Source organism: Salvelinus sp. IW2-2015, linkage group LG4p (assembly GCF_002910315.2).
Source record: "Salvelinus sp. IW2-2015 linkage group LG4p, ASM291031v2, whole genome shotgun sequence".
Lineage (NCBI taxonomy): Eukaryota > Metazoa > Chordata > Actinopteri > Salmoniformes > Salmonidae > Salvelinus > Salvelinus sp. IW2-2015.
The window spans coordinates 17,347,036-17,414,647 of record NC_036841.1 but is presented as its reverse complement, the minus strand read 5'-3'; the positions used below and the strand labels follow the sequence as shown (position 1 = coordinate 17,414,647).

The 67,612-nt window shown below is 43.1% G+C and overlaps 2 protein-coding genes across 5 annotated transcripts; both read left to right on the top strand.

The window, feature by feature from the left end:
- The first annotated feature begins 10,161 nt into the window (after positions 1 to 10,161).
- Positions 10,162 to 31,895, top strand: LOC111960619 (cullin-3). 2 transcript variants are annotated; one of them, XM_024136608.2, is made up of 17 exons: positions 10,162 to 10,339; positions 14,899 to 15,096; positions 19,728 to 19,841; positions 20,297 to 20,368; positions 20,501 to 20,661; positions 21,546 to 21,660; positions 21,841 to 22,069; positions 22,521 to 22,666; positions 22,978 to 23,154; positions 24,047 to 24,217; positions 26,673 to 26,780; positions 27,167 to 27,291; positions 27,478 to 27,574; positions 29,440 to 29,574; positions 29,866 to 30,052; positions 30,634 to 30,779; positions 30,913 to 31,895. In XM_024136608.2, the coding sequence occupies exons 1-17, from the start codon at positions 10,277 to 10,279 to the stop codon at positions 31,042 to 31,044; spliced, it is 2,376 nt and encodes a 791-aa protein (XP_023992376.1). In that variant the 5' UTR covers positions 10,162 to 10,276; the 3' UTR covers positions 31,045 to 31,895. The 2 variants fall into 2 exon arrangements, with proteins under 2 accessions (XP_023992376.1, XP_023838463.1); XM_023982695.3 differs by lacking the exon at positions 20,297 to 20,368.
- Positions 31,896 to 32,543: 648 nt separating this feature from the next.
- On the top strand, positions 32,544 to 48,804 carry LOC111960618 (protein FAM124B). 3 transcript variants are annotated; one of them, XM_023982693.2, is made up of 5 exons: positions 32,544 to 32,737; positions 32,977 to 33,080; positions 43,959 to 43,990; positions 44,182 to 44,975; positions 47,269 to 48,804. In XM_023982693.2, exons 2-5 carry the CDS (start codon positions 33,010 to 33,012, stop codon positions 48,109 to 48,111), a joined length of 1,740 nt encoding a protein of 579 aa, XP_023838461.1. In that variant the 5' UTR covers positions 32,544 to 32,737; positions 32,977 to 33,009; the 3' UTR covers positions 48,112 to 48,804. The 3 variants fall into 3 exon arrangements, with proteins under 3 accessions (XP_023838461.1, XP_023838462.1, XP_070294575.1); XM_023982694.2 differs by lacking the exon at positions 32,544 to 32,737 and adding an exon at positions 38,502 to 38,590 and having other exon boundaries at positions 32,993 to 33,080; XM_070438474.1 differs by lacking the exons at positions 32,544 to 32,737; positions 32,977 to 33,080 and adding an exon at positions 42,386 to 42,590.
- The last annotated feature ends 18,808 nt before the right edge of the window (positions 48,805 to 67,612 follow it).

Here is a 67,612-nt window from a genome sequence, read left to right as displayed (position 1 = left end):
GAAATTTCCAATCTAGCTCCTGTGGTCATGTGACCTAGTGGACTTCAAACAAGGTTCAGAATGTCCACATCAGTGGGTCACACATTGCAAACCCTTTAGTTTGTTCCATTTTCATCGCACATGGTTTTCCATGATTTTTTAATTAGAATTTCAATAGCTCCTTGGTCATGTGACCTAATGACTTCAAACAAGGTTCAGTATGGCCACTGACTACCTTCTATTTGCACACCCTTTAGTTTGTCCATTTTCATCTCAAGATTCTAAAATAAGTAATTTTTCAAAATGTAGAATTTCAATAGCTCCTTGGTCATGTGACCTAATGTCCGCTGACTACCCTTCTATATTGCACACTCTTGTTTGTGTACTGTAAAATCACACGGTGTAACGTACATTTTTCATAGTTTCAAATTTGCAATAGCTCCTAGGTCATGTCAATTAAACACCTAAGAAGCGTGCAGTGGATACACACCCATATTGCGTAACCTCTAGTCATGTATCTTCTATATTGTTGTACATTATTAGTTTGACAATTAGGGGGTTCAGTCCAGTGTTGTGTTTACCCTTTTCTTTAATATTTATCTACAGTAATTGGTAGTTCTAAGTACTTATTTTCCCTGTTTTTACCCCCCACAGTATTTAACAGTGGTACACAATAGGAGAGAGACAGATAATACCTCCTTTCGTCATTAATATCAACCATAAAGGAAAAGGGCAAGGTACGAGAGTCATGCTATTAATTGTCCAAAGCAGGGATGGAGAGTGAGCTAGTGAGGTAGGCTGCAGTGGGTTTGCTGGTCAATACATATACTGAACATGTAACCACAGTAATGGTGGCCAGTAAATCAATGAATAAAAATATAATATTGACAAATTAAACAAATTGTAGACCTTTAATCTTTTCCAACATGTCAACAGACACTTAACTTCAATTAAGTATGAAACATTTCACCGTGTTAACTTTCTCTTTATCCCTGGTTGATGTACATGTCAGAGCCTCTTCAGTGTGGATGGGGTATAGCATACATTTTCAACAACAAAGACTGCACTTCCAGTTTGTGTTCTTTACTCTGTTGAACTCTTTTGTCTTCATTCCGAGGCACAGCACATGGAACCTCAGTTGGCATGCAAAACATTCAGTCAAAACTAAACAAAGTGTAACACGTTATAAATAATATCAAATATCAATGCAGTATGACGAATGACGAATTAGCCATCCATTGTGTTATATCATAAATTGTCTTACTGTTGTCAAAAGGCTATAAACATGTTAAATAAAGTTACTAACCCAGTCAGTCTTTGGGCCACATCCAGGTTCTTTATCAGTGGCACACAAGAAGCAGTTGTTGGCTTTGTTGAACTCTGAAATCATAGGCATGAACTGAACATATGGCTGTCCCACAAAACTACATAAAAATAAAGAATTTACATTTACTTTGAATTAAATGTCATTACCAGACATTTTTAGGAGCCATTTTTCACAGTTGCTCCATGTGTTTTTGAAGGTTCCATATCAATTTGGGAGGGGATGTTGGGGAAGTTCTGTGCAACTTCCTTGGCAATCTACACCAAAAAATAAAATAGAGTTTTTTACCTAATTGTCACATAACAGCTAACCATTCATTATTGAAAATATAACTATCAAACCTGCATTACAAAGACCCCACAGCTGAAGGTGTCCTGCTGCATGGTGTGAGTTATTTCCCCTCCTTTGTCCACCCAGTCATCTTTTCCATGGCAGGATCTTCTCATTTTGAAGTACTCTCTTTTTTATGTAAAAATAATGGAATCATGATTAGTTATAGGCAACTGAATACACAAGCCAAACTTGTATGCTGTTTTCCTTATCACTATAACCTAGTAGTAATTTAGTAGTAGAGGTAATTTCCTTAATGCCCCATTCTACACACAGCCTAAATTATAGGCACTGAACCATTTACAGGACAATAATAAAAGTAGCATATAGGATCCAACCCTATCACAGAGTGAATAAATGTAGAGCTGTGGCCAAAAGTTGAGAATGACACAAATATTAATTTTCACCAAGTCTGCTGCCTCAGTTTGTATGATGGCAATTTGCATATACTCCAGAATGTTATGAAGAGTGATCAGATGAATTGCAATTAATTGCAAAGTCCCTCTTTGCCATGCAAATGAACTGAACATCCCCAAAACATGTCCACTGCATTTCAGCCCTCCACAAAAGGACCAGCTGACTCATGTCAGTGATTCTCTCGTTAACACAGGTGTGAGTGTTGACGAGGACAAGGCTGGAGATCACTCTGTCATGCTGATTGAGTTGAATAACAGACTGGAAGCTTCAAAAGGAGGGTGGGTTTGGAATCATTGTTCGTCCTCTGTCAATCATGGTTACCTGTAAGGAAACACGTGCCATCATCATTGCTTTGCACAAAAAGGGCTTCACAGGCAAGGATATTGCTGCCAGTAAGATTGCACCTAAATCAACCATTTATCGGATCATCAAGAACTTCAAGAAGAGCGGTTCAATTGTTGTGAAGAAGGCTTCAGGGCGCCCAAGAAAGTCCAGCAAGCGCCAGGACCGTCTCCTAAAGTTGATTCAGCTGTGGGATCGGGGCACCACCAGTACAGAGCATGCTCAGAAATGGCAGCAGGCAGGTGGGAGTGCATCTGCACGCACAGTGAGGCAAAGACTTTTGGAGGATGGCTTGGTGTCAAGGGCAGCAAAGAAGTCACTTCTCTCCAGGAAAAACATCAGGGACAGACTGATATTCTGCAAAAGGTACAGGTATTGGATTGCTGAGGACCTGGGTACTGTCATTTTCTCTGATGAAACCCCTTTCCGATTGTTTGGGTCATCCGGAAAAAAGCTTGTCCAGAGAAGACAAGGTGAGTGCTACCATCAGTCCTGTGTCATGCCAACAGTAAAGAATCCTGAGACCATTCATGTGTGGGGTTGCTTCTCAGCCAAGGGAGTGGGCTCACTCACAATTTTGCCTAAGAACACAGCCATGAATAAAGAATGGTACAAACACATCCTCCGAGAGCAACTTCTCCCAACCATCCACGAACAGTTTGGTGACGAACAATGCCTTTTCCAGCATGATGGAGCACCTTGCCATAAGGCAAAAGTGATAACTAAGTGGCTCGGGGAACAAAACATAGATATTTTGGGTCCATGGCCAGGAAACTCCCCAGACCTTAATCCCATTGAGAATTTATTGTCAATCCTCAAGAGGCGGGTGGACAAACAAAAACCCACAAATTCTGACACACTCAAAGCATTGATTATGCAAGAATGGGCTGCCATCAGTCAGGATGTGGCCCAGAAGGTAATTGACAGCATGCCAGGGCAGATTGAAGAGGTCTTGAAAAAGAAGGTTCAACACTGCAAATATTGAGAGATTTTGCAGTTAATGAAATGCTTGACGTAATGGTTTAAATGAAGATATTAATTAATATTAATTATATGAAGAGTGCCTTGGTCCTCCTTTCTTTTTGATGACCAATTTACCCCTTTTACCAAAGAGCACCTTCTGTCTACCAAAATGTACTATTTTGTACCTTATTAGTGCTTCCCTTCCTCCTCTTTCTACTGCAAATATTGACTCTTTGCATCAACTTCATGCAATTGTCAATAACAGCCTTTGATACTTATGAAATGCTTGTAATTATACTTCAGTATTCCATAGTAACATCTGACAAATATATCTAAAGACACTGAAGCAGCAAACTTTGTGGAAATTAATATTTGTGTCATTCTCAAAACTTTTGGCCACAGCTGTAGAGCGTTTGTAGACTTTAAGAGAAAAATATTAAGTGACAGTTTCATCAGTACGTGCTTAAAGAAAGTCATATCACAAAGATCACAGATGACAGTGCCCACCAAATCTATGACAATAGAGAACAAATTGTAAGCACCAAAGTGTGTTTATCAAAATAATATCTGAAAATGTCAGTTGTTGAACATAATACTTCTATTTGCAATAGCAATTTATGATACATGCAGTTGAGGAATATTCCATGTACCAACACTACATGTAGGACGGACATTCCCACATACAGTATTTTTTATTTCAATTTTATTCCACCAGGTAAGCCAGTTGAGAACAAGTTCTCATTTACAACTGCGACCTGGCCAAGATAAAGCAAAGCAGTGTGGCACAAACAACAACACAGAGTTACACATGGAATAAACAAATCTACAGTCAATAACACAATACAAAAGTATATATACAGTGTGGGCAAATTAAGTAAGATTAGGGAGGTAAGGCAATAAATAGGCTGTAGTGGCGAAATAATTACAATTTCGCAAATAAACACTGGAGTGAGATGTGCAGAAGATGAATGTGCAAGTAGAGATACTGTGGTGCAAAGGGAAAAATATATATACATGTATAAATAAAATAAATAACAATATGGGGATGAGGTAGTTGGATGTGCTATTTACAGATGGGCTATGTACAGGTGCAATGATCTGTAAGCTGCTCTGACAGCTGATGCTTAAAGATAGTGAGGGAGACATGAGTCTCCAGCTTCAGTAATTTTTGCAATTCGTTCCAGTAGCAGGCAGCAGAGAACTGGAAGGAAAGGTGGCAAAAGGAGGAATTGGCTTTGGGGGTGACCAGTGAAATATACCCCTGCTGGAGCGCGTGCTATGGGTGGGTGCTGCTATGGTGACCAATGAGCTGAGATAAGGCGGGGCTTTACCTAGCAAGGACTTATAGATGACCTGGAGCCAGTGGGTTTGGCGATGAATATGAAGCGAAGGCCAGCCAACGAGAGCATACAGGTCGCAGTGGTGGGTAGTATATGGGGCTTTGTTGATGAAAGACTGCATCCAATTTTCTGAGTAGAGTGTTGGAGGCTATTTTGTAAATGACATCGCCAAAGTCAAGGATCGTCAGTTTTACGAGGGTATGTTTGGCAGCATGAGTGAAGGATGCCTTTTTGCGAAATAGGAATCCGATTCTAGATTTAATTTTGGATTGGAGATGCTTATTAATATGAGTCTGGAAGGAGAGTTTACAGTCTAATCAGACACCTAGGTATTTGTAGTTGTCCACATCTGCAGGTGGGCAGATGCGGGCAGCGATCAGTTGAAGAGCATGCCTTTAGTTTTACTTGCATTAAGGAGCGGTTGGAGGCCACGGAAGGAGAGTTGTATGGCATTGAAGCTCGTTTGGAGGTTAGTTAACACAGTGTCCAAAGAAGGGCCAGAAGTATACAGAATGGTGTCGTTTGCGTAGAGGTGGATCAGAGAATCACCAGCCGCAAGAGTTACATCATTGATGTATACAGAGAAGAGAGTCGCCCCGAGAATTGAACCCTGTGGCATCCCCATAGAGACTGGCAGAGGTCCAGACAACAGGCCCTTCCATTTGACACACTGAACTCTATCTGAGAAGTAGTTAGTGAACCAGGCGAGACAGTCATTTGAGAAACCAAGGCTGTTCAGTCTGCCGATAAGAATGCTGTGATTGACAGAGTCAAAAGCCTTGGCCAGGTCGATGGATACGGCTGCACAGTATTGTCTTTTGTCGATGGCGATTATGATATCTTTTAAGACCTTGAGCGTGGCTGAGGTGCACGCATGACCAGCTTGGAAACCAGATTGCATAGCGGAGAAGGTATGGTGGGATTCGAAATGGTCGGTGATCTGTTTGTTAACTTGGCTTTCGAAGACCTTAGAATGGCAGGGTAGGATAGATATAGGTCTGTAACAGTTTGGGTCTAGAGTGTCTCCCCCTCTGAAGAGGGGGATGACCGCGGCAGCTTTCCAATCTTTGGGGATCTCAGACGATACGAAAGAGAGGTTGAACAGGCTAGTAATAGGGGTTGCAACAATTGCGGCGGATAATTTTAGGAAGAGATGATCCAGATTGTCTAGCCCAGCTGATTTGTATGGGGTCCAGATTTTGCAGCTCTTTCAGAACATCAGCTATCTGGATTTGGGTGAAGGAGAAATGGGGGAGGTTTGGGCAAGTTGCTGTGGGGGGTGCAGAGCTGTTGCTGCAGCTGGTAGGGGTAGCCAGGTGGAAACCAAGCCCAGCCTTAGAAAAATGCTTATTGAAATTCTCGATAATCGTAGATTTATCGATGGTGACAGTGTTTCCTAGCCTCAGTGCAGTCGGCAGCTGGGAGGAGGTGACTTTACAGTGTCACAGAACTTTTTGGAGTTTGTGCTACAGGATGTACATTTCTGTTTGAAAAAGCTAGCCTTAGCTTTCCTAACAGCCTGTGTATATTGGTTCCTAACTTCCCTGAAAAGTTGCATATCGCGGGGGCTATTCGATGCTAATGCAGTACGCCACAGGATGTTTTTGTGCTGGTCAAGGGCAGTCAGGTCTGGAGTGAACCAAGGGCTATATCTGTTCCTGGTTCTACATTTTTTGAATGGGGCATGCTTATATAAGATGGTGAGGAAAGCACTTTTAAAGAATAACCAGGCATCCTCTACTAACGGAATGAGGTCAATATCTTTCCAGGATACCCGGGCCAGGTTGATTAGAAAGGCCTGCTCGCTGAAGTGTTTTAGGGAGTGTTTGACTGTGATGAGGGGTGGTCGTTTGACCGCGGACCCATTACTGACACAGGCAATGAGGCAGTGATCGCTGAGATCCTGGTTGAAGACAGCAGAGGTATATTTAGAGAACAGGTTGGTCAGGATGATATCTATGAGGGTGCCCGAGTTTACAGATTTGGGGTTGTACCTGGTAGGTTCCATGATAATTTGGGTGAGATTGAGGGCATCTAGCTTAGATTGTAGGACGGCCGAGGTGTTAAGCATGTCCCAGTTTAGGTCACCTAACATTACAAACTCTGAAGATAGATGGGGGGCAATTCATTCACATATGGTGTCCAGGGCGCAGCTGGGGGCTGAGGGGGGTCTGTAACAAGTGGCAACAGTGAGAGACTTATTTCTGGAAAGGTGGATTTTTAAAAGTAGAAGCTCGAACTGTTTGGGCACAGACCTGGATAGCATGACAGAACTCTGCAGGCTGTATCTGCAGTAGATTGCAACTCCACCCCCTTTGGCAGTTCTGTCTTGGCGGAAAATGTATACACATACATCAAGGCTATTTTCAGCTATGATTTTACCACTCAGAATCCAGAATGGATATGACAATGGGGCCAGCACAGGATACACCCTTACAACAATCTACTTTTTGTTCTTCTTGACTTGTTATCTGGTAAACTGCTACTATGTGTCAAGAAAAGAGCCCCAATTAGAGGTTAGTGTACTCCATAAAAAAATGGCTGGTTTAGATTAAAAACTATTGCCCTGTGTCCCCGTTCATAGGGGCATGAGAGACTAGTCAGTGGTAGAATTGAGTTGGCACTTTATTGGCCCAAACACCCATAGACCCACAAGGTTGAGGTTACTCATGGACAGTAATTAGTAATATTTTTTTTTTGCATTGATGCATTGTGTCTTCTAACTGTCCAAAAATAGAATCCAAAGTGTTCGGAAATATTTGTTCCCATAAATACAAAGGAGGATGTCTCTCCTCATACCTCTGGCACTTTAGTCAGACTGCCAGACTGTGCACCACAGAGCCAATCAGGAGAGAATACATACAGGTCAACAGTGCCAATTGAAAGTCAAGGGGTGTGTCTGTGCCTTTTGGATTACTCTCTCTTTACAGAAAACCCCTGTGGTTCAAGTCTGCTCTGTTATAATCTCCAACCAGCACAGCCAGAAGAGGACTGGCCACCCCTCATAGCCTGGTTCCTCTCTAGGTTTCTTCCTAGGTTTTGGCCTTTCAAGGGAGTTTTTCCTAGCCACCGTGCTTCTACACCTGCATTGCTTGCTGTTTGGGGTTTTAGGCTGGGTTTCTGTACAGCACTTTGAGATATCAGCTGATGTACGAAGGGCTATATAAATAAATTTGATTTGATTTGCTCTGCGCATGTCTGAAAGTGACAGAGCCAGCAGCCAAGAGAGTTTTTCACAGTATATCATAAAAAAGTATTAGGCTTATGAATGTATGTAAAATGCTAATATGTATTAGATCCAGTACAATGGAATAACTAAGACCTGAATTTGATTGCAGCGTGTTCCCATTCCTCCTTCTCTTTCTGTCCAGCAGGGTCAACCAAAAACACTTGGCCTGATGGTTCATGCAGATACTGGGGAAGCAATATAGAAATGTATTGATCCCTTAAATGATTTTACTATTAAATGATCCATATCACAACCCTCATACCTCTTCACAAAAATGTACCTAAATCAATTTTGGAAAAAGGATTTTACTCACAAAAGACGTAGGAATTTATTTTCCCAGTTAGAAATAGTAGGCCATGCATCAAATAACTATTTTCATCAGAAAAACGAACCCTCAAATGCACTATTGCATTTTGTAAGTTGTCTGTCGGTGGCTTGTTGTGAATGCACTCAAATATCAAGTCATCAGGTTATGTAAACTGCGTTCTAATACTCAACGTAGAAGGATTTGTCTTAATGTACAGTATATGAAAGTGATGCTATAAAAATGATTATTTCACATTATCAAGCTCACTGTGACTGACAAATCACTGCCTATTACTGTGATTAAAAAGAGCATATGAAACAGTGTTGTTCATGAGGCCTACCTGTGCGCCTTCCTTTAAGCACCTCTCCTGTCCTTCATCCATTCCACATACAACCATTTGCGGATCTTTTCAGTGTCCATGTGAAAGACAGTTATTGCGAGGATGGAACATTTTTTGACTTAAAAGTTGTTTTTTTAAACACCCATGTAAAATTAAGGCCTGCAAAGCTTACAGATTTAAGTCTAATAGCATGAGATGAAAGTAGACAAACATCAGAGTGTGCAATATGAAGGTATAGTCAGTGGACATTCTGAACCTTGTTTGAGGTCAGTAGGTCACATGACCAAGGAGCTATTGAAATTCTACATTTTGAAAAATTCATGTAAAACCATGTGAGATGAAAATGGACAAACTAAAGGGTGTGCAATATGTAGACCCACTCAGTGGACATTCTGAACCTTGTTTGAAGTCACACGACCTAGGAGCTATCGAAACTTTACATTTGGAAAAATTCATGTAAAATGTTGTGAGATGAAAATTGACAAACTAAAGGGTGTGCAATATATAAGAGTAGTCAGTGGACATTCTGAACCTTGTTTGAAGTAAGTATGTCACATGATCAAGGAGCTATTGAAATTTGAATGTAAAAAAAGTTTGTACTTTGTTCACACTCCCTAACTAATTCAACTAGGAATACAAGATGCTGCTCACATTTCCACATGTTTATTCGCTTTGGAAAGGAAATTAATGTCTAAATCGTGAAAATAAGACCTGTGCAATGTTGTGCGCAATTTTTCCAACATCATGACACTTATTTGGAGTCTGTGGCTCAAGTGGTTTGAAAGCTATTGAGGTTTGAAAGTGCAAATATCCGTTGAATATCGAACTTGAAACTCTTTACCTCTGTTTTAATTCGCACCTTTTCCGTGTACCCCAGAGAATGAAAGGGGTTCAAATTGTTTTTACGTTTTGTTGAGGTAGCGTTGGCGGCGAAAGGTGCACACTCGAACTGGTAGCTAGCTTGTTATCAGGGAAAATTGAAATAAACTGGACACAAATAAAGTAATAAAACCAAGAAAACAATGTATAATTAACCTCCATCTCCTGTAATTTTAAGAAACTAATTTGAATAATAAAAAAATGCTCAACTATTTTCAATCTCTATCCAATAATGTCACCAACTCACCAAGCTTCTCAACACATATTTGGTGACATTAATATATTTAGTATAGTTTTATCTAAAAAGCAACACCTTTTTTTGTTTCACTATTTTTATGAAATTTCACTGAGGATGGTCCTCTCCTTCCTCCTCTGAGGAGCCTCCACTGGCAGAGCCCAAATAATTCCTAGTAAACTAGGATGGAGTGGGTGGTATGTTATAAAAACATTTAAGCATTTGGATTTGTCATGTGTCATTTGGATAAAAGCGTCTGCTAAATGTCATATATTATTATTTAAGTGTTTGGCAAAGCCCAATGGAATTTATTGATCAAAACATTTTATTCATGAGAAAATTACCCCTTCCCAGCCCAGTACCCTTAGTCTCGCGTGAGTTGCATCGTGTGCGCTCTGCACAGTGAGAACTGCAGCTAGGTAGTCCGCCATTGCTGAGTGTGGAGATCTACGTTAGAGAAACATTGCCGTTTGGTTGTCAACAACCAACTACGGACTAGCGAGGGTCGAGTGGAAGCTCCACAAGTATACTTCCCTGTACCTAACCAGATAATATTTTCATGTAAATACAGAACACACAGACGAGGTAACCATGTCCAATCTCAGCAAAGGCGGCACAAAAAAGGATACCAAGATGAGGATACGAGCTTTTCCTGTAAGTACAAACCGCATATAGGACCTGTCCCTGCCAGCAGCAGGCGGTGACTGGACCACCGAGGTTCGAGTAACTAGCTAGCTGGGGAGTGCAGTTTGCAAGGCCGGTCTTTCAGTAAAAACAAGTAGATAGCTAGCTACCCCCTACTAGCTGCTTGCTTGCTACCTACTGTTAGATACAGTAGCTAGTAACGTTACTGTTGTCAGACAATTATTAACATTAGCTAGCGAACGACCAACTGTCATTTTACCCGGAGAAAAACATGGTTTCTAGCTAGTTAACGTTAACTAAATATTTGGCGTCGTAGCTTTGTTTGTGGCTGAATGACTTGTTGTATTTAACGTTAGGGAAATTCAGAAACTGGTGGGTTGGACTGGAGATAATTGTTGTTGGGTGACGTTATTCTGCATGACATGGTTTGCTGAATCACGTTATTTTAGTTAATAAAAAAAAAAACACGTTCTTTAGTTACATGCCAATAAAACCTTGCGATACCCCGACTAACTTTAACTGTTGGATAGATAGCTAACTTTAGCTAACATTTTGCATCGACTGTTACACCTAGTTAATGTAACGTTAGATACTTTGTCTTTCAAGATTGAAGTAGCTAACGTTAGCCTAAGTTTAATTTGTAAACAGTTTGCTAAAACTAATGGACGAAAGCTAAATGGAAGTAAGCTATTGGCTGATATCAGTATTCAGAAGATCAGTATTCAGTTATGACGGATGTACCTCCACTGCATCCTCAATGATCCCCTAAAGTAGCTCTCGATAACTCTTCTCTCCATAGTGTTTCCAGCAGTGAGTTTCGCCCACTGTTTGCTCTGTGAACTACAATTCCGACTCCGTGTATTAAAGTTTAGAAAAGTAAATAATCATTGCTTGCGAAAAGGTTTTTGAAACAAATGGCCCTTTCATATCAGTCAAATAATCTATTTAAAAAAAAATATATATATATATATATATATATATATATATATATTTGTAGTTTTCCCCCTTCACAATTTCGTGGTATCCAATTGGTAGTTGGTCTTGTCCCATCGCTGCAAATCCCGTACGGACTCAGGAAAGGCGAAGGTCGAGAGCGGTGCGTCCTCCGAAACACATCCCAGCCAAGCCGTACTGCTTCTTGACACAGTGCCCGCTTAACCCTGAAGCCAGCCGCACCAATGTGTTGGAGGAAACACCATACACCTGGCAACAGTGTCAGCTTGCATTGCGCCTGGCCCAGGAGTCGCTAGTGCGCGATGGGACAAGAACATCCCTGTCGGCCAATTGTGTGCTTCCCCATGGGTCTCCAGGTCACGGCCGGCTGCAACAGAGCTTGGACTTGAACCAGGATCTCTAGTGGCACAACTAGCACTCTGGTGCAGTTTCTTAGACCTCTGCAACACTCAGGAGGCCTGAGAAAATATATTTTAAATAAAAACAATACACTTACTGTAGCAGATTTGCACAGATCCATATACTGTGTGTGCCTCCAGTTGATGAACTACACTTCCTCCCAGTTATGCTTACACAGGTGTTCGGAACAGGCTAGATAGCTAGTAGAAAGAGGAGGAAGGGAAGCGCTACTAAGGTACACAATAGTACATTTTGGTAGATAGAAGGTGCTCTTTGGTAAAAGGGGTAAATTGGCCATCAAAAAGAAAGGAGGACCAAGGCACTCTTCATATAATTAATTAAAAGGCATTTATTAGTATGGCATGTTCAATAGAAACGTTTTTTTATTTATTATTATTTATTGTTTTATACCGACGTGTTTCTGCTGCATGGCCTTCGTCAGGGAGTACAAAAAAAATAATACTATGTCCTCTTTTTAACAGCTTTTCCAATTAGCCCTAATTGGAAGAGGGAGTGGTTACAAAATTGATTGGACACACCTAGTAAGCAATACTATACACATTAAAAGGTGAAATACTGTAGCTATGTTATCATAAAAATACAACTCCAAGCTAGATGTATCAGAACACTAGAAGGTAGTTCTAACCTTATATGACTGGGAGAAGTGTCTAGAATAAGAAAGCAATATATTCCATAGTACACAGCAAAACATGAACAACAGTCTAAACATAGCTGAGGGCAATTGAGCAAAATGTCCACTAGATGACAGCAAATGGACCTATCACGACCCTACAGGAAGGGTGAGAAATCCATATCTTCATTTAAACCAGGGTATTTAGTGGCCTGTAGTTTGTAAATCCAAAAACTTTCCCTTTGGTTTAACTGTTTAAGACGGTCCCCTTTTCTAATAGAGGCCGGAATATGATCAATACCCATAGCTTGTAGGGAGGCAGGGTTGCCATGGTCTAGGGACTTGTAGTGCCTTGCCATGGGGTAGTCTTCATTGACTACCCGTATGGCGTACTTGTGTTCCGCTAAGCGGTCTTGACGTCTCTTTGTCCGTCCAATGTAGACCACCTTGCACTGTGGACATTCCAATCTATAGATTACATGAGTGGTTTTACAGTTAATGAAATGCTTGACGTGTCCAATCAATTTTGTAACCACTCCCTCTTCCAATTAGGGCTAATTGGAAAAGCTGTTAAAAAGAGAACATTGTATTCTTCTTTTTTTTTGTACTCCCTGACGAAGGCCATGCAGCCGAAACGCGTCGTTTTAAAAATAACTTTGTTTCTATTGAACATGCCATACTAATAAAGGCATTTAAATTAATTATATGAAGAGTGCCTTGGTCCTCCTTTCTTTTTGAAGGCTAGATAGCTAATTGGCACAGTTGGTCTCCTCTTGTCTGTCTTCTGCAAACAAATGTGTGTAGTAATTTAACATTTTGTTTTTAGAAAAGAATATGAGAATATGAGCTATACATTACTTGTGTTTCCAAAACCGTACCACTTTCGCGTTAACGTTTTGAGCAAGCATCGGGCTAAAGGTAGTTAGCGTCTATGAATGGGCTAAATGAATTATTGTGACATCAGGTAGCTAGTTTTGCCAGTTTTGTTAGTTTAATCTTCACCAAGGCAGTGACTCATAAACGTCAAATTACCTTAGGCCTTAAATGAAAGGATCATGTGCTAAGCCCAGTGTTTAGTTGAAAGTTCACTGTCATCAGATAATGTTACCTCCCTGGCTGTTCAGAAACTTTAAATCATTATCATGAAAGGGATGGGAAGGATATGAGTGCTCCTCAGATTCTATCCAGTTTGCCATCTACTGACTGTCACACTAACCCATGTGAAGTGGCTGAAGCCACTTTGGAACACACTTTTGATATGCAGAGAATAGATGGTGTAGAATAGATCTTTGAAAGTCTTGTTTTATGTCTTGGCTGGGACTTCCTAGAGTCCATTTCAGACATTCAGAGATGTCCTCAGAATCAGCAATTAGTCTGGCCACAGACTAAAATGATGTTGAGTACCACAGAAAATAGGACTGTTTTGTGTAGTTCTGGTCCAGGGTGTTAGTGCACTTCCTCTACTAATGTTGACCAGAGCGAAACAAAACGGTGCAATCATGGGCCGAATAAGGTTCAAGCCCTGTACCTGGATTATTAGTGGGATATATGACAGTTCATTTATTGTGGTAAGTTACTAGGTTTTATAAAAATGACTTGTGAGTAAAAGGCCTATTAGATGCAGAGGGTTTCACTACATCGGGATCCCTGTCCCTCACTCCAATAAGAAATCCAAATACCAACCTTGCATAATTGTTCTCGGGTTGAGTAGGGTCATGGATTGTCCTGCTATGTTACCTCCCGGATCCCTGTGAACCCTGTCCAATCACACGATACTTCCTGTGAAATATGCTTGTGTTTGGATGGTGCCATATCCAGACACCTTGTATGCAGCTTTCGGCCAGCTTCACTTTGGAGAGCCTCCAGGTTTAACAGACCATGGTTGAGTGTGACAGCCAAAGGGGACAAGGGATTTTTGTCAAGCTGTGAATATGGCCATGTTTATCTGAGTGTGATGGTTGGCTACAGTGAAATTACTGTCTGTCCAGTTAAAATGAGAATTTGGGGTAAAGGCAAATGTTACTAGGTACAGATAGAGGTGGCCTTGAGCAATATGATATGGAAAATATAAAACGCTTTCATTCATGCTGTGGACTGGATGGAACCTTATTGGGAATATTGTCATGATATTGCAGTCCTGCAGTCTTAGTTCATCACAAGGAACAAAAATCGGGACACCCTCCGTTTCCCTTTAGTGATTTGTTTTAATATACTTTTACATATAGGATCAAAAGTAGGAATATAAATCATTAATTTTCAGGAGGAGCATTCTTTTATCAATGTTACACTCAAACTGTAAGATATTGCAATATAATATTGGCTACTCTTTAAATAAGTAGGGGTTTTTGGGTTGCAGAAGTGTAGCAAGTGACTTGTCTCATCTCTCTCGCAGGTTGCTGACCTAAAGAAGTAGGCTAGCCTAGCAGGAGACTGTGATAAAAATGGAGGCTATGCACACGGGGTCTATCAAGCTTGCTTTGCTCCAGTTCTCCCTCAAACGAGGGAGCCAAAGATCCCCGAAACTTTGGCCTGTCAGTCTATTTGTCTGCTCTCCTCTCACTCTTACTTCCTTTGTCCACTGCAGATGACGATGGACGAGAAGTATGTCAACAACATCTGGGACCTTCTGAAGAATGCCATCCAGGAGATCCAGAGGAAGAACAACAGCGGGCTGAGCTTCGAGGAGCTCTACAGGAACGCCTACACCATGGTGCTGCACAAACACGGCGAGAAGCTCTACACGGGCCTCCGGGAGGTGGTCACCGAGCACCTCATCAACAAAGTAAGGCCAATGAACGCAGGGTGGTAGACTCATGCTCATCCCAGCGCAAGTCGGGGAGTTGATTCAGTACTGATTGCTGTTCATGAGGGCATGTGATTGAATAATGTTAAAACATTTTACAACAGACAATGAAAACGAGTGTTTCTTATTGGACCAGTCCAGGTAGTCCCTCCCTGTTTCAGCCAGTTTTCTTTCGTTTGGTTTTACCCGGGTCTGGATTAACGTCCCTTTGCTGGATTTGTGCGGGTATGGCAGTAATCACCCTTGTAAAATCACTGGCAGCGTATTTTCCGTCAGTACACTTACAGGATCTCTAAAGTGGTAGAATAGTCACTGAGCTTGACCACAAGATGTTACTCACCTTGACCATAATAACATTTTAATTGTTGAAAAGCAACCTTGTGAACGTCTGTCAATCGAATCCAGGCGATATTAAATTACAGTGTTGGGCCTGTTTGGTATGCTGACAGCGTGATGAAGTGGAGTGCTCATATTAAACTAATTACTGTGGAAAGCTCAGAGAATCTGTCTGACTATGGCTGGATGCGGCGGACTTGCAAAAGAAAGCAAACTATCTGGAAAACATGAGTTGCTTCCATTCATTCAGAAGCCTTATATTTAGTGGTTGGAATTTAAATGAGTTAAGTTTGAGGAATGGGGCTATCAGAAGGCCCAGCTCCACTTGGGCCCAAAGGCATCTGACTGGAGATTTGAATGCTCTCTTTCAGTAATCACACACAGTCCTGATCTATGACAAGCTCAGCTGATTGAAAAAGTATCCTGTTTCGGAGAGTGAAGCAGGATTTGTGTTTTTGGTTTTGCTCTGTTGTTTTATCGAATTATGTAGGTACTAGGAAGCAGATCAATTTGCCTTTTGGTGCTTTAATCAGTGATTGTGATAGCCTTTGACCTTGGGATTGTGTGATTTAGTTCCACAAACTATCCTCAGACAGATTTCTATCACATGATCCCTATAACGCTCATGTTTAAACCACACACCATGTAGGCCAACATATTCCACTGAATGAGTAGCAGCAGGAAGCAGCATCAGATTATCTTGAAGCCGTGACAGGTTTCTGTGGCGTCTGCAAACTATTTGGAAACAATGACATTACTGGGACAATTAATTATCTATGCAGGGCTAGGGCTTTGGCGGTCATTACATTTTTTTTCAACTGGTTGATCGTCATTTAAGTAACTGCCGGTCTCACGGTAATTGACCATTTAATTAACATAAACATGCTTTGCATCTCCGGTTTCCACTTATAGCCTACAAGCTACTGATCCGGACCTTTGGAACATCTACATTTTAAAACATCTAATAAATCAATTTAATATAGCCAGCACATCACAATAAATCTTTTTTTTTTAGGCAGGTCTATGAAGAAAATGTAGCCTATTCCAGAAGAACAGAATAGCATATTCCTTATGGTAGGCCCTGATCTGGCTGTGCCATATGGCAGTTGGGTACACTTGTTCATTTATCAGGCAATATTTGCTTATAATTCCGGTGGCATTATTTTATAGTAAGAACAATACAATTGAACATAACTGAATAAAATAAGGTATTTTTTTTCTCCCAAACGATTTGAGGGAGTGTGCACATGCGGCTATTCGGTGTTGAGCGGTTAACAAAGAAACAGGTCTTCCTATATGCTTAATTTACAGTTATTTATTCAACTTTAGTAGCTACATGAAGCAAAGAATGATGATTTGAAAAAAGTTGCATGAAAGGGAAGTGCTCTGCTCTTTTTCTTGCGCAGGCTACACACACGTCATCAGTCTCACGTTCAGAATTTGACATGCACTTGATAATATCTTCACGCAGTATTCTCCATTTAATCTGGTCTTTACATATGTGTGGAATTATTTTTTTATTTAGAATGGCCCACAAAAAAATGAAAATCATCCATAGCCTGCACTCGAATAGCGAATGGAGGTTATGTGCAGTTACTTTTTTAATATGCCAGGTAGGCTACACTGTTTGGAAAGCAGATGAATGTGCTTTAAATATAGCAGCACGAGAAAGGTGGGATACACTTTTATTAAATAGTGGCCAGTCAAAACTCAGTCGGAACACGTTTCACCAGGCTGTGTAGGCTATGGGCTCTTCAACCATGTTCCAGGGGTCTTGAGCATATAGGCTACGTTTTGGATATATTTGGCCACTTCAGTTGTGATACAAACCTTAGCAAAGCATATAGGCCTATGGACTAGGTTACATAATGCATGCAACTATTTTTTGAAAAAGTTGCAAAAAAATGCTTGCTGGGTGAATCATTAACAAGTGATAATATTTTCATCATTCAGACTATTCTCAATTTTAATATTGTCTTTACATATACTAAATAATGTGTGAAATTAGTTTTGATTCAGAATGGGCGACTATTATGCACCTGTCGGAACAGAGGCAGGGGGAAAAAAAAAAAAAAAGATGTTTTCCATATGCACTTGAATAGCAAATGGAGTACGCTTTTCCCGTGGTTCATTTTCATGCAAGCCAGTTAGGCAACTTTGGTTGTAAAGCGAAGCAATTTGCTTAATATTTGGAAAGCTGAGACGTACATATAGTAGTCCAAGCCTATAGAAAGCTGATGGGATTCTCCTCTTTTTAACAGATTGCATAGCCTATAGAAACGCAACAGGAACACTTTCATTCCATGCATCAACCAGTTATGAGAAGCTGTCTCTCCCTGCGCAAAAGGTGATCCTGTTCTGCTCAAACTCTGAATGCCAGGGCTCTCATGAAGCATTTACTTTTAGATTTAATTTGTATTGATGTCAGAGTGATTAGAGGGACAATAGAGTGCTGAGTACCGGCCATTAGCAAGTTTGGTAGGCTACTAATGACAATCAGAGGCATCAGATGACTGTGGTCATGACTCCTGACTGCCAGTGTGGCTGTACTACGGTCACCATAGCCCTATGTAGGGTGGCATGTATACCTTTTCAGATGACCAATTATCGCTCTGGATGTCAATATTTCAGCACTGGCCTTAAAAAAAACACCACCCAATTGGCATCTCAGAATTAAAACAAATTCTCTCCCATTGACATTCTGTTCTTGTCCCCCACATTTGCAATCAGAGTAATAGGGTAAATCCATCAATCCCTTTTTGACAGCATCCATTTTGATTTAAACAAAACTTTCCAAACATGTTTTGCTATGGAAGAAGTGGTCATAAAGTGGCAAAAATCACTGAAGCTGGAGACTCGTATGTTTTGGCATTCAGGAGATAAACTGAAACGTGGTTAAGAAAGAGCATTTTGATTACTGGTGTTAACCTTTCTGAATATAACCTTTTTCGGCAAGACAGATTTTCCAAAGGTGGGGGAGTGGCAATCTTTACCAAAGATCACCTTCAGTGCTCGGTTATCTCCACCAAGTCTGTCCCCAAACAATTTGATTTGCTGGTTTTAAGCGTTAAACTTTCAAATAGCTCTTCGTTGACTGTTGCAGGGCGTTTATATCGTCCTCCTTCAGCACCGGCCTGAACCCTAGCTGCCCTAAGCTCTCTCCTGGCCCCTTACACTAAGTCTGAATTTGTCCTGCTAGGTGACCTAAACTGGGACATGCTTAAACCATCTAACCAAGTTCTAAAGCAATGGGACTCCCTACATTTTTCTCAGATTATTACCAATCCCACAAGGTATGACTCCAAACACCCAGAAAAGGCTACTCTCCTCAATGTTATCCTCACAAATAATCCTGATAGGTACCAGTCTGGTGTTTTCTGTAATGACCTTAGTGTTCACTGTTTTACAGCCTGTGTTCACAATGGCTGCTCAGTGAAACGTCCTGTCCTGATTTGTCATAGACGCTTGCTAAAAAACTTTAATGAGCAAGCCTTCCTTCATGACCTGGCCTCTGTAAATTGGTATAGAATCAAATTGATCCCCTCTGTCGAAGAAGCTTGGACCTTGTTTTGTGATATCTTCAGTGATATTGTTAACAAACACGCCCCCATAAAGAACATTTTAATTAAAACCGGTTCAGACCGTGATCTTGCAGAGTTACTCCACCTCAAGAATTGCATTTGGCGAAAGGTTCGGCAGACGCATAATCAGGCTCAGGATTCACCTGAGCTCAATTTCGAGACTCTAAGCAAAGTGTCTGAATACTTACGTGAATAAATAGTTTTTTATTTGTAATACAATTGCAAAAAATGTTTAAACCTGTTATCGCTTTGTCACTATTGGTTATTGTGTGTAGATTGCTGAGGAATGTTTTGTATTTAATCCATTTTAGAATAAGGCTGTAACGTAACAAAATGTCAAGTGGTCTGAATACTTTCCGAATGCACTGTAAGTACAACAGATTCATCAGTAGGTGATTATAGTGAGCTGAGAGGGGTTCACTTTCCATTGAGATAGTGCCCAGCACACTGACACACTGTTTCACTAAATGGATGATGTTTCTCTGCCTGATGTTGATGAGCACAGTGTTCTTTAGCGTCGCATACAGAGAGAGGACACTCAGAGAGAGGAGCTTGTGGAGGGAGAGACTCACGGACAGAAAGAGTGTGTCATGCAGAGAAAGCGAGATGGGCTCAGTGTGCCAAGTCATCAGTGTGGTGTTGTAGTATCAAACGAATGCCTCTCTGCCTGACTGTGCTGCTGCTTCCCCACAGGTACGGGAAGATGTCCTCAACTCACTAAACAACAACTTCCTCCAAACACTAAACCAAGCCTGGAACGACCACCAGACAGCCATGGTCATGATCAGAGACATCCTCATGTACATGGTGAGTGGCACCACCAGTTACCAGAGCCATGTATTTAGAGAGTTATGTTTTAATTCTAGACATACATAGCATTATTTTAATATTCCCCATGTAAAGTTTATGGGGTGCTAACATGGCTGCCATAGTATTGTAGGGTCATGTAAATGCATCATTATGCAGAAACCTCAATGTCTAAACTCTCTAAATACATGGCTCTGACAGCTACAAGGTGCAGTCATAAACCAGGGATGTTTTACAAAAAAACAACATGTTTTTAGTATTTTGTTCATTCATGTTCCAGTTAGCAGATACGTTTTCAAGATACAGCACAAATCTAAAAGTGATGCTACGTTTTGCATCATTGTGTTTTGCATCATCACACTTTTAGAAAACGTAACTGCTGACATGCACAATTTGTGCTTATCAGACGTGCACACTTCTTAGTTATTAGGATTTGACTGTATTTCTCAATACAGTGTCATCTCGTAACCCTCCCTTGGACTGGTAATGCATTGCTTCCTGGCTGCAGGTCTCAAACGCGCTCCGGGGTGAGGTACAGATCTGAGATCAGCTTCCCATCCACCAATCCTAAACATAACCATTAGTGGGGGAAATGCAAAACTTGCCCAAGATCAGCCTTGAATGACAAAGCTTCACCCTCTCTTCCTCTTGTTTCCCAGGACCGGGTGTACGTGCAGCAGAACAATGTGGAGAACGTCTACAACCTGGGCCTGATCATCTTCAGAGACCAGGTGGTGCGCTACGGCTGCATCCGAGACCACCTCCGACAGACCCTCCTGGACATGATCGCACGAGAGAGGAAGGGCGAAGTGGTGGACAGGTATAATAATATGACCCGTCTATACACAGGGCCTGTTCGACGTCTTTAAACGTGTACAAACGCCTAGCTTCGTTGAAGGAATCACTGAAATGACTTGACAAGTGTAATCACTGGAAATGACTGAAAGCCATGCGGCGGAACGCTTGTGTTCGTCTGTCCAGTCATGTCTAAGCATCGACTGTTTGAAGGGAGGAGGTAAGGAAGTAATTCAAACAGAGCCAGAGTTTCTGAGCTGAAGGAAGCAGTGTTTTTCCCGATGAAAAAAAACCACAACCGTAATCCATGATTATTTCATTGTGCTCTTTGTTGAATTTAAAAAGTATCTGATACAGTCTTTGAGCTGACCCAGACCTAAATGGTATCCTATACACTGAGCGTACAAAACATTAGGAGTTGCACCCCCCTTTTCTCTCAGAACAGCCTCAATTCGTCGGGGTATGGACTCTTCAAGGTGTTGAAAGTGTTCCACAGGGATGCTGGCCCATGTTGACCCCAATGCTTCCCACAGTTGTCAAGTTGCCTGGATGTCCTTTGGGTGGTGGACCATTCTTGATACACACAGGAAAGTTGAGTGTGAAAAATCCAGCAGCGTTGCAGTTCTTGACACACTCAAATGTCTCGACTTAAAAATTATTCTTTAACCTGTCTCCTCCCCTTCATCTTCATTGATTTTGAAGTGGATTTAACAAGTGACATCAATAAGGGATCATGGCTTTCACCTGGATTCACCTGGTCAGTCTGTCATGGACAGGCACATAATAGAATGCAATTTGGGACTCAACTGTACTTGACACATGGACTGAATTAGAATGAATCTGTAGAGGTGTCTTTTAACCTGACCCTGTTTGTCTCACTCTCACTTTCTCTCTCTCCCTCTCTCTCAGGGGGGCGATCAGAAATGCCTGCCAGATGTTAATGATCTTAGGCCTCGAAGGGAGGTCGGTTTACGAAGAGGACTTTGAGGCCCCGTTTTTAGAAATGTCTGCAGAGTTCTTCCAGGTTTGTAATAATCCCCCCCCCACATCTATTCATACATTTCATTCACATCAATGCTATGTGTCATGCATTGACTTGCATTGATATTTGTTGTTTGCCTACTATTATCATAATATGTACATCATGTGTATACCCTCTCAGTCACCCAAGGCGCTCCTAACCCCGTGTTTGTTTGACCTCCAGATGGAAAGTCAAAAGTTTTTGGCGGAGAACAGTGCAAGCGTGTACATAAAGAAAGTGGAGGCGCGGATAAACGAGGAGATCGAGCGCGTGCTGCACTGCCTGGACAAGACGACGGAAGAGCCCATTGTGAAGGTGGTGGAGCGGGAGCTCATCTCCAAGCACATGAAGACCATCGTGGAAATGGAGAACTCGGGCCTCGTCCACATGCTCAAGAACGGAAAGACAGAGGGTCAGTTTGCCACACTACTACTACTCCAGTCCCAGCTATACTTTGCGTCCCAAATGGCACCTTAATCCCTATGCAGTGAAATACCTTTGACAGGGCCGATAGGGCTCTGGTCAAAAGTAGTGCACTATATAGGGCATAGGGTGCCATTTGGGACACCAACCTTTGTTTCTTTTTCGTGAAAGGGATATTTTCCCCCGATGTTAAAGTTTGTCAGACATTTGCATACCTCTTAAGAGGTCTTTTGCAGAGCAGAATAATTTAGTAATGTACATTGTGTGAATGTGTATTGTTGTCGTGTGCATACTTGGCACCACCCGTGCCATTGTTTTGATATCAATGTCAGCAATTCAATATTTATTGTGAAAGATATTAGTGGGTGGTCTTTGGATACTAATGTGTTTGTACTGATGTGTGGGCCCGTGTGCGTGCGTGCGTGCATGTGTGAACACAGACCTGGCGTGTATGTATAAGCTCTTTAGCAGAGTGCCAAACGGACTGAAGACCATGTGTGAGTGCATGAGCTCCTACCTCCGCGAGCAGGGCAAGGCGCTGGTGTCAGAGGAAGGCGAGGGCAAAAACCCTGTGGATTACATCCAGGTAATTTACACCGGAAGTGACATCATTGGCACGGGGCCCACAAAAAATTGATCTCTGGCTACATTCCCATTCCTTCCCATTCTCCCAAAGCGTGCATTTCCACACTCCCTGGTCATGGATTTAACAATAGGGGAAACTCCAGTGAATGCTTGTACCGATTCAATGCTTTTAAATCCACTGCAGGGATGCAATTTCTGTTGTTATACTCCATATTGCCACTAGATGGCAGATACACAAGAGCATGTAGTAAGTGCAATTGCTTTCCAATAATGTCATGTGTTCTTCCTTCCTCTGGTTTTTGTTCTCTGCAGGGTCTGTTGGATCTGAAGTCGCGTTTCGACCGCTTCCTTCTAGAGTCGTTCAACAACGACCGGCTCTTCAAGCAGACCATCGCAGGGGACTTTGAATACTTCCTCAACCTCAACTCGCGCTCCCCCGAGTACCTCTCCTTGTTCATCGACGACAAGCTGAAGAAAGGCGTAAAAGGAGTGAGTCGTTTTCTGATGTAATGGGGAGGAATGTTCCTCTCCTCAGGGCACACAGGCTGCGTCCCTAATGACACCATATTCTCTATATAGTGCTCTACTTTTAACCAGAGCCCAATGGCATCATATTCACTACATAGTGCCCTACTTTTGATCAGGGCCCAATATAAGGAATAGGTGCCATTTGATTGTGACACATATTTGGTTGTGTTTCCGATTATTTTGTGCCAGTAGAAATTAATGGTAAATAATGTATTGTATCATTTTGGAGTCACTTTTATTGTAAATAAGAATATAATATATTTCTAAACACTTCTACATTCATTTGGATGCTACCATGATTACAGATAATCCTGAATGAATTGTGAATAATGATGAGTGAGAAAGTTATACGCACAAATATGACAATACATTATTTCCCATTCATTTCTATTGGGCACAAAATAATCTGAAACAACCAAAAATAACAGAAAATGCATCCAACACATTTGTAGAGTCACACGCTTGATGTAGTCATTGCATGCAATGAATATGGGACCGAATACTACACTTTTTACTACTTTAATACACATAAGTAAATTTGTCCCAATACTTTTGGTCCCCTAAAATGTACAAAAAGTGATGTAATTTCTGAACGGTTCACCTGATATGGATGAAAATGACCTAAAATTAAAGCTGACGGACTCCACTTTAACCTCAGTCATTGTATCATTTCAAAGTACTGGAGTACAGAGCCAAAACAACAATAAACTGGTCACTGTCCCAAATACTTTTGGAGCTCACTGTATAAGGAGTTCAATATATTTGATTAAATCAGTGTTTCAAATGTAATCATTTAAAGTGTGTATGTGTGCTCGTGTAAAGCTCGCTGTCCTCTCGTTCTGTGTGTGTGTAGTTGACGGAGCAGGAGGTGGAGTCGATCCTGGACAAGGCCATGGTGCTCTTCAGGTTCATGCAGGAGAAGGATGTGTTTGAGAGGTACTACAAACAGCACCTGGCCAGGAGGCTGCTCACCAACAAGAGCGTCTCGGACGACTCGGAGAAGAACATGATCTCTAAGCTCAAGGTGAGGAAACAGGAGGAGGAAGAGCAGTAGCTTCGTATCTTAAGATCTTCCATCCATTAACAGATTCATCAATTGTTTGTTTCAGATATACAGTGCATTCAGAAAGTATTCAGACCCCTTGACTTTTCCACATGTTGTGACCTTAGTCTTATTCTAAAATTAATGTAAGTAATTTTTTCAAATTTATTACGAATAAAAAACGGAAATATCACATATACATAAGCATCCAGACCCTTTACTCAGTACTTTGTTGAAGCACCTTTGGCAGCGATTACATCCTCGAGTCTTCTTGGGTATGATGCTACAAGCTTGGCACAACTGTATTTGGGGAGTTTCTCCCATTCTTCTCTGCAGATCCTCTCAAGCTCTGTCAGGTTGGATGGGGAGCGTCGCTGCATAGCTATTTTCAGGTCTCTCCAGAGATGTTGTCTCTGGCTGGGCCACTCAAGGACATTTAGAGACTTGTTCCGAAGCCACTCCTGCGTTGTCTTGGCTGTGTGCTTAGGGTCGTTGTCCTGTTAGAGGTGAACCTTCGCCCCAGTCTGAGGTTGGTGAAGGTTTTCATCAAGGATATCTCTGTATTTTGCTCTGTTTATCTTTCCCTCAATCCTGACTAGTCTCCCAGTCCTTGCCGCTGAAAGAAATCCCCACAGCATGATCTTGACTCCACCATGCTTCACCGTAGGAATGGTGCCAGGTTTCATCCAGACATGACGCTTGGCATTCAGACCAAAGAGTTCGATCTTGGTTTCATCAGACAAGAGAATCTTGTTTCTCACGGTCTGAGTACTTTAGATGCCTTTTGGCAACTCCAAGCGGGCTGTCATATGCCTTTTACTAAGGAGTGGATTCTGTCTGGCCACTCTACCATAAAGGCCTGATTGCTGGAGTACTACAGAGATGGTTGTCAGTGACCATTGGGTTCTTGGTCACCTCCCTGACCAAGGCCCTTCTCCCCAGATTGCCTGGCGGCCAGCTCTAGGTAGAGTCTTGGTGGTTCCAAACTTCTTCCATTTTAAGAATGATGGAGGCCACTGTGTTCTTGGGAACCTTCAATGCTACATAATTTTTTTTGGTAAACTTCCCCAGATCTGTGCCTCGACACAATCCTGTCTCGTAGCTCTACGGACAATTCCTTCGACCTCGTGGCTTGTTTTTTGCTCTGACATGCACTGTCAACTGTGAGACCTTATATAGACAGGTGGGTGTCGTTCAAAATCATGTCCAATCAATTGAATTTACCACAGGTGGTCTCCAATCAAGTTGTAGAAACATCTCAAGGATGATCAATGGAAACAGGATGCACCTGAGCTCAATTTCGAGTCTCATTGCAAAGGGTCTGAATACTTATGGAAATAAGGTATATGTTGTTTTTTATAGATTTAATACATTTGCAACAATTTCTGGAAACCTGTTTTCACTTTGTCATTATGAGGTGTTGTGTGTAGATTGATGAGAAAATAAATGTTAGAATAAGGCTTTAACATAACAAAATGTGGAAAAAGTCAAGGGGTCTGAATACTTTCTGAATGCATTGTGTTGTAGCACCTTCAATACCTAATAAGTACAACCTTAAGATTTGCAATATAAGTATATACCAGACCTGTGTGCAAATACTATTTCAAATACTTTGAGCATTTGCGTTAGCCTGCTTGTGGTGTCATGTGGGCGGGGTTTGCACTTTTGGTTATTTTCGATTTGGTTCAATTGCAAAGCTAAAATATTTTTAATTATTTTAAATTGTATTTTGATCCCAGTTCTGGTACATTACACAATGTAATACATTTTTTACTTGAACTGCACCAGTGGTGGAAAAGTACCCAATTGTTATACTTGAGTAAAAGTAAAGATACTATTTTCTATTAAAAAGGTATGTCACTCAGTAAAATACTACTTGAGTAAAAGTCTAAAAGTATTTGGCTTTAAATATACTTAAGTATCAAAAGTAAAAGTACAAATAATTTCGAATTCCTTAGATTAAGCAAACCAGACGTTACCATTTTCTTGTTTTTTAAATTTATGGCTAGCCAGGGGCACACTCGGACATCATTCATAAACAAAGCATTTGTGTTTTGTGAGTCCGCCAGGTCAGAGGCAGTAGGGATGACACTTGATAAGTGTGTGAATTGTACCATTTTTCGATGCTGCTAAGCAAGTACTTTTGGGGTTCAGGGAAAATGTATGGAGTAAAAAGTACATACTTTTTTCTAGGAATGTAAGTGAAGTAAAATTAAAATAGTAAAAATAAAAATAGTAAAGTACAGATACCCCAAAAAACGACTTAAGTACTTTACACCTTTTGAACTGTACAAACTGTATGTTGAACTACAGCTCAGCTGAGTGAAGAGTCAGTGTGACAGAAATGATAGCGCGAGTGAAGTGTTTAATAGATCTGTATCATCCCGTATATCTCTCTTTCTCTTCCTCTCGCTCTTTCTCTGGTTCACCTGGCCAGACGGAGTGTGGTTGCCAGTTCACCTCCAAACTGGAAGGCATGTTCCGAGACATGAGCATCTCAAACACAACCATGGACGAGTTCCGCCAACATCTACAGTCAACGGCGGTGAGACACAGAGACACCCACTCACAGAACCAGTCCAGTGTTGGTTCTGGGGAACATAGAGCTCGCCAGCTTGTAGTCCTAAAAAAATTGAAATGAGTTACTTCTGGTTCGTTCAGCCATTCCTATGGGGAAAGAATATGGTTTTGGTACAAAACATATAAGATCACCTAATCCTGTGTTTACTACAGACCTTATTTTCAGCATTTATCAAAAACGCCATTCATTTTCCCATTGGCTTTGTCCAAAGACGACACCATTACTATTGCTCTCTATTTAACCTTGCATTAGCTCTCTCAAAGCGAAGAGCACATCTTATGGAGCTTTTGATGGTCATTCTGACCATTGGGAACCTCAGTGAAAGACGTAGATCTAACTTCCATCCCCAGGTGTCGTTGGGTGGAGTCGATCTCACAGTGAGGGTTTTGACGACAGGTTACTGGCCAACGCAGTCCGCCACACCCAAATGTAATATCCCCCCTTCTCCTCGACATGCATTTGAAGTCTTTAGAAGGTTTGTCTATCTCCTCTTTGTCCTTCACTGTATCTCATTTACTTTGCATAGCGAGGCCATGTAATTCTCTGCATAGCGAGGCCATGTAATTCTCTGCTGCAGCTTGTGGAAGCGGGGCGCTGTCCATTGTCTGTGTTTATCTTTAACGGTGTAGTGTGTGACTGTCCTCTGATTTTGTGGCCATAGATTTTATCTGGCAAAACACAGCGGCAGGCAGCTCACGTTGCAGCATCACATGGGCTCTGCAGACCTCAATGCCACCTTCTACGGCCCAATCAAAAAGGTATGCAGGGGACAGCCTTTGACTGGCTGGCAGGTAGACAGACTGATGCACGCACGCACCACTAATGTCAACATCATGCCTTGATAACAGCAGGTCTATTAAGGCTGTACTTGCCTTTGAATATGGGATGAACATTGATGTGTGGGGGGGCTACAGTTAAAGTCATAAGTTTACATACACTTAGGTTGGAGTCATTAAAAAAAAAWTTTCAACCACTCCACAAATTTCTTGTTAACAAACTATAGTTTTGGCAAGTTGGTTAGGACATCTACTTTGTGCATGACACAAGTCATTTTTCCAACAATTGTTTACAGACAGATTATTTTACTTATAACTCAATGTATCACAATTCCAGTGGGTCAGAAGTTTACATACACTAAGTTGACTGTGCCTTTTAAACAGCTTGGTGAAATTGTCATGGTTTAGAAGCTTCTGATAGGCTAATTGACATCATTTGAGTCAATTGAGGTGTACCTGTGGATGTATTTCAAGGCCCACCTTCAAACTCAGTGCCTCTTTGCTTGACATCATGGGAAAATCAAAAGACCTCAGAAAAAATGTAGACCTCCACAAGTCTGGTTCATCCTTGAGAGCAATTTCCAAACGCCTGAAGGTACCACGTTCATCTGTACAAACAATAGTATGCAAGTATAAACACCATGGGCCACGCAGCCGTCATACCGCTCAGGAGGAGACGCGTTCTGTCTCCTAGAGATGAACGTACTTTGGTGCGAGAAGTGCAAATCAATCCCAGAACAACAACAAAGGACCTTGTGAAATGCTGGAGGAAACAGGTACAAAAGTATCTATATCCACAGTAAAAGAGTCCTTATTCAACATAACCTGAAAGGCCGCTCAGCACTGCTCCAAAACCGACATAAAAAAGCCAGACTACGGTTTGCAACTGCACATGGGGAAAGATCGTACTTTTTGGAGAAATGTCTCTGGTCTGATGAAACAAAAATAGAACTGTTTAGCCATAATGACCATCGTTATGTCTGGAGGAAAAAGAGGAATGCTTGCAAGCCGAAGAACAGCATCCCAACCGTGACGCATGGGGATGGCAGCATCATGTGTGGGGGTGCTTTGCTGCAAAAGGGACTGGTGCACTTCAAAAATAGATGGCATCATGAGGACGGAAAATGATGTGGATATATTGAAGCAACATCTCAAAACATCAGTCAGGAAGTTAAAGCTTGGTCGCAAATGGGTCTTCCAAATGGACAATGACCCCAAGCATACTTCCAAAGTTGTGGCAAAATGGCTTAAGGACAACAAAGTCAGGGTATTGGAGTGGCCATCACAAAGCCCTGACATCAATCCTACAGACAATTTGTGGGCAGACCTGAAAAAGCATGCGCGAGCAAGGAGGCCTACAAACCTGACTCAGTTACACCAGCTCTGTCGGGTGAATTTTGGCCCATTCCTCCTAACTTATTGCTGGAAGCTTGTGGAAGGCTACCGGAACCGTTTGACCCAAGTTAAACAATTTAAAGGCAATGCTACCAAATACTAATTGAGTGTATGTTAACTTCTGACCCACTGGGAATGTGATGAAAGAAATAAAAGCTGAAATAATTCTGTACTATTATTCTGACGTTTCACATTCTTAAAATAAAGTGGTGATCCTAACTGACCTAAAACAGGGATTTTTTTTTTACCAGAGTTAAATGTCAGGAATTGTGAAAAACTGAATTTAAATGTATTTGGCTAAGGTGTATGTAAACTTCCGACTTCAACTGTATGTGTTTATATAAGCATGACATAGTCAGTGATTGAACAGAGGCTACATTGATTACTCCTGTGTGACTGAGTTACCTGAAGGCTGCCGGCCGGTGGTGACCTCTCTTCTCCTCTCCTCCCAGGAGGACGGCTTGGAGGTGGGGGTGGGCGGCGCCCAAGTAACAGGCTCCAACACCAGGAAGCACATACTGCAAGTGTCCACCTTCCAGATGACAATACTCATGCTCTTCAACAACCGGGAGAAGTCCATGTTTGAGGTACAGCCGCGTAGCACATCACAGAATAAAGTCAAGTTTGTAAGGAGGGATGTATTTGGGCCAAGTGATGTCTTTATTATATGTGCAGGATGTTCATAGTCGTGGTCTGGCAATGTCTTTCCCTGAGGGAATAAATAAAGTTATATTGAACTGAAAAAGTTAGTTTTTTAGAGAAACACGAGGGTCTATGTATTCTTTGGTTTCAGTATAGTGCAGTCATGGATCAAAGGATCCCTCTGCCTCATCTCCATCTCTCCTCTTTGTCCCCATCTCTCGCTCTCTGCTGTGTAGGAGATCCAGCAGGAGACAGACATCCCGGAGAGGGAGCTAGTGCGAGCGCTGCAGTCGCTGGCCTGCGGGAAGCCCACCCAGCGGGTCCTCACCAAGGATCCCAAGTCCAAGGAGATCGAGAACGGTCATGTGTTCACCGTCAACGACCAGTTCACCTCCAAGCTGCACCGCGTGAAGATCCAGACAGGTAGACAAACCCAGTTAGCCATACAGACCGGTCTTGTAGAACACAGATTTAAAGAGCTAGGGCATGCATAACCAAAATGGCACAAAAACAACCAGGATTTATTTTGTTTCAACATTGGTTTCTGAAGCATGGCGTTGAACTGTATGCATACCAACCTTCTAGGGTCATTCTAACCACAGAATTATAATGAGATTCTATTTATCTGATTCTACCTCTCAGATAGTTGTAGTGAAAACCCCACTGATCTCCACTCGTCTGGATAGCCCAACCAAAGATTTACCTGTGTAGCGTGAATTTATTTTTATTTCACTAGGCAAGTCGGTTAAGAACTAAGTCTTATTTACAATGTCGGCCTAACCCGGATGATGCTGGGCCAATTGTGCGCCGTCCTATGGGACTCCCAATCACGGCCGGATGTGATACAGCCAAGATACGAACCAGGGACGGTAGTGATGCCTCTTGTACTGAGATGCAGTGCCTTAGACCGCTGCGCCACTCGGGAGCCCAGTGATATAGTCCTGTGCATGTAGCTGTCATATGAGGTGCCCGGCTGAAACTGGTTTCCGTGTGTTGGTCGCTAGTCGCCGCTAAGCAAGGAGAGACGGACCCGGAGAGGAAGGAGACGCGGCAGAAAGTGGACGATGATAGGAAGCACGAGATCGAGGCGGCCATCGTCCGCATCATGAAGTCTAGAAAGAAGATGCAGCATAACGTGTTGGTAGCAGAGGTCAGTGGAATACAGTGTATGAACATTGAGGTGTTTCGGGGTACTTCTGTCTGTACCTCTCAGTATTTCATTTACGTCAGTAATTAGATGTAAGATCCGGTTCTGATTGTGTCTGTTTGTACCATCTCTCCAGGTCACCCAGCAATTGCGATCGCGATTCCTCCCCAGTCCTGTAGTCATCAAGAAGCGCATTGAAGGACTCATTGAGCGGGAATATTTGGCACGGACACCTGAGGATCGCAAAGTGTACACTTATGTAGCATAAAGGCGTGAATTCAATCAAACAATACTTTTTTTTGGGGGGGGGGGGGGGTCTTGTGTTGTGTATGACCTTGGAAGTTTGTCTGATACTGGGAAGCTTACCTTTCGTTCATTGGCAAAAAAAGACAAGGTTTTTTTAAAATATATTTTAGCTAAATGGAGGGATTGGATATAGCTTTGTTACAGTTTCATGTTACTTATGTGGCCTTGGGGAGAATTTGGGCGGAGAGTGGGAATGCATCAAGTGTACTGCATTCAAGCCCAATAAACAAAGGAAAAGAAAACTAGCATAAACAAAATAATACAAAAAATATACCAAGCGAATGTGGGTTGGCTACACAAAGACCAAGAAAATATTTGAAATTTCTCCCGTTTTAAATGTTGATGTAAATGTGTTTGTGTTTTTTCGTGGCACCATGCTGGTTGTACAGGTTGTCAGACACTATTGGCCTTTCCCACCCCCCCCCTCTAGGACTTTAATCAAAGAGAAGAGGACATGGATGTTGTTGCTGGTTTGCAGAGAACAGGAGCAGTTGCTTGATAGCATGCTTTATCTTATGGAGTGCTCTATACAAGGTGTATGTTTTTTTTGTCTTTTTCTTTTTCAATGGGGCCTATTGTAAAATTGGATCGTCAGCCCAGAAAATATTTCTCTCCTTGGAATTGTAGGTTCTTCCCAATGCAGATCACAAAGGGAAGTTCTTTTTTTTTCTTATTGCATTTCAATTGGAACCAATTTATCACCATGTTTTAATGTGTATAAATTGTAAATAATTGTACTCACTAAAGTGGACTGTACAGGGCCTAGTTTTCATCATATTAAGTGTAGAAAAATAAATTGTACAACGAAGGGAATTTTGCCTCCTACCTGTTTCACAATTCTGCCTTGTGTATTCCTCTCTGAGAGCAGAGAAAGCCACACTAAAATTGTCTTTACTGTGAAATATCTGTTCCTCTGACCATAATTGAAGCCTAATGCATAGAGGGAACCACAGTCGAACTGTTACGCAGCCAAGAGGAATTCAAAATAACCATTTGTATTGCTTTCAAACAGTGGTAGCCAACTTTGAGTCTGCACTTGCTTTAGAACTGCAATGTTTCTTACTGAATCCCCTCAAGTAAATGTTATTTCTCAGTGTGCAATTAATTTGGTTGAGGCCACATGACATGGGATAAATGTGCATCTCACAAATACTACAGACAGCTGCTATGACAAGTTAATGTTGATTATTAGAAAATAAAAATGTATTAATGAGACATTTGTGGCCAATAGAAGATGCCAATTATAGTCTCCAATGTTCCAGAATGGCTACCACAGAACTAGAATCATTATATTTGCTATGTCTACAAACAAATCACATGCTAGAACACATTAAGAATGTGGCAATGTAACAAGGGCTAAAATGGGGCATAGGTGCCAGGGTTGTTAATGCTCTTTAACAGAAATGTGACAGATGATGGCCTCATTTTCTCAGGATTCCATTCTCATTTACATTACGGAAGTGGTATTACCTCCTTTGCCCCTCAAAGTCTAGTTAACCCGTCTGGACTATCCTTTGTCTGCTCATACGTGACGGTGAGACGACTGCCATCTGGCGCTATTCTGCATATTATTTTCCTCATTTAGAGTAGACTAAGCCCTTTCTCCCATTTTTCATTTCTCCTGGTCAACTCTGCACGTCTTTATTCATGTGCTGGTGAGTAGACACGACTTTTCTATTTATCCTTTTTTTGCAGCCTTCCTAAATGACATTCTACTCCCTGTATAAAATAGCTATGTCTAAAGGTACCAGTACAGCAGATGACGTCAGTGTCCCAGCTAGAACGATGCTCGTGAAAAAACAACAGACTTCGCTAACGGGCTGACTGAACGGTGCCAATTCTTGTCATCAGTCTAGAAGTTAGGGCCACTACAAAAATGTGCTTTTCTCCATAGGACTCGATTGAAGTCCGGTGGCATTATCGGACAATGCTACGAAGATCGATTCTATTCAACGGAACCGTTGATGAAAACGTGGATTCGGGAGCTGAGACTGCCGAGTAGGTTCCTTAAGCTAGTTAGCTAGCTAGCATTTGTTTGCGGTATCCAAGTACTGGCAAGATGTGAATCATTACCATTTCCCTTTGTGCAGTATAAGTTCCCCAGCTAAATCTACTTCAGTGTTTTATATCAACGTTACAGGCGGTGTGATTGGCTAACGTTAGTAATTTAAAACGAGTCACATACAACTTAGTGGGTGGGAATCACTAGCTAGCTACAATAGCTAAAGATAGCTTGCCGAACGTTTTTGCATGCAACAACAGCCCAAACAGGCAATTGTAAATGGTCAACCTCTTTCTGGTCTAAATTAGTTAGGTAGCTACAGTTACACTTATGATTAATCTTATTATGTCAACTTACAAGTAAGATAACTTTAATGTGGTTTACTAACCTTAAATAGCTAGCAAAAAATGTACTGTTGGCTTGATTGTTAGTTACCAGCTAGGCTTCTCTAACTCACCACATAGCCGTTGTCATAGTAACGAAAGATGCATGTTTCCACGGCGAGTTGACACTGCTGGGCTAGGAACGCACAGAGAAGGAGCTGCCAGATGCGTCATAATAGTCAGGAAGTAAAGTCGCACTGGGAGCCACATTTGAAATTGAATACATTGAGCAGGGTGGAGAAAGTCGCGTTAATACACTATGTAAATGTATTTTCGGGAGGGTTGTGGTCACCAGTCATGTAATACATTAAATATATACATCTGTCTGTGCCCAATAATGTTTGTACCATGTTTTATGCTGCTGCGGTGTTGTTTGCTACCATGTTGTCAAGTGTTGCTGCCATGCTATGTTGTCCTAGGTCTCTCTATTTCGTGTCGTCTCTCTTGTCTGTTTTGTCCTATATTTTTATTTAATCTCCCCGCAGGAGGTCTTTTGGTAGGCCATCATTGTAAATTATAATTTGTTCTTAACTGACTTGCCTAGTTAAACACAGGTTAAATCATGGTTAAGGGCGGTGTACAAGCACTCCGCGTTGCATCGTGGTATGGTATATTGGCCATTTACAAGGTGCCTTATTGCTATTATAAACTGGTTACCAATGTAATTAGAGTAGTAAAAATACATTTTGTCATACCCCTGCTATATCAGACAATCAGCATTCAGGGGTCGTACCACCCAGTTTATAATGTGAATTCACACCTCCTCGATTTTGCTTAAATATACAACAGGGTTCGGCAACTTGGTTTGACCTCCAGCCAATTTGTTCCTGGGCTTGTCGGCGGCCAGACTATAATTAGCCTATTAGCAAATAGGTTACTAGCTGCCCAATTCATAGCCCTACACTACACATTTAACTTGGGTATTGGGCAAATCAATTCAATGACTAATAATTTCTTTCTGATTAGTGGTAAAATCACCAATGTCTATTAAGAGTACATATGTTAACCGTTAATCGGTTAGCTGCTGAAAATACATTTGACCGGTCATGCTTATCGGTCTATAGGACATTTGCATAATTTGTGGAATTAAATTGGTGCATGTGTATTTTCGTTAGTCGTCATTAGGGATGCACCGATATGACATTTTTGGCCGATATCCGATATTTTCCTTGCCAAAAAAACTATACAGCTATTACAATTTTCTGCGGCCTTTGAAGCATTCTAGTACAGTTAAATAGTTGTAATACACACACTGACCAAAATGTTATTTTGTTGGCATTTACGTTTGTCCCCATTACCAGTAAAACATAATCAAAACATTTCTTTCACTTACTTGCTGTGCTGTTTCGTTGTTCATTTGTTCAGTCTCAACCAGGATTTCATCATACATATCAAGCAGTGAAGTTTCAGCTCTGTCTGTCCGTGACCTCTCTTCCTCGGTGCGCACTGTCACTGTGTCCAACGTTTCACGTAAACCCTATTTCTTGTCTGCATCGATGTAGCGGTACTTGTACCTAGCATCGAGCATGGTGGCGACATAGTAAAGAGGCTCAGAGATAATGCCACCAAATCGCTTGTTCACACCCTCTTGTAGAGTACTTTTGCAAGTTAACCCCACGGTATGTGTCGGAAATTTTGCTGAGCAGGCGTTTCAATGCCATGACAGAGGGTATCACTTTTGCTGCAGACTTATTTCTCGAGTCAGTTGTTCAAATGGAGCTAGGAGTGTGTTCATGTTCTCGAATGCCATTGAAATGGCAGCAGCGGTATGAGAACCAGCCACCATCTTCAACATGCAATACGGCATTCTTCAGTACGAAATCCTCGTCGACCCACTGTGCTGCCAGACTCCGCATGATCACGGGGCTGACGTCACTGGTCCAAATGTCAGTCGTGAAGCTAATAGCAGTGACACCCATAGCAAGTAGCTCATAGATGTGCGTTTCAACAATATTGTGTAACTCCGGTAGGGCAACATCTGAAAAATTGCACTTACTTAGTAGTGTGTACCGGTGCTCGACCAGTCGGCGAAAGCCAACATCATCCACAACAGAGATCGGTTGATACCCAATGAATTCCATTTCACCTTTTGAGTTGTCTCGCTGAAATTTTCTTATTCTTTCAAATGACTGCTCGACTTAACTTGTTTAGTTCTTGGAAGTGTGCGCTTGGTATTTTTCTGCTTTTGTTCTGTGTAGCGCTGTATTTTTCGTAGCGTCATTACATCATCTACCTATGTTATATAGGTATGCACGTTAGCTTTGACATCGGTTTTGCACATCAGCGCTAAACTAGACATCGGGCCGACGTTGGCATTTTGAGCTAATATCGTCCGATTCCGATATGCTTACCGATATATCGTGCATCACTAGTCATCATGCATATTATTTATCACAGCATACAGAGCCTAGTTTGGGGAGCGGAATAGCCTACCACCTGTCAGACAGCCCGAGAGTAGCTCCTCAAAAAGTCTGTAGGCTACTGGAGTGAAACCTACTTTTGTAAGACCAGTCATTGCGCAACAAATAACAATTCTAAATGCAATCACGTGTTAACTTGTGGCCACGATTTAAAAGGAGCTATTTTTATTTCTCAATCTCAACTCGTAATTAAAGTACTATCAGCACGTCACCCACCACATTGCAGTGTGAGCTTGAGGCAGTATAATTGTTTGAAACCTGAATATTTTACTTTACTTCAAATAATAAGACATGCCGTACCTTGCCTCAAAGTAGCCTTGCAAAAATCCATCCGTAGCAACATAGAGGCAATTATTTTATAAAGCCTTCCTCATTAACCTTTACTTCATACCCATCCCGGATCCGGGAGCATCCTCATCAAAAAAGCTGACTAGCATAGCCTAGCCTAACGGGACAGGGATATCATATAATATAATTTCATGAATTCACAAGTCCAATACAGCAAATGAAAGATAAACATCTTGTGAATCCAGCCATCATTTCCGATTTTTTAAAATGTTTTACAGCGAAAACACTATGTATTTATATTAGCTAACCACAATAGCCAAACACACAATGGCATATTTTCACCATGTTTCCACTGCATAGGTAGCCTTCACAAAACCCACAAATAGAGATAAAATTAATCACTAACCTAGAACAACTTCATCAGATGACAGTCTTATAACATCATGTTATACAATACATTTATGTTTTGTTCGAAAATTTGCATATTTATAGCTACAAATCCTGGTTTTACATTGTAGCCACCATCACACATAGCACCAAAGCAGCCAGAATAATTACAGAGAGCAACGTGAAATACATAAATACTCATCATAAAACATTTATGAAAAATACATGGTGTACAGCAAATGAAAGATAAACATCTTGTGAATCCAGCCAATATTTCCGATTTTTTAAAAAGTGTTTTACAGCGAAAACACAATATATATTTCTATTAGCCAAACACACAAAGCTATTTATCCACCGCCAGCATAGATTTCACAAAAACAGCAATATAGATAACATTAATCACTAACCTTTGGACAACTTCATCAGATGACAGTCTTATAACATCATGTTATACAATACATTTATGTTTTGTTCGAAAATGTGCATATTTAGAGCTGCAAATCGTGGTTATACATTGTGAATATGTAGCAACAATTCACCAAAATCTCCGGAGATATTTTGGACAGTCATCTAATCAAAGAACTCATCATAAACTTTACTAAAAAATACATGTTGTACAGCAAATGAAAGATACACTGGTTCTTAATGCAACCGCTGTGTTAGATTTTTTTAAATAACTTTACTACAACATACAAAAAGCATTATTGTGAGACAGCGCTCACATATTCTACCCCCTGTTGGAGTGAACATATTCCACAGAAATACGAAATAACATCATAAATTGTGTCTTACTTTTGCTGAGCTTCCATCAGAATGTTGTRCAAGGAGTCCTTGGTCCAGAATAAATCGTTGTTTGGTTTTAGAATGTCCATTTCTTCTGTCGAATTAGCAACCTTGGCTAGCCATGTGGCGCGAACATGCCCATCAACTCTTGGCGCAAAGAATGGAAAATTCCAAAAGTCCCAATAAACATTGAATAAACTGATAAAACTTGGTTGAAAAATCCTACTTTATGATGTTTTTCTCATATGTATCAAATAAAATCAGAGCCGGAGATATTCGCCGTGTATACCGAACGCTTTTCAGAAGACATTGTGGAGCTCCTTCGCGCGCCGTGGAAAACTGACAAAATGGCTGACCTGTCACTCCAAAAGCTCTTATTCGGCCTCAGATCAAGCTAGACACCCGATTCAACCTTCCACTGCCTGTTGACATCTAGTGGAAGGCGTATGAAGTGCATACATATCGATAAATAAAAGCCAGTTGAATAGGCAGGCCCTGAAACAGAGCCTCGTTTTCAGATTTTTCACTTCCTGTATGGGAGTTTGCTGCCAAATGAGTTCTGTTTTACTCACATATATAATTCAAACAGTTTTAGAAACTTCTGAGTTTTCTATCCAATAGTAATAATAATATGCATATTGTATGATCTAGAACAGAGTACGAGGCCGTTTAATTTGGGCACGATGTTTTCCAAAGTGAAAACAGCACCCCCCTATTGACAAGAAGTTTTAACCAGCATTTCTCTCCTGTTCTATTTGTAGTGTTTTTGGTTTTATCACCTATAGAATAACTAATAACTGGACAGGAGAGAAGGGCTTCGTTGGGAAACTTTACTAATCCAAACCATGGTAGTACAACACAGGGGCATGTTCGAGGCAGCACGTTTTATCAACGTATCAAAATTAAGAGGTCACAGTATTAACCAATCAAGTAAGTGATAATCCTATCTAGGCAGATTACCATGTTAATAGACCAATCTATTACACTCGTTTACACCGTAACATCTCACATATTCATTTTAAGCATTACCGCAATTGTTAACTAAGCCCCATTCATTTTAACAGAGATCAATAAATGTCAACAGGTTACATTTGTTTTTTCAGTCTTTGAACTCAATAGTCTTTGAACTGAACAGTCTTGTTTTTGTTACTTACAGGTCACGTGTTTTCGGAACATTACAGATCCTTTCAGGATACCTACGTTCCTCAGGCTGCTTTGTGGGACTCCTTGAGCTTGCTGGAGTTGGTAAGTTTCTAGTGTTGGCTAGGCAACTTGACTTGGGCTGAGGTTGCTGTCCAGGAACGTTGGTGAGCGGTCAGAACTGTAGCTGTCAATGAGATATCAGTCAGAACTGGAGCTGTCTGTGGGATATCGGGGGATGTCCTCTGGGGTTGACAGTGCTTCGCAGTGCTAGCTGTGCCACTAGAGATCCTGGTTCGAGTCCAGGCTCTGTCGCAGCCGGCCGCTACCGGGAGACCCATGGGGCGGTGCACAATTGGACCAGCGTCGTCCGGGTTAGGGGAGGGTTTGGTGACTCTAGTGACTCGCAATGCACGCTGACCCTGTCGCCAGGTGTACGGTGTTTCCTCCGACACATTGGTACGGCTGGCTTCCGGGTTAAGCGGGCGTTGTGTCAAGAAGCAGTGCGGCTTGGCTGGGTTATGTTTCGGGGGACACACAGCTCTCGACCTTCGCCTCTCCCGAGTCCGTACAGGAGTTTGGGGTCATTGTCCATTTGGAAGACCCATTTGCGACCAAGCTTTAACTTACTGACTGATGTCTTGAGATGTTGTTTCAATATATCCACATCATTTTCCTCCCTCATGATGCCATCTATTTTGAGAAGTGCACCAGTCCCTCCTGCAGCAAAGCACCCCCACAACATGATGCTGCCACCCCCGTGCTTCACGGTTGGGATGGTGTTCTTCGGCTTGCAAGCGTCTCCCTTTTTCCTCCAAACATAACGATGGTCATTATGACCAAACAGTTCTATTTTTGTTTCATCAGACCAGAGGATATTTCTCCAAAAAGTATGCTCTTTCTCCCCATGTGCAGTTGCAAACCGTAGTCTGGCTTTTTTATGGCGGTTTTGTAGCAGTGGTTTCTTCATTGCTGAGCGGCCTTTCAGGTTATGACGATATAGGACTCGTTTTACTGTGGAGATAGATGCTTTTGTACCTGTTTCCTCCAGCATCTTCACAAGGTCCTTTGTTGTTCTGGGATTGATTTGCACTTTTCGCAACAAAGTACGTTCATCTCTAGGAGACAGAACGCATCTCCTTCCTGTGCGGTATGACGGCTGCGTGGTCCCATGGTGTTTATACTTGCGTACTATTGTTTGTACAGATGAACGTGGTACCTTCAGGCATTTGGAAATTGCTCTCAAGGATGAACCAGACTTGTGGAGGTCTATTAGCTTGTCCTGCGTTGCATATAAATTCGATGCGGTGCCTGTTCATTTATCATCGAATCACAGCCTATTTCGCCAAACGGGTGATGATTTAACAAGCGCATTCGTGAAAAAAGCACTGTCGTTGCACCAATGTGTACATAACCATAAACATCAATGCCTTTCTTAAAATCAATACACAAGTATATATTTTTAAACTTGCATATTTAGTTAATATTGCCTGCTAACATTAATTTATTTTAACTAGGGAAATTGTGTCACTTCTCTTGCGTTCTGTGCAAGCAGAGTCAGGGTATATGCAGCAGTTTGGGCTGCCTGACTCGTTGCGAACTGTGTGAAGACCATTTCTTCCTAACAAAGACCGTAATTAATTTGCCAGAATTGTACATAATTATGACATAACATTGAAGGTCGTGCAATGTAACAGCAATATTTAGACTTAGAGATGCCACCCGTTAGATAAAATACGGAACGGTTCCGTATTTCACTGAAAGAATAAACATTTTGTTTCCGAAATGATAGTTTCCGGATTTGACCATATTAATGACCCAAGGCTCGTATTTCTGTGTGTTATTATAATTTAGTCTATGATTTGAAAGAGCAGTCTGACTGAGCGGTGGTAGGCAGCAGCAGGCTCGTAAGCATTCATTCAAACAGCACTTTCCTGCATTTGCCAGCAGCTCTTCGCTGTGCTTCAAGCATTGCGCTGTTTATGACTTCAAGCCTATCAACTCCCGAGATTAGGCTGGCAATACTAGAGTGCCTATAAGAACATCCAATAGTCAAAGGTATATAAAATACAAATGGTATAGAGAGAAATAGTCCTGTAATAACTACAACCTAAAACTTCTTACCTGGGAATATTGAAGACTCATGTTAAAAGGAACCACCAGCTTTCATATGTTCTCATGTTCTGAGCAAGGAACTTAAACGTTAGCTTTTTTACATAGCAAATATTGCACTTTTACTTTCTTCTCCAACACTTTGTTTTTGCATTATTTAAACCAAATTGAACATGTTTCATTATTTATTTGATACTAATTTGATTTTATTGATGTATTATATTAAGTTAAAATAAGTGTTCATTCAGTATTTTTGTAATTGTCATTTTTGTGTGTGTGTATATGTGTAAATTTATCAACCCATGGAGGTCTGGATTTGGAGTCACACTCAAAATTAAAGTGGAAAACCACACTACAGGCTGATCCAACTTTGATGTAATGTCCTTAAAACAAGTCAAAATGAGGCTCAGTAGTGTGTGTGGCCTCCACGTGCCTGTATGACCTCCCTACAATGCCTGGGCATGCTCCTGATGAGGTTGCGGATGGTCTCCTGAGGGATCTCCTCCCAGACCTGGACTAAAGCATCCGCCAACTCCTGGACAGTCTGTGGTGCAACGTGGCGTTGGTGGATGGAGCGAGACATGATGTCCCAGATGTGCTCAATTGGATTCAGGTCTGGGGAACGGGCGGGCCAGTCCATAGCCTAATGCCTTCCTCTTGCAGGAACTGCTGACACACTCCAGCCACATGAGGTCTAGCATTGTCTTGCATTAGGAGGAACCCAGGGCCAACCGCGTCAGCATATGGTCTCAACAAGGGGTCTGAGGATCTCATCTCGGTACCTAATGGCAGTCAGGCTACCTCTGGCGAGCACATGGAGTGCTGTGCGGCCCCCAAGAAATGCCACCCCAACCATGACTGACCCACCGCCAAACCGGTCATGCTGGAGGATGTTGCAGGCAGCAGAACGTTCTCCACGGTGTCTCCAGACTCTGTCACGTCTGTCATATGTGCTCAGTGTGAACCTGCTTTCATCTGTGAAGAGCACAGGGCGCAGTGGCGAATTTGCCAATCTTGGTGTTCTCTGGCAAATGCCAAACGTCCTGTACGGTGTTGGGCTGTAAGCACAACCCCCACCTGTGGACGTCGGGCCCTCATACCACCCTCATGGAGTCTGTTTCTGACCGTTTGAGCAGACACATGCACATTTGTGGCCTGCTGGAGGTCATTTTGCAGGGCTCTGGCAGTGCTCCTCCTTGCACAAAGGCGGAGGTAGCGGTCCTGCTGCTGGGTTGTTGCCCTCCTACGGCCTCCTCCACGTCTCCTGATGTACTGGCCTGTTTCCTGGTAGCGCCTCCATGCTCTGGACACTACGCTGACAGACAGCAGCAAACCTTCTTGCCACAGCTCGCATTGATGTGCCATCCTGGATGAGCTGCACTACCTGAGCCACTTGTGTGGGTTGTAGACTCCGTCTCATGTACCACTAAGAGTGAAAGCACCGCCAGCATTCAAAAGTGACCAAAACATCAGCCAGGAGCATAGGAACTGTGAAGTGGTCTGTGGTCACCACCTGCAGAACCACTCCTTTATTGGGGGTGTCTTGCTAATTGCCTATAATTTCCACCTGTTGTCTATTCCATTTGCACAACAGCATGTGAAATTTATTGTAATCAGTGTTGCTTCTTAAGTGGACAGTTTGATTCCACAGAAGTGTGATTGACTTGGAGTTACATTGTGTTGTTTAAGTGTTCCCTTTTTATTTTTTGAGCAGTGTGTATATATATATTCAGCCGATTAACAATCAGCCGATTAATCGGTATCGGCTTTTTTTGGTCCTCCATGTATCGGTTTTGAAAAATCTAACCGGCCGACCTCTAGTTTATACTTGCATACTATTGTTTGTACAGATGAACGTGGTACCTTCAGGCGTTGGGCAATTGCTCCCAAGGATGAACCAGACTTGTGGAGGGCTACAATGGTTTTTCTGAGGTCTTGGCTGATTTCTTTTGATTTCCCCATGATGTCAAGCAAAGAGGCACTAAGTTTGAAGGTAGGCCTTGAAATACATCCACAGGTACACCTCCAATAGGCTAATTGACGTCAATCAGAAGCTTCTAAAGCCATGACATCATTTTCTGGAATTTTCCAAGCTGTTTAAAGGCACAGTCAACTTAGTGTATGTAAACTTCTGACCCACTGGAATTGTGATACAGTGTGAAATAATCTGTATGTAAAACAATTGTTGGAAAAATTACTTGTCATGCTCAAAGTAGATGTCCTAACCGACTTGCCAAAAAAATTCATTTGATTTTGATGATGATCGTATAATGGAAAAGGGGAAACTATTCAGATTTATGTTTGTCCTACAAGAGGAAATCTTAGCATTTCTCACACATCACATAGGCCTAAACAAAACAGGAAACAAACAATAGGAACAGTCAGAACGATAACTTTCCTACCATCCCATGCCTGCCCATATGGGGAGTTGTTCATAATAGTGATAGACCTGGGATGAAAATCCTCCCAAAGCGTGGAGTGCACACCATTTAATTGTCTAATTTCGATGACCTGATGGGAGATCAAAGCAGTGGTGGAGTGGGTGGTCTGGGCTTGTAATTGTGGCTATCTTTGCGCTGTATAGCGCCTTTGTTCAGTAGTTGAGGGGGATCCAATCAGTTTAGATTCCGTGACAAAATGTAATAGTAGGCCTATAGGCTACTCCAGTGACATGTAATAGCCTATACACGTTATTTTAATGCAAACGTTCTGAACATACACTGCGAAACTTGAAAGGACGTATTGTTCTCACTTCTCACAGTCAAGCGAAACGATACAATGTACCACTTGTGCACCAGTGGGCTTTGAAAAGGAAACAACGGTATGTACAACATTGCTCCCAAACCGCATGATGTGAGATTTTTTTCCCGCTATATTAATTGTAATTACAAGTTGCAAATCAAAATATTTCGGGTTATATGATTGTCTGCTCTGCCATTCCTCCCCATCACACCAGGGCTGCCAAAAATACAGGTTTACTATAAAATGTAAATGGAGAAGATAATGGAAAAATTAGAAAAAAATATATAAAATGGCTCCTGACTACCAAGAGATTTATATAGTGAGAAGAGCCCTTCCAAAAATACATTTTAAATCGTGTTTGAATGCAAAAAAAAAAAAATCCAGTGCGGCTTTACTTCCTGGTTATTATGACTCTTCTCCGTATGTTCCTAGCTGCCATGGTGCCTACATTTGATTTCAAGCATGAGGGGTAGCTGGCTGCTAGATCATTTACTACTGAACAGATTATGGTACAAAGGTATAGTTTTAGTGTGTGCTAAAACAATGGCTTATTGATTTGTTTTTCCATTGTGTTTTTGGAATTGTCTTTATAATTGTCTGCCACTCACTTATTTTCTAGATCTGATTGCAGTAAGATGACATCATCAAGCAGTAAGTATTATACCATTTATATTTCTTTCGCACATGCACGTTGTTGGTGTCTCTTCTGATACAGACAATATTCTGTTCAAACTGACTGTCTTATTCTGTAATGTCAGTGGAAGAGTTTTTCTTCAGTTTCATTGTGATCCTCATGTCTTGGTTACCTCCCTAACCCGGTTCCTCTGTGGCTGTGTTGTCAGGTGAGCTACTGGCCAGTCGGGTCCAGGAGCCCCTGATGATGAGCATGCACCTGCTGGCCAACCCTGGGGACTCGCTCCTGCTGCAGCACACCCTGGACCGCCTCCTCCGCTGGGTGTGCCCCAGCCTGCGCCTCTTCCACGTCTCCGAACGGGCCTGCCCCCTCCGCGACTACGCCCGCTCCCGCTTGTGCCCCGTGGCCGGGTACCCCTCCCTGGCTGTGACCGTCTTCCTCCATGAGGCCTACGGTGAGGAGCGCATCCTCCGGGTGCTGGACTTCCTGCAGCGCCCCCCCTGGCAGTACCACCACACGGAGAGCTGCGGTGGGAGGACCGGGGGTGTCCACATTACCTCCTCCACCTCCCCGGCCAATGCCCTGCTCCGGCCCTACCTCCTGCCCAGCCGAGACTTCTACAGCCTGGGCACGGGGATGCCCGTGTGGGGGGTGCGCCCAGTGCACTGCGGCGGGGAGATGCTGCGGGTGACGCTCTACAGCAGCTACGATAACTTTGACGACGCGGTGCGGCTTTATGAGACGGTGCTGCAGAGGCAGGTGGAGGAGCAGAAGACTGGGTTCTGTTGGTTTACGCTCTACACGGAACCGGGGCTGTGTCTGCAGCTGGCTCTCAAACAGCTCTCCCCAGGGGTCAGGGTGGAGGCCTGCAACTCAGCTGTGCTGCAGTTCAGGGTGGAGGAGATGGGTCAGCTCGTGCCCCTGCTGCCCAATCCGTGCACGCCCATCAGCGCCACACGCTGGCAGACCGAAGACCTGGACGGGAACAAGATACTCTTCCAGGTATTTTAATTGACATGACACTATTTCCTACATTGCACGACAGTACTTTTATTCAGACTCCTGTGTGGATCTGTGGTCAGAGATAGTGCCAGTAATATATAGATGGAAATAAGCTACCGTGTATTTTATGATTTGCCTTTTGTCTTACCTTCGCCACACGGCGTCTTCTTGCTGCATTTCTTTCCCTACATTTAAATGATGAGAAGTGCGAAGCCCAGTTCCTTCTTGAGATGGAAATATATGTTTGGGTTTAGAGTTGTGGTAAATGTTTAGCTGCTATGTGAAACCTCTGTGGTTTCTGCCCCCTGAGGATCTATCGGAAGCAATCCTCTATGGCTGTGAAAACACCAGAGGCGGCTGGTGGGAGGAGCTATGAGGACGGGCTGGAATGGTATCAAACAAATGGAAACAATGTGTTTGACTCCGTTTCATTGATAAAATTCCAGCCATTACAATAGAGCCCCTCCTATATTTCCCCCCACCAGCCTCCTATGGAAAACATGTAACACTGGATGAAGTCCCTCTATGATGATCTTTTAGCTACAGTGAGACTACTGTTCTGCATTCAGGCTGATTGTCTTGTAAAACCATCAGGATAAAGACTGGGCCAGTAGCAAAATAATGTAAATGCAGTCTGTGTGTGCAGCACAGAGATACAGCGAGATCCAAAAGTATTTGGGACAGTGACCAGTTTATTGTTGTTTTGCCTCTACTCCAGCACTTTGAAATGATACAATGACCAGGATATTTTCATCCATCTCGGATGAACCGTTTAGAAATTACAGAACTTTTTGAACATGGTTCCCCCATTTTTTTTAGGATACTTTTATGTGTATTAAATTAGTCAAAAGTGTAGTATTTGGTCCCATATTTAGAGTACGCAATGATTACATCAAGCTTGTGACTACAAATTTGTTGGATGCATTTGCTCTTGGTTTTGCTTGGGTTTCAGATTATTTTGTGGCCAATAGAAAACTTTTACAAAAGGAAGTAACAAACAAAGTTGCAAGAGGAACATAAACTGGGGATAAACTAAATAAAAGGTTGTGCTCAAACAACCCAGGCCTCTCTCACCTGTCCCCTCCCTGGCCTAGACATAAATGGCAAGGCTTAAATACCCTACCCTCAATATGGACCATACCATTATTAACCAATCGTCAATTAGCAGGTTCAAATACAGGCATGAAATCACAATAAACTGATTCAGGCAATAATCAAAACAAACAGCAAATGCATCCAACAAGTTTGTGGAGTCACAAGCTTGATGTAGTCATTGTGTGCTATGAATATGGGACCAAATACTAAACGTTTGACTACTTTAATACATATAAGTGTATTTGTCCCAATACATTTGGTGCTATACTTTCAAAAAGGTTCACCCGATATGGATGAAAATACCCTCAAATTAAAGCTGACAATCTGTACTTTAACCTCATGGCTATTGTATAATTTCAAATCCAAAGTTCTGCGGTACAGAGCCTAAACAACAAAACGTGTCACAGTCCCAATACTTTTGGAGCTCACTGTATATCACTGCACTGGTTTCCCCTACTCTATAAATGCACCCACTCCCACACAGAATGATGGCCTCCAGGCGTCCTCTGGTTTTATACAGTATCAAACACTCTCATTTGCCTTTCCTTCACGACATGTTGGCCAATAAATGGAAACACTCCAAGCCAAGGCTGGGTTCAGGAAGGCAAAGCATAAAATGGTTAACATTGAAACATACTTTCCCCATTGCAACCACTGCATAAATGCATATTAACTTTGAGAGGCATGAATCGTCCGAATGGGCTGGATACAAGCTAAGATTTTGGTTGTCAATCTTAAAGCTGCAATATGTACTTTTTTGGCCGACCCGACCAAAATGGGAGTTTAAAAATCTGTCATTCCCATTGAAAGCAAATCTAAGAAGCGGTAGATCTGTTCTATATGCACTATTTCTATTCTTCCCATGCTTAATTTTTGCCTTTTACTTTCGGTTTTGTACACCAGCTAAAAATACAATATTTTTGGTTATGGAAAATATATTTCACAGCGGTATAGATAGTACAATGATTCTCTACACCCTACTTGCTTGTTTTGTCACAGAAACTGAAATTAGGCAAACTATTAGAATTTTATCAACCAGGAAATGGCGGGGCGATTTCTGCATCGTGCATCGTGCATCTTTAATTGGAACTTAGGTTTGCTTTTCCTGTCTCTGTGGGCTCCATAATTGTTGAACCGTCCATTCCTTTCACCTCAAGTCTTCCAGAGAAAGTTAAGACTGTCAATCTCTGTCCCCCAGGTGAAAGCCCCAGAGCAGCCTCAGCGACCCCTGACCTGTGCCTTCCCTCTGACCTGCCCCAGCGTCTCGCCCAGAGGGCTATTGAGGAGCGTCGTGTCCCCCCCGCAAGCAGCCCACGCCCTGCAGCCCTGCGGCCAGATGACCCCAGTGACCCGTCCAGGGAACAGGCCGCGCACCGACCCAGGCCTGGATAGGCCTGTTTTACCCGGGGGTCTGCGGTGTGGGGGAGGGGGGGAAAGCATGGGCTCAGACAGCTGCTACAGCACCCCTCCAGGCAGCTCCTGCTACTCATCTCAGCGCAGCAGTCCCGCCACGCTATCCGTTAACCACCCCCACGAATCCTCCCCTCTCTCATGCTCCGCCTCCCCGGCGCGGCCCTCCCTGTCCATCTCCCATCTACTGCTGGAGGAGGAGGAGGAAGAGCCGGAGACCAACGTGGACACGGGCGTTCCCGTGACAACGACCCCGAACTCGGACACAGACTTCACCATGGCGACCAGCTCGAGGGACACAGGCGCCTCGGTGACGCCGCGTTCCGAGAGACCAGCCGCTGTGGGGGCCTCTGCCCTGGAGAACCTGGCAAGGGAGCTGAGTGCCTGTCTACCGGAAGCTCACACACCTCCACCCCACCACAGGACTTGGGTTGTGAGCAGCTCTGCCAAAGCTGCCAGTCCCGGGTGCAGGGCAGGGTCACCAGCCTGGGATAGCAGTGTTATCAACTGGGCATCGCCGGGTCAGAGCCACTCCAGGGGGCCTGTGGGGCCCCAGACTCCTGCTAAGCCAGCAGCAAAGGCTCTGTCACCCACACACAGCACAGACCCAATAGATGAGTTCTTCATCTGACTCCTTTCTGCAGTGTAGCAGGCAGGCAGTTGTAGGACATTTGTCACTATCTAACATAATGTAACTTGATGTTCCCTCCAGAGGGAGACTGGGAAGCTCATTGAAACCATGGAGACACAAAGGACCTAACTTCCTGGTGCTCAGACCGTCATGCCAGTCTAGGTTTGTGTCCAAAATGTCACCCTATCCCCTATGTAGTGCTGGTGGGCTCTAGTCAGAAGTAGTGCGCAATAGAGTGCCCTTTTGGATGCAAACTAGCTAGGCTAGGACGGGTAAAGCCTATAGTAAATGAAACGATGTTACGCCCAGGGATTTCAGATACACAATTATTGTTTAACTAACTCGGCTACTATGCATTTTATTACCAATGGAAATGGATACAAAAATGTGCCGCGAGTGGGTAGATACATTTGTGTGGTTGGTTAGTTCATGTGGTTGTCTGTGAAAGCTGATCTGTGTGGTAGACCTTACCCCAAGAATGCACTGTCTATTAGGTCTGACTCCTGGGTCAGAGGTTAGTATTGTACAGTATCATTATCCTATTTTTCTAGAATTAACACATTGTATTTCAACAATGACTGTTGTATCTTCTAAAACTATACTAAACCATTGGTTGTATTGAGTAGACCTTGCCAAACCACCGTGTTGAAAGGACACATTTTGATAAGACATTAAATGCTGATAATTCATTTATTTTCTGGGGAAACTTTTTCGAAAAGCTGTTTGTTTCAAGGACCGTGGATTGGGCTACATATTTTTGTCATCTGTGTTTTCAAAGATGGATCGAAGACGAGGATACAACGAAAGACTAGAGAGCTAAGAGATACGGCTTGTCTGAGATGATACTCTGTTAATAATGTGTAAAGTGTTGGCTGACATTACCACGGGGTCTTGCAAGGCTGTCTATAAGCTAGGGCTAGATAATGTTTACCAAACTGATCGTCTCGAGGCCGATTTCTTCGACCGATTAGCCTAAACTTGGACTCAAAAGCACTTTCAATCAATCAATCAATTTTATTTTATATAGCCCTTCGTACATCAGCTAATATCTCGAAGTGCTGTACAGACACCCAGCCTAAAACCCCAAACAGCTAGTAATGCAGGTGTAGAAGCACGGTGGCTAGGAAAAACTCCCTAGAAAGGCCAAAACCTAGGAAGAAACCTAGAGAGGAACCAGGCTATGAGGGGTGGCCAGTCCTCTTCTGGCTGTGCCGGGTGGAGATTATAACAGAACTAAAGATGTTCAAAAATGTTCATAAGTGACAAGCATGTCAAATAATAATCATGAATAATTTTCAGTTGCTTTTCATAGCCGATCATCAAGAGGTGAAAAACAACAGGTCTGGGACAGGTGGCGGTTCCATAACCGCAGGCAGAACAGCTGAAACTGGAATAGCAGCAAGGCCAGGCGGACTGGGGACAGCAAGGAGTCACACGGCGGCAGTCCGACGCATGGTCCTAGGGCCAGGTCCTCCGAGAGAAGAAAGAGAGAAGGAGAAAATTAGAGAGAGCCAAGATTTTCAAAATTTCCATAAATGACAAGCATGTCAAAAATAATCAGGAATAAATCTGTTGGCTTTTCATAGCCGATCATTAAGAGTTGAAACAAGCAGGTCTGGACAGGTAGGGTTCCATAACGCAGGCAAACAGTTGAAACTGGAATAGCAGCAAGGCCAGGCGGACTGGGACAGCAAGGAGTCACCACGGCCGGTAGCCGACGTATGGTCCTAGGGCTCAGGTCCTCCGACGAGAAAGAAAGAGAGAAGGAGAAAATTAGAGAGAGCCAAGATTTCAAAATGTTCATAAATGACAAGCATGGTCAAATAATAATCAGGAAAATCTCAGTTGGCTTTTCATAGCCGATCATTAAGAGTTGAAAACAGCAGGTCTGGGACAGGTAGGGGTTCCGAACGCAGGCAGAACAGTTGAAACTGGAATAGCAGCAAGGCCAGGCGGGACTGGGGACAGCAAGGTGTCATCATGCCCGGTAGTTCCTGACGTATGGTCCTAGGCTCAGGTTCTCAGAGAGAAAGAGAGAACGAAGGAGAGAATTAGAGAGAGCATACTTAAATTCACACAGGACACTGGATAAGACAGGAGAAGTACTCCAGGTAACCAACTGACCCTAGCCCCCCGACACAAACTACTGCAGCATAAATACTGGAGGCTGAGACAGGAGCGGTCAGGAGACACTGTGGCCCCATCCGAAGAAACCCCCGGACAGGGCCAAATAGGAAGGATATAACCCCACCCACTTTGCCAAAGCACAGCCCCCGCACCACTAGAGGGAAATCCTCAACCACCAACTTACAATCCTGAGACAAGGCCGAGTATAGCCCACCACTTTCAATGGAGAATCTCCAATAAGAGTGCTTTTTAGTCCAGAACTATGCGTAATCTGTGTCTGGGAAACAATCCCTTAATAATTTAATGAATTTTAAGACGTGAAATAGGAATGGTTGTTTAATCGTGTTCCTAAAAACAATTATGAACCAGCATTATGCATCACTAAATTATTATTGACTATTCTGACTAATTTGGGAATATACTGTCATTTGTTTCAGATTGTTTTTAAGACATTATGATGATGAGTGTAACTCCAATACCTTTGCATTGGGTGTCATCTATTGAGCCCTGTTTATACCTGGTGCTAGCATCGGTACGGATCTTGTCCACATTCTGATTGTGCCCACATTTTTTGACAGGTGTAGACTATTAAAATAACTGATTGTGATCAGATCTTCCTGACCACCTTCGGAGGTAGTTGGGGACAAATTGATTGGTTGGATAAAAGCACAGTTTGGTAATGAGGATGTTCGTGCTGGTCGGGGTGGGCGGTGTTTGCAGTGGGTGAAAAGTGATTGCATCTGTTTTGAAACCGGGCTGTCCCACCAGTCATGATGGGCCGGGTGCCCCATTCAAAGCCGATGTTGAAGTTGGCCCAGAACAAAGTGATGTAGGCCTATGTCAAGCACGTGGAGTAATGACTTAGGGCTGGATTCAATCTGTATCGCAGAAGTATTGTGGAATATCCAGGTTATAGCTCAATTTAAAGGCGATATTCCTGCGTTCGCGGAGACTGCATTCACGGTAAATGCAGCATATTTTCGGCTCAATCGGAACTTGCCTTTACTTTTTAACGCTGATCTCCGCGATACAGATTTAATCCACCCCTTAGGAGTTTTTACTTGCGAAAGTGTTGTTCGCTCTTGATAAATCCCAATGCAACTTTATAATCTACTGAGATAGGAAATGACTAACTCACTGACCTTGTTTTTTTTTGTTTTTTTTAAGTGTTATGATGCCCTCCCCTTTACTGGCACAGAAGGTCACAGGTTCTAATCTTGCCGATGCCCTTTCTCAAAAAAAGGTATATTTATTGGACACTTAAACTAGGAATATTCTTGGTTTAGTATCAGCAACGCTGACGGATAAGTATACATTTGGATTAGTTCAGTTTCAGTAGACAAAATGTCTTATACAGTACTCTACATTTTATAAGTCTGCAATAAAATAATTTAACCACTGGGAGGCGGCAGTGTTCCAAAGAAGTTATCACACACGTTTTTACTATGTATCTCAAAAAAGGGAATTACACATTCAGTTGGTTCTGTTGAATATCTTAAATGTACAAGTGCAATACCAAAGCATAAACATTCTTAAGAAATCTTTTAAGAAGACAAAGCTTAAACGTACAGTGCAATTTGGAAAGTGTTCAGACCCCTGGACTTTTTCCACATTTTGTTACGTTATTATTCTACAATGGATTAAATTGTTTTCCCTCGTCAATCTACACACAATACCCCCATAATGACGAAGCCTTCCAGAAGGACAACCATCTCTGCAGCACTCTACCAATCAGGCCTTTATGGTAGAGTGGCCAGACGGAAGCCATTCCTGAAAAGGCACATGAGTTTGCCAAAAGGCACCTAAAGGACTGATGAAACCAAGATTGAGCTCTGGCCTGAATGCCAAGCGTCACGTCTGGAGAAAACCGGGCACATCCCCACATCCCCAACATCCCCATGCTTCACCATAGGGATGTTTTTCAGCGGAATTGCCTGGGAGACTAGTCAGGATCAAGGGAAAGATGAACGGAGCAAGTTACAGAGAGATCCTTGATGATGAAAATCTGGCTCAGGACCTCAAACAATGGGGTTCACCTTCCAACAGAACAATGACCTTAAGCACACAGCCAAGACAACGCAGGAGTGGCTTCAGGACAAGTCCTTGAGTGGCCCAGCCAGAGCCCGAACTTGAACCTGATCTAACATCTCTGGAGAGACCTGAAAATAGCTGTGCAGCGACGCTCCCCATCCAACCTGACCGAGCTTGAGAGGATCTGCAGAGAAGAATGGGAGGAACTCCCCAAATACAGGTGTGCCAAGCTTGGTTGTTAGCCCCCTCAAAAAATAAAACCAAAAGAAAAAAAAGAAAATTTTTTGAAAAAAAAGGGTTTGGTAAAATTCCGCCTGTCCCCCCCCAAAAGGGTGCTTAAAGTAATGAGTAAAAGGTCTGAATACTTATGTAAATGTGATATTTCAGTTTTTATAAATTTGCAAATATTTCTTTACCTGTTTTTGCTTTGTCATTATGGGGTATGGTGTGTAGATTGATGAGGAAACATTTAATCAATTTTAAGATGAGGCTAAACGTAGCAAAATGTGAAAAAAGTCAGGGTCTGATATAACTTTTCCGATTTTATTTTTTTATTTTTTTATTTCACCTTTATTTAACCAGGTAGGCTAGTTGAGAACAAGTTCTCATTTGCAACTGCGACCTGGCCAAGATAAAGCATAGCAGTGTGAACAGACAACACAGAGTTACACATGGAGTAAACAATAAACAAGTCAATAACATGGTAGAAAAAAAAAGAGAATCTATATACAATGTGTGCAAAAGGCATGAGGTAGGCAATAAATCGAATAATTACAATTTAGCAGATTAACACTGGAGTGATAAATCATCAGATGATCATGTGCAAGAAGAGATACTGGTGTGCAAAGAGCAGAAAAGTAAATAAATAAAAGCAGTATGGGGGTGAGGTAGGTAAATTGGGTGGGTAGTTTACAGATGGACTATGTACAGCTGCAGCGATCGGTTAGCTGCTGCGATAGCAGATTTTTAAAGTTGTTGAGGGAGATAAAAGTCTCCAACTTCAGAGATTTTTGCAATTCGTTCCAGTCGCAGGCAGCAGAGAACTGGAAGGAAGGCGTCCAAATAGGTTTTGGCTTTAGGATGATCAGTGAGATACACCTGCTGGAGCGCGTGTTGCAGGTGGGTGTAGCCATCGTGACCAGTGAACTGAGATAAGGCGGCACTTTACCTAGCATAGCCTTGTAGATGACTGGAGCCAGTGGGTCTGACGACGAACATGTAGCGAGGGCCAGCCGACTAGGGCATACAGGTCGCAGTGGTGGGTCGTATAAGGTGCTTTAGTAACAAAACGAATGGCACTGTGATAAACTGCATCCAGTTTGCTGAGTAGAGTATTGGAAGCTATTTTGTAGATGACATCGCCGAAGTCGAGGATCGGTAGGATAGTCAGTTTTACTAGGGTAAGTTTGGCGGCGTGAGTGAAGGAGGCTTTGTGCGGAATAGAAAGCCGATTCTTGCTTTGATTTTGGATTGGAGATGTTTGATATGAGTCTGGAAGGAGAGTTTGCAGTCTAGCCAGACACCTAGGTACTTATAGATGTCCACATATTCTAGGTCGGAACCGTCCAGGGTGGTGATGCTAGTCGGGCGTGCGGGTGCAGGCAGCGAACGGTTGAAAAGCATGCATTTGGTTTTACTAGCGTTTAAGAGCAGTTGGAGGCCCACGGAAGGAGTGTTGTATGGCATTGAAGCTCGTTTGGAGGTTAGATAGTACAGTGTCCAAGGAAGGGCCGGAAGTATATAGAATGGTGTCGTCTGCGTAGAGGTGGATCAGGGAATCGCCCGCAGCAAGAGCAACATCATTGATGTATACAGAGAAAAGAGTCGGCCCGAGAATTGAACCCTGTGGTACCCCCATAGAGACTGCCAGAGGACCGGACAACATGCCCTCCGATTTGACACACTGAACTCTGTCTGCAAAGTAGTTGTGAACCAGGCAAGGCAGTCATTAGAAAACCGAGGCTACTGAGTCTGCCGATAAGAATATGGTGATTGACAGAGTCGAAAGCCTTGGCCAGGTCGATGAAGACGGCTGCACAGTAATGTCTTTTATCGATGCGGTTATGATATCGTTTAGTACCTTGAGCGTGAGCACCGACGGCTCGGAAACCGGATTGCACAGCGGAGAAGGTACGGTGGGATTCGAGATGGTCAGTGATCTGTTTGTTGACTTGGCTTTCGAAGCCTTAGATAGGCAGGGCAGGATGGATATAGGTCTGTAACAGTTTGGGTCCAGGGTGTCTCCCCCTTTGAAGAGGGGGATGACCGCGGCAGCTTTCCAATCCTTGGGGATCTCAGATGATACGAAGGAGAGGTTGAACAGGCTGGTGATAGGGGGTGCGACAATGGCGGCGGACAGTTTCAGAAATAGGGGGTCCAGATTGTCAAGCCCAGCTGATTTGTATGGGTCCAGGTTTTCCAGCTCTTTCAGAACATCTGCTATCTGGATTTGGGTAAAGGAGAAGCTGGGGAGGCTTGGGCGAGTAGCAGCGGAGGGGGCGGGGCTGTTGGCAAGGTTGGAGTCGCCAGGAGGAAGGCATGGCCAGCCATTGAGAAATGCTTGTTGAAGTCTTCGATTATCACGGATTTATCGGTGGTGACCGTGTTACCTAGCCTCAGTGCAGTGGGCAGCTGGGAGGGTGCTCTTTGTTCTCCATGGACTTTACAGTATCCCAGAACTTTTTGGAGTTAGAGCTACAGGATGCAAATTTCTGCTTGAAAAAGCTGGCCTTTGCTTTCCTGACTGACTGCGTGTATTGGTTCCTGACTTCCCTGAACAGTTGCATATCGCGGGGGCTCTTCGATGCTATTGCAGTTCGCCACAGGATGTTTTTGTGCTGGTCGAGGGCAGTCAGGTCTGGAGTGAACCAAGGGCTATATCTGTTCTTGGTTCTGCATTTTTTGAACGGAGCATGCTTGTCTAATATGGTGAGGAAGTAACATTTAAAGAATGACCAGGCATCCTCAACTGACGGGATGAGGTCAATATCCTTCCAGGGAACCCGGGCCAGGTCGATTAGAAAGGCCTGCTCGCAGAAGTGTTTTAGGGAGCGTTTGACAGTGATGAGGGGTGGTCGTTTGACCGCGGACCCGTGGCGGATACAGGCAATGAGGCAGTGATCACTGAGATCTTGATTGAAGACAGCAGAGGTGTATTTGGAGGGCAGGTTGGTCAGGATAATGTCTATTAGGGTGCCATGTTTACGGATTTAGGGTTGTCCTGGTGGGTTCCTTGATGATTTGTGTGAGATTGAGGGCATCAAGCTGGATTGTAGGACTCGCGGGGTGTTAAGCATATCCCAGTTTAGGTCACCTAACAGAAAAACATCTGAAGCTAGATGGGGAGCGATCAATTCACAGATGGTGTCCAGGGCACAGCTGGGAGCTGAGGGGGTCGGTAGCAGGGGCAACAGTGAGAGACTTATTTCTGGAGAGATTAATTTTTAAAATTAGAAGTTCGCTGTTTGGGCATAGACCTGGAAAGTATGACAGAACTTTGCAGGCTATCTCTGCAGTAGATTGCAACTCCTCCCCCTTTGGCAGTTCTATCTTGACGAAAGTGTTATAGTTGGGTATGGAAATCTCAGATTTTGGTGGCCTTCCTAAGCCAGGATTCGGACACGGCAAGGACATCAGGGTTGGCAGAGTGTGCTAAAGCGGTAGTAAGGCAAACTTAGGGAGGAGGCTTCTGATGTTGACATGCATGAGGCCAAGGCTTTTTCGATCACAGAAGTCAACAAATGAGGGTGACTGGGGACATGCAGGGCCTGGGTTTACCTCCACATCACCCGAGGAACAGAGGAGTAGTAGGATGAGGGTGCGGCTAAAGGCTATCAAAACTGGTCGCCTAGAGCGTTGGGGACAAAGAATAAAAGGAGCAGATTTATGGGCGTGGTAGAATAGATTCTGGGCATAATGTGCAGACAGGGTATGGTGGGGCGTGGGTACAGCGGAGGCAAGCCCAGGCACTGGGTGATGATAAGAGAGGTTGTATCTCTGGACATGCTGGTCTCAATGGGTGAGGTCACCGCATGTGTGGGGGGTGGGACGAAGGGGGTATCAGAGGTACGGAGAGTGGAACTACGGGGTCCATTGCAAACCAAACAATGATAACTAGCCTGAACAACAGTATGCAAGGCATATTGATATTTGAGGGAGACATACAATAAGGCATAAAGTGATTGCAGGTCTTGATTGGAGAGCTAGCTAAAACAACAGGTGAGATAACAGCAGCTAGTCAGTTAACACAGCAGCAGCAGGTAAAAATGGCGACGGCTAGGCAGAGAGGGTCGGATTAACTACACACAGATCCTGAGTTAAAGCACAGAGCCGACAGATAAAACACAAATAAACGGAATGGAGTACCGTGAATTAATGGACAGTCAAGCAAGCATCAGCTATGTAGCCAAGTGATCATAGTGTCCAGGGGGCAGCCGTAGATGGAGCAGTGAGGCCTCCACTACCTAGCCCGCGGCGTAAGATTGTTCGATAGACCTGTTCAGATAGCAGCCGATATGCTCAAGAAAGCTAACGATTAGCGGGCCGCAGTTAGCATATGGGCGTTCAGGTTACGTCGCGATGGAGGGGCCAGTTGAATAACTCCCTCGGGCAGATAACGTCGGTATCCCAGTCGTGAAGGCCCGGTGGGGCTCCGCATCGGCAGTAAAACGGGTCCGGATAGGTATTGTAGCCCAGGAGTGGCTGATGGAACTCTTCAGCTGGCTAGCTCCGGGATAATTGGTGTTTGCTCCGGAATTGATGTTAGCCAATAGTCACTCGGATAGCAGCTAGTTAGCTGCAAGATCCAGGTGTAAATGTCCAGAGTTGCGGTAAAAATCCGGGGATATGGAGAGAAAATAGGTCTGGATGTTCTGGTCTGAGTCGCGTTGTACAAAACTGGCAATAGTTTTCCGAGCTAAAGGATAGCTGATAAGCGCTAGCTGTGGTTAGCTGAACTACTCACGTTAGCTTGTGAGCTGGCTAACTTCTGGCTAGATGAATAACTCCCTCGGGCAGATAACGTCGGTATCCCAGTCGTGAAGGCCCGGTGGGGCTCCGCATCGGCAGTAAAACGGGTCCGGATAGGTGATTGTAGCCCAGGAGTGGCTGATGGAACTCTTCAGCTGGCTAGCTCCGGGATAATTGGTGTTTGCTCCGGAATTGATGTTAGCAAATAGTCACTCGGATAGCAGCTAGTTAGCTGCAAGATCCAGGTGTAAATGTCCAGAGATTGCGGTAAAAATCCGGGGATATGGAGAGAAAATAGGTCTGGTATGCTCTGGTCTGAGTCGCGTTGTACAAAACTGGCAATAGTTTTCCGAGCTMAAGGATAGCTGATAAGCGCTAGCTGTGGTTAGCTGAACTACTCACGTTAGCTTGTGAGCTGGCTAACTACTGGCTAGCTTCTGTTGTAGATTTCGGATACGAGGTGAATAATACCTTTGAGGAGAAAAAAAAACAGATCCGCACCACATTTGGTGAGGTAGGTTGCAGGAGAGTGTTTTGAAGTTGAGTTTTTAAGAAGAAAAAATATATATATAAAAAGAAATGCGAAGAAAAATATATAAAAAATATATACACGGGACAGGACGAAGACAAAGGACATCTGACTGCTACGCCATCTTGGATTCATCGTATGCACCGTATATGATATTCAAAAGCATTTTCCATGGAGTTGTTGATTTTACCACTGCAGGTATTTGTCACTAGGGCCGAGATTCAATCAGAGGCACGTTGTAGAGCGCTTGTCCGTAAAGATAAGTTCCTATTGAGCCAATATCTGCAGCATTTACCATGAATGCGATCTTCACGAATGTTGGAACATTGCCTTTAAAATGCGAATTGTCGACAGTGCTCTTCAACGTGCCCGGCCCGGCCCAGGTGTAACGAGCTCAACAATGTTCACGACTAGTGTCGGTTTTATTGTGTCATGAGTCTTACCAAAGAAGGTCCAGTTCAATGGCACTGATGACGGTGAGTTCTAGGCCAATGACCCCGGCTGGCTCCAGCCACGTCTTCCATATTTAGATTGCACAGATATTATGGCCTTTTCATATGTTTTGGTAGCCTGAGTACCAGTCTGTTCCGCCATCGTTCCACTCCTTGTCATTCAAAACTGTTTGGCATATGATATGGAGTACAAGGACCGGAATATTAGCAGAAACAGATTTGTACCCAAGCTAATGTTTCAGCCTTTTGGCTCATCAACTTTGATGTGAGGGCTGTAGCTCCCACTGTTTGTCACAGGATGTCATTGCCTTGGTGAGTCCTGTTCCTGCAGCCTATCCATTCCAGGTCCTGAGCCCACTGGCCTTCTCTGGTCACGCGCACCTTCACCGGGTCAAACCTCTTGTTCTGCTGCTCCCTGAAGAGATAAAGGCGCCTGTCGGGATGGGTTGGCGCACCGTTGGGTTACTTGAGGCATCCCTGTCCAGTCAGGGTGTGCAGGTTGAGCATGGGGTAGCGGGAGCCCTTAAAGAGGACCATTTGTCCCAGGGGGACATAGTAGAAGGCACAGTCTGGGTGGTGGGGGAGGCCGGCCTGGCTGCTCCTCCTGGGTAAGCCAGGGCCAGGGTCCAGTAACACCGTAAGCTTACCTTGAGAGGGAGGGGTAGGGAGCGAGACAATTCCCGCACAATCGACAACACTACTTACTCACTGAGGTACTTTCGCCTGTTTGTGCTTTAGCAAAGTCCTCTGCTGTGTTTAATTCATTGTCATGCAGCCATAGTCAGGGGAGTTGGCTAAAGCACATTGATCATGTGAAGTGGCCTGGTCCCAGATCTTTCACTGACTAAAGTGAGTTGGAGATTACTTTACCTTTGAAGAAGTATCACTTGCTGTCCAGCGGGGAGAAGGCCTCTGCCTCGATCGCCAGTGGGAGGTGGGGCCAGCGCTTCTGGAGAAGGAAGAGGCACGCTCACGTTGCCCTGAGCCGACACCATCCAGTACGCACTGCCCCGGAACACCAACACTGTGTGGTTCTGGTCTGAACACACGAAGAAAGACTAGATGAGAGTACATGACAATGTTACATTTAAGCAATAAGTCACAGTGGGGTTTGGTAATTATGGCGCAGGATACCACGGCTAAGGGCTGTTCTTAAGCGCGACGCAACGCGGTGTGCCTGGATACAGCCCTTAGCCGTGGTATATTGGCCATTTACCCCAAAACCCCGTGGTGCCTTATTGCTATTATAAACTGGTTACCAATGTAATTAGAGCAGTAAAAATAAATTTCAAATGATTGTGAGTACAATTGTGCCCTACCCATACTGATGGCATCAAAGACACCCTGGCAGTAGAGGGTCTGGGCCATTTCAGGATGTCCCTCGGGCACTCAGCCAGCTCCCACTCCTGCAGAGCTGAGCTGAATGCCTGGCCTGGTAACCTCTCAGGCCGACCCCCCCCCCCCCCCCCCCCCCGAGGCTTCCTGGGGAGAACAGAGAGTGAGTAGACAACTAATCTGACCAACGGAGGGATTGGAATGACAACAGTAGACAGAAGGAGGGGCTGGGTGGGGACATTTTGGCTGGTTGGGGTAATGGGAGGTTGGTGGTTGAGGCCCACTTCTTTTTTAGTTTTTTCCTGTACATACTGAATTTATTATTACTTAAATGCTGTAATATGACCAATAATTTGTAGTTATGTACCTTTTTTAAAGTTTTATTTTGTTCTTCTGAGTGGCAGCCCACGGGTACAAAAATAATATATGTGTGACATAATGAATGGAAAATGTGATATGAAATTACGTTAAATATTGTACCTGTTATCCCCCAACCCCCAAAAAATAAGTGTTTGCTGAAGCACACACAGATCCGGGATCAGTCAGGATAAGAGAATGAGACCATATGGAATGGGAAAGAAGATCGGAAACTGACACAAGTTAGAGCATTTTAGGTAATGGTAGGTAATAAGCGATAGGCACTATGATGTTGATGTAAGAGCGTTCCATTGCATCCTCCAAGAGAATGTTTTGTTGGTCATCTAAACTAAACTCTTACAAGTGTTACTTCCACAATCTAAACTCAGCAAAAAAAGAAACGTCCCTTTTTCAGGACCCTGTCTTTCAAAGATAATTCGTAAAAATCCAAGTAACTTTACAGATCTTCATTGTAAAGGGTTTAAACACTGTTTCCCATGATTGTTCAATGAACCATAAACAATTAATGAACATGCACCTGTGGAACGGTCGTTAAGACACTAACAGTTTACAGACGGTAGGCAATTAAGGTCACAGTTATGAAAACTTAGGACACTAAAGAGGCCTTTCTACTGACTGAAAAACACCAAAAGAAAGATGCCCAGGGTCCCTGCTCATCTGCGTGAACGTTCCTTCGGCATGCTGCAAGGAGGAATGAGGACTGCAGATGTGGCCAGGGCAATAAATTGCAATGTTCGTACTGTGAGACGCCTAAGACAGCGCTACAGGGAGACTGGGCGGACAGCTGATCGTCCTTGCAGTGGCAGACCACGTGTAACAACACCTGCACAGGATCGGTACATCCGAACATCACACCTGCGGGACAGGTACAGGATGGCAACAACAACTGCCCGAGGTACACCAGGAATGCACAATCCCTCCATCAGTGCTCAGACTGTCTGCAATAGGCTAAGAGAGGCTGGACTGAGGGCTTGTAGGCCTGTTGTAAGGCAGATCCTCACCAGACATCACAGGCAACAAAGTCGCCTATGGGCACAAACCCACCGTCGCTGGACCAGACAGGACTGGCAAAAAGTGTTCTTCACTGACGAGTCGAGGTTTTGTCTCACCAGGGGTGATGGTCGGATTTGCGTTTATCGTCGAAGGAATGAGCATTACACCGAGGCTTGTACTCTGGAGCGGGATCGATTTGGAGGTGGAGGGTCCGTCATGGTCTGGGGCGGTGTGTCACAGCATCATCGGACTGAGCTTGTTGTCATTGCAGGCAATCTCAACGCTGTGCGTTACAGGGAAGACATCCTCCTCCCTCATGTGGTACCCTTCCTGCAGGCTCATCCTGACATGACCCTCCAGCATGACAATGCCACCAGCCATACTGCTCGTTCTGTGCATGATTTCCTGCAAGACAGGAATGTCAGTGTTCTGCCATGGCCAGCGAAGAGCCCGGATCTCAATCCCATTGAGCACATCTGGGACCTGTTTGATCGGAGGGTGAGGGCTAGGGCCATTCCCCCCAGAAATGTCAGCAGGTGTGTTGGTGGAAGAGTGGGGTAACATCTCACAGCAAGACCTGGCAAATCTGGTTCAGTCCATGAGGAGGAGATGCACTGCAGTACTTATGCGGCTGGTGGCCACACCAGATACTGACTGTTACTTTTGATTTTGACCCCCCCTTTGTTTGTTCAGGGACACATTATTCCATTTCTGTCACATGTCTGTGGAACTTGTTCCGTTTATGTCTTAGTTGTTGAATCTTGTTGGGTAAATATTTGTATGAACACATGTTAAGTTTGCTGAAAATAAACGCAGTTGACCGTGAGAGGACGTTTCTTTTTTTGCTGAGTTCATATCAGGTAAATGGCCACTGATTATAATGAACTACCGTGTGAATATAAATTAATGTTTGGCCAAATATTGGCTTACAGATTAATTTACTTCTCCTATGGGACAAATGTTGGTTGATACTTGATAGATGAAGTCTCCAATGTAATGTTTTCCCTTAAAAAATATGAGAAATCCAAACCAGTTGCTGTGTACTGGACAAAGGGTTGCAAAGTTACTGGAATCTTCAGGAATTTTATTAATTAATAGAAAATCTATGGCAATCTATCATAACTTTGGTAATGTACAGTGCCCTCGGAAAGGCCCCTTGACTTTTTCCTAATGTTGTTACGTTACAGCCTTACTCTAAAATGGATTAGATAAAACATTTCCTCAGCAATCTACACACAATACCCCATAATCACAAAGTGAAAACAGGTTTTTAGAAATTTTTGCAAATGTATTAAAAATAAAAAACAGATACCTTATTTACTTAAGTATTCAGACACTTTGCTACGAGACTCGAAATTGAGCTCTGTTGCATCCTGTTTCCATTGATCATCCTTGAGATGTTTCTACAACTTCATTGGTGTCCACCTGTGGTCAACTAAATTGATTGGAAATTACTTGGAAAGGCACACAACTGTCTATAAAAGGTCCCACAGTGCATGTCAGAACAAAAACTAAGCCATGAGGTTGAAAGGAGCTGTCCGTAGAGCTCCAAGGCAGAATTGTGTCAAAGCACAGATCTGGGGAAGGGTACCAAAAAATGTCTGCAGCAGTGAAGGTCCCCAAGAAGACAGAACCACCAAGACTCTTCCTAGAGCTGGCTGCCCGGCCAAACTGAGCAATTGGGGGAGAAGGGCCTTGGTCAGGGAGGTGACTAAGAACCCGATGGTCACTCTGACAGAGCTTTAGAGTTCCTCTGTGGAGATGGGAGAACCTTCCAGAAGGACAGCCATCTCTGCAGCACTCCACCAATCAGGCCTTTATGGTAGAGTGGCCAGACGGAAGCCACTCCTCAGTAAGAGTCACATGACAGCCCGCTTGGAGTTTGCCAAAAGGTACTTAAAGACTCTCAGACCATGAGAAACAAGATTCTCTGGTCTGATAAAACCAAGATGGAACTCTTTGGCTTGAATGCCAAGCGTCACGTCTGGAGGAAACATGGCACCATCCTTACGGTGAAGCATGGTGGAGGCCGTGGGGATGTTTTTCAGCGGCAGGGACTGGGAGACTAGTCAGGATCGAGGCAAACATGAACAGAGCACAGCACAGAGATTATTTTTCAAAAATATATATAACCTTTTTGTGGTATCCAGTTGGTAGTTAGTCTTGTCTCATCGCTGCAACTCCCGTACGAACTTGGGAGAGGTGAAGGTCGAGGGCCGTGCATCCTCCGAAACAAAACACAGCCCACTTAACTCGGAAGCCAGCCGCACCAATGTGTCGGAGGAAACACCTTACACCTGGCGACCGTGTCAGCTTGCATTGCGCCCGGCCTGCCACAGGAGTCGCTAGAGCGCAATGGGACAAGAACATCCCTGCCGGCCAAACCCTTCCCTAATCCGGACGACGCTGGGCAAATTGCGCACTGCCCCATGGGTCTCCCGGTCGCGGCCGGCTGCAACAGAGCCTGGACTCAAACCAGGATCTCTAGTGGCACAGTTAGCACTGCGATGCAGTGCCTTAGACCACTGCACCACTCGGGAGGCCCTGTACAGAGAGATCCTTGATGAAAATCTGCTCCAGAGCGCTCAGTACCTCAGACTGGGGCGAAGGTTCACCTTCCAACAGGACAACAACCCTAAGCACACAACCAAGACAGCGCAGGAGTGGCTTCGGGACAAGTCTCTGAATGTCCTTGAGTGGTCCAGCCAGAGCCTGGACTTGAACCCGATCTAACATCTCTGGAGAGACCTGAAAATTGCTGTGCAGCAATGCTCCCCATCCAACCTGACAGAGTTTTATAAGATCTGCAGAGAGGAATCTGAGAAACTCCCCAAATGCAGGTGTGTCAAGCTTGTAGCGTCATACCCAGAAGACTCGAGGCTGTAGTCACTGCCAAAGGGGCTTCAACAAAGTACTGAATAAAGGGTCTGAATATTTATGTAAATGTGATATTTCAGGTTTTTTTTAACATAAATTAGCAAAAATGTCTAAACATGTTTTTGCTTTGTCATTATGGGGTATTGTGTGTAGATTGATGTGGGGGGGGGAAACGATTTAATAAATTGTAGAGTAAGGCTGTAACGTAACAAAATGTAGAAAAAGTCAAGGGGTCTGAATACTTTCTGAAGGCACTGTATACTTGAATAACGAATCAAAAATGTATTCATATATTGTATTAATTTGTTATGTGTCTAGATTGTCTGAGTTTCTAGTAGATAGAGAAAATGAAAAAAGCATATAATCAACAGTGGTATTATTTTCAATTACCTCTGCAACTTGTCCAATTATTGACTTTTTTCACAACTGCCACTAGTTTGACACTTAAACATTGACAACAAATACATATTAACATTGAAAAATGTTTTGCACACTTATTTATTTTACTAATGATACAGTATTTCATGCTGAAACCTTCATATTAAACACCAATGGTATTCACTAAGTTGATGGTTGATATTTAGGATAATGTTTAACAGCTTTCCATTCTATTTTTTTTWTTTTTATAATCTTATTGAATTGTTTCATATATTTTACATGTGATAAGACCAGAGAGGGACCGAGATAATTAGACACCTAAAGGGCCACTAGTGGCCTTCTGATCGATTACATAAAATCTTTGAAAGATACCAAAATTCTGGTTGTTTTACTGGTAAACGTTGACAATGTCATTTTCTTTGAAAGGAATGAAGAACGACGCATGTGTGGCTACTGCAAAAGGATGTAAAACGAAACACAAAGCAGCATCCTATGATAAGGCTCTGGACATCACACACCCATTCTGTTTGCAACAGGCTGAGCAATCATTTGTCTTCGCAGTGGATGGTATCAGCATCACCAAGGAGAGGAGGAAAAGCTGACAAAAAATGATACCTGGCAGGAAGAATATAACCGAGATTCTTTGCTGAGATCGATGCTACCGTGTCTAATCTAAACATACTGTATACTTGGGTCAGTCTCTACACAAATCATTTAAAACATATAACAATTGCTAGGTTACAGACTCGTGTAGCCAAGTCTACTGGAAAATCTCACACACTGTCACATGACATTATCACTAAGATCAAGGTTCCGTCCCAAATGGCTCCCTGAATAGTGCACTACTTTTGACCAGAGCCCTATGCGAGTCCCTAWGGGCCCTGGTCAAAATGAATGCACTACATAGGGAATAGGGTGCCATTTGTGATGCAACCTAAGAAAAAATAAGGTTTCTAAAGCAGTTTACTCGGCCGTACACCCATACCAGAATGAGTAGAAATATGTAGGAATGTTGTTGGAGGTCAGAGACAGTATAGTGGTGCTGTGAAGGTATTCAGGTCACAGACATCTGGTTCCCAACAGCACACACGTATTCTGTCCGCAGGCCACTGCATACCCTAATATATAGTGTCTAATGTTTTCATCCCATTGTTCTGTATGAGGAACCCAATACCACAATTAGCAGTGATAATGCTTAGAGACTTGATATAATGGGGAGAAGATCTGTATCAATATATGAAATATGCTAAATGTTTTGAACTAAAAATGTAATATAATAAACTGTATGTCTTTGAATCTCAATGGAAAAACAATAGTACTGAGTGGCACAGTGGTCTAAGGCACTGCATCACAGTCAGTGGAGGCTCCTCAGAAGAGGAAGGGGAGGACCATCCTCAGTGAAATTTCATAAAAATAAAAATAGTAAAACACTAAAAAGGTTTTCATTTTTAGATAAAACTATACTAAATAAATTCACATGTCACCAAATAATTGATTGAAACACACTATTTTGCAATGGATGTCTATAGTAACTTCAACAGCACTCAATGGGTCAGCACCATGGTGTGGCCTGAGGACAGCTCTGGATCCATTGACTTAAATGGAAAACCTAGGAGGTAATTATGACCACTTCCAGAGGACATCCTCCAACCAATCAAAGCCTTTTTCAGTATGAACTGACATGTTGCCCATCCAATCATACGATTAGGATCAGAGTACGAACCTCGTGCTTTGTTTTGGGGTTGTGCTGCAGAGCATTATGGGGGTTCTATGTGTTGAGAAGCTTCATTGGATAGAGATTGAAAGTGATAGTTTAGCATGTTTTTGATATAATTAAATTCAAATTAGTTTCTTCAAATTACAGGAGACGGATGACGTTGATTATACATTGTTTTCTTGGTTTTATAACTAATATTTTTGTGGGGAGGGTTTGGCCGGCAGGGGTGTTCTTGTCCCATCGCGCACTAGCTACTCCTAGGGCGGGCCGGGCGCAATGCAAGCTGACACGGTCTCCAGGTGTACGGTGTTTGCTCCGACACATTGGTGCGGCTGGCTTCCGGGTTAAGTGGGCATTGTGTCAAGAAGCAGTGCGGCTTGGCTAGGTTGTGTTTCGTAGGACGCACGGCTCTCTACCTTCGCCTTTCCCGAGTCAGTACGGGAGTTGCAGCAATGGACAAGACCAACTACCAATTGGATACCACGAAATTGTGGAGAAAAAGGGCTAAATTAAATAAATAAAAATGTTTAAAAGATAATTTCTCACTGATATGAAAGGGCTATATGTTTCGAAAACCTTTTCGCAAGCAATGATTATCTACGTTTCTAAACTTTAAAACACAGAGTCGGAATTGTAGTTCACATGGAGCCAGCCGTGGGCGAAGCTAACCGCTGGAAACCCTATGGAGAACATTTTCAACAATCGAGAGCTACTGTAGGCATAGGCGGAAATCCCAGGGGGGACGGGGGGGACACGACCCCCCCATCTTGGGAAAAATATGATTTGTCCCCCCCAATATATCACTGTAAACATAACTATGTAATTTCAATAATATTAATAATACGCAATGAAAGCACTTGTGCTGATTATAGACACTTAATAGCGCGTTTAAGTTTCAAAAGATTGCGCCCCCCCCGCCCTTTGCCTCACAATGGTTTGATCCACTGCCAGTTCTTTAGCTGGCAAGGTAATAGAGGGTTCGTAACTTACTGTCCGAAAGGACATGTACGTAACTGACGTGAGGTTAATCCAGTCAATCCATAGCAGGTCCATAGCAATGTTATTTATTTATTTTTATGTTGGCAGGTTCACACACTAGCTGAATTTGCAGAGCTAGCGCGCAAACTAAAGCAAACATTAACTATCAAGCTAGCTAGTACCTATTCCATTTATGTGGCGTCGTCAAAGATGGAATCTTTGCTTACTATCAGTTTATTCCAAGATCGCATGCAGCTGTGTTGCTTCGACGTCCCTGTGATAAGGTTAGCGATAAAACTGAAGTCCAAACTGAACAGAACTACACTCTCGTTTCTACCATTGTCTATAATATATATAATGGTCTCGTTGCAAAAGATAAAATTGTCGCTAGTGAACTTTTTTTTATTTTTTTATTTAACCTTTATTTAACCAGGTAGCAAAAGATTATAGCAAACACACAGAAACGGAATTGGTGCTCGCTAGCTTTACAAATTCAGCTATTGTTGGAAGCCAGCCAATATGAAACAAAACTATTTAATACTAAAGGTGCAGCATGTGATGTGTAAATGTGTGTGTGTGCAAGCTAGGCCAGCCAGCCAGCCACGGTAGAAAAATGCGAACATTTAGAAGAAGACGGACATCAAGAGTAATGTCGAGTACCCAAAACGCATAAAGTAAGACTCTAGTATCCTAATATCTCAAACTAGTTGATAAAATGTTCATAAGAAAAATGGGAAA

Bases quoted from the DNA above. Each gene is read 5' to 3' on its own strand.
- LOC111960619 (XM_024136608.2), top strand. From the start codon at position 10,277: ATGTCCAATCTCAGCAAAGGCGGCACAAAAAAGGATACCAAGATGAGG. The intron at 26,781-27,166 runs GTGAGACACAGA...TTCCATCCCCAG, and splicing joins AACATCTACAGTCAACGGCG to GTGTCGTTGGGTGGAGTCGA. The intron at 27,292-27,477 runs GTTTGTCTATCT...TTGTGGCCATAG, and splicing joins GCATTTGAAGTCTTTAGAAG to ATTTTATCTGGCAAAACACA.
- LOC111960618 (XM_023982693.2), top strand. From the start codon at position 33,010: ATGCTACGAAGATCGATTCTATTCAACGGAACCGTTGATGAAAACGTG. The intron at 43,991-44,181 runs GTAAGTATTATA...CTGTGTTGTCAG, and splicing joins TAAGATGACATCATCAAGCA to GTGAGCTACTGGCCAGTCGG. The intron at 44,976-47,268 runs GTATTTTAATTG...TCTGTCCCCCAG, and splicing joins GGAACAAGATACTCTTCCAG to GTGAAAGCCCCAGAGCAGCC.